The sequence below is a fragment of the Haemaphysalis longicornis genome, unplaced genomic scaffold (genome assembly GCF_048455015.1).
Source record: "Haemaphysalis longicornis isolate Haplotype H1 unplaced genomic scaffold, Haemaphysalis longicornis Haplotype H1 scaffold_6, whole genome shotgun sequence".
NCBI lineage: Eukaryota > Metazoa > Arthropoda > Arachnida > Ixodida > Ixodidae > Haemaphysalis > Haemaphysalis longicornis.
Genome location: NW_027526407.1, coordinates 144,413,766 through 144,485,854, shown reverse-complemented (window position 1 = coordinate 144,485,854; position 72,089 = coordinate 144,413,766). Strand labels below are relative to the sequence as shown.

At 47.9% G+C, this 72,089-nt stretch overlaps 1 protein-coding gene and 1 long non-coding RNA gene across 3 annotated transcripts; one reads left to right on the top strand and one right to left on the bottom strand.

Annotated features, from left to right (window-relative positions):
- Positions 1–28,162: 28,162 nt before the first annotated feature.
- On the bottom strand, positions 28,163–38,411 carry LOC144143279 (uncharacterized). The gene is made up of 17 exons (XM_077675053.1): positions 38,201–38,411; positions 36,836–37,046; positions 36,070–36,170; positions 35,576–35,825; positions 35,288–35,355; positions 34,649–34,726; positions 33,954–34,019; positions 33,198–33,263; positions 32,634–32,699; positions 32,445–32,510; positions 32,259–32,324; positions 32,072–32,185; positions 31,886–31,951; positions 31,697–31,762; positions 28,731–28,802; positions 28,395–28,623; positions 28,163–28,278 (listed from the first exon to the last, which is right to left on the bottom strand). Exons 2-17 carry the CDS (start codon positions 37,041–37,043, stop codon positions 28,163–28,165), a joined length of 1,698 nt encoding a protein of 565 aa, XP_077531179.1. The 5' UTR covers positions 37,044–37,046; positions 38,201–38,411.
- A 565-nt stretch (positions 38,412–38,976) lies between these two features.
- Positions 38,977–45,113, top strand: LOC144141175 (uncharacterized). 2 transcript variants are annotated; one of them, XR_013316457.1, is made up of 4 exons: positions 38,977–40,277; positions 40,618–40,875; positions 43,048–43,308; positions 43,462–45,113. It is a non-coding gene; the product is annotated as an uncharacterized LOC144141175 (long non-coding RNA). The 2 variants fall into 2 exon arrangements; XR_013316456.1 differs by having other exon boundaries at positions 43,048–45,113.
- Positions 45,114–72,089: the final 26,976 nt, after the last annotated feature.

Sequence of the window (72,089 nt, the reverse complement as noted above, 5' to 3'; positions counted from 1 at the left end):
TATCGCATTTATCAGTTCTCTAGTGCGGATCTCAACCTGGCCGAATCGGGAGGGTGTTCGCTCGATGAGTGGCCCGCCAACCTCCGCAGCCTTCGTGAAGCTCACTGAAAGGACGCAATCGACCTTGCCCTCTGGGAAGCCATTGCATCCACATGGTGGCCGATACTGGCCGTAGCAAAGGGTACGTTACACTACTGGATGACGCCACACGTCGCCCTGCTCGCTAAAAGATCCATTTGCAGCTTTTTTGTGTACCTCCCTGTTCTACACATGGCACAAGCTTCCTATATCGGAGTAAATTAAAAATAGCTGTTGGCACAAGGCAGTAGGTCAACATATCGCGTGTCACAACAAGCGTTATACGGTGTGCCCAAGGAGGCCACGCCGCATAACCCTAATGCTATCCCGGCTGTCCGTTCTCCACCTGTCCGTTCGGGCTGTCCGGGCTGCCCGTTCTCCATCACAACGGGTTGGGGGACGACCAGCGGCGTGCCGTACGCTTCTGCTTGGCCCACAAGGCATTGGTGGTGCCGAGAACGCCGACGCAGACGACCAGCTGGCGGTAACGGGGCATCAGTAGGCGCAGTTGGTCTGTATTGAGGGAGTGGAACGGGTTCAAAATTTGAACACGGGAACGAGGACAAGAAAAATGTCTGGCGACTATGATGCGAAGCGATTGCAATGCGAGATAATACGAAATTTGTGCGGAACGCGGACTGCAGTCTTCTCGTTCAAGGCGCATAGCTGCTGTGCCTAAGGAAGCGATCGCGTGATCAGCGAGCGCAAGGCGGCGTGCGCTACTCTGCCGTTATCTCGTGGCGCGTCGGTGCAACCGAGCATGTCTTGAAAATCGTGTTGGAACTTCCCGCGCAAATGACCCGTGGACGACGACGAAGGACTCTAAGGACCGATGAACGTCCAGCACGCACGACTTGAAAGAGCAAGACTCTTGCTTTCATGGATGCTTGATTTTGCGTTTCCTTTCTGGGGCGCCACTAGACGCCGAAGGGGGTTTACACACACGTGTCTGGTGCGGGCTCGGCATACTGCCCTCCCCCTCACACTTCCGGAGGAGGGTATCGCACCGCCTCGGCAAACGGCCGTCCCCCTCCCTATTTCGCAACCCTCTCCTTCTTGGCTTTCTTTCAGTCTCGGTCTTCCCATCGTTCGCTCGGTCACAACGCCACCGCGAAACCCCAGTAGCGGCCGCCAAAGTGATTCGCACTAATACACTGAATGGTAGAATGGTAGCGCTACCATCCTGCGCTACCGTAATGCGTCGTTGTTTTCCTTGTCCTCATTGCTTTGCTCATACTTTCAGCTCTTTCCACTCTAAGCACCTGTCGAAACGAGATGACGGCCGTTCAGGTTAGGATGCGTGTGCGTTATAAGGGCTTCGAGACGCTGTCGCCTTGCTGTAGCGGTTCCGAAGCCGGCCCACGTCTTGTATGGGTCTGCTGGTGTCCATAGTTTAGGGGCCCGCGCGGCCGCCTCACCGCGATGCATGAAACCGCCGCCAGAGACACAAGGGTGGCGCTTTGCGTCGTCACAACCCCATCGAAGGGATGCACAGAAAGTGGAGAAAATCCCTCATACAATGAGACAAGAAGTTGTTGCCCGACTGCAAAACAACACTGGTGGCTTGCTGTAGGCCTTTACGGCTGGTTCAGTCCTTTTGGCCTCAGGCGATACAACAGACAACAGTCGCGTTCACGGCGCCGCACTTCGACGCTGACTTGTTCTTCCGCCTGCTTTTCTCCGGCTCGTCCTCCTGCGCTGGCCTGGCTGGGCTGCACCCAAATTGCTTCCCACCTCAAGCGGGGTTACCAGGACAAAAGCACCATGGTCTCGACAGACTCAAGACGAAGCCTACTGCGGCTGCACATCGCATATCTGCGGTCCAGCTTCCGCGGTTATATCGACCGCTTCCTTGCTGACAAGCTACACACAGAGCGTTCCCGAAGCTGTGATGTTCGGCAATACTGGCTGCCTCTACACTCTCTTGCTAGACGCTTGGCCAGGGCACCAAGCCAGGGACGTGACCGCATTCGGCGCAGCGAGCACTGTCCAAGAGTGAAAGTTAACGGCGATGCACCATGACCCTTTGGTCGTCAGTGGGTAGGTCCCACGGACGCTGCCCGGACGGATTAGAAAGAGTAGCCCACTACATCGTCGTCCGGCTGCGGTTAAACTCCTGCGACACGGTGACTCACCTAAACGGGCAGCCGTACAGGGAGTCGCCCGTCCGAACCGACTGCCCCGAACCAGAGACGCTGAAACACCAATGATTATCCTGCACTCATGACGGTGCTCTGATACTGTCCTACGTGCTGCGTTCGTGCACCGGCGGATCCTACACACACGCCAGGCGGCGCTGATGTTCCCAAAGGGCCCCACCTCGTCCGCTGAAAGGCCTTCTACTGCTTCCCCATCTTTTTGGAGGAAACAGCAATCATCCGAGGGATTTACTTTTCTGTTCAAACATTTGTGGTTCGGTGTTGGGCTGTGTGCGGCCTGCTTGTTTGTTCTCAGTGATGAGTGGCACTGCGGTTCTGTACTCTGCAGTGCCGGCTGGTATCGCGCCTGCTGATTTTGGAATGCTGTTTCGGTGGCTCCACAAACCTTCGCTTATCCCCCATTCACTTGCATTTTGTCTATCCTATTCTCTCCTGTGGTCTCGGTTGTAGGAATAAAAGACAGGACTTACTAGGAGAGCTCGAGGAACGGAATAATCTACGCATCATGAATACCTTCTTACGCCAACTGGAAAGCCGGAAGTGGACGTATAGGAGCCCGAATAGGAAGCATAAAAAGGAAATAGACTTCATACTATGCGATAACCCTGGTGTCGTGAAGGATGTGAAAGTGCTCGGAAGGGTTAGGAGTAGCGACCACCGTATGGTAAGACCTCGAGTTGGGCTAGATTTGAGGAGGCACCGTAAGAAGCTAGAACGAAAGACGCCCATCAATGAGCTAACAGTAAGACGGAAAGTTCAAGAATTCCCGATTGCGCCGCAGAACCGATATTCAAATGTAACCGACGAAGCAGAGTTTACGACACAGGAAGCCAGCGACAATCTTACTGGCATTATCACGCAGTGTGCAGTAGAATTCGGAGATGCGATCGCTACACAGGATACAGGTAAACTTTCGCAGGGTTGATTGATTGATTGTAGGGTTTAACGCGCCGACGCAACGCATGCGATGAGGCGCGCCGTAGTGGAGTGCTCTGGATTAATTTCAACCACCTGGGAATCTTTAACGTGCGCCGAAATCTCGTACAGACGGGCGTTTTTGCTTTTCGCCTCCATCAGAACAGCGGCCGCCGCGGCCAGGAATCGAACCCGCGACCTCGTGCTCAGCAGCGCAACGCCTTAGCCACTGAGCCACCGCGGCGGGTAGGAGACGAAATATTTAATTCGGAAACGGCAAAGCATGTGAATGTCCACCCCAGCTGACAGAATGGAACTAGCGGAGCTTTTGAAGTTAATCAATAAGCGTAAGACAGCTGACATACGCAAGTATAGTATGGCGAGGATTTAGAATGCTGTAAAGAACGGAGGCCGCCTGAAAGCTGTGAACGGGCGTCTAGGGATGGGGAAAATCTCATGTATGGACTTAAAGACAAGCAAGACAACGTCAACACAAATGTGGATAAAATAGTTGTAGTACCCCAGGACTACTACAGAGATCTGTGCAGTAGCCGCGACATCCACGACAATACCGAGCAAGGAAGTAGTTCAGAGGACGTGGACATCTCACCAGTAATGACAGAGGAAGCAAAGAAGGCTTTGAAACAAATCCTAGGGGGAAAGCATCTGGTAAGGATCAGTTAACAGCAGACATCTTTTGGGATGGCGCGCAAATCGCACTGGAAAAACTGGCAAACCTGTATACGCAATGCCTAATCACCGCGTGTGTACCGGAATCTTCGAAGACCGCGAACATTATTCTTATCCATAAGACAGGCTGCATGAAGGAGTTGAAAAATTACAGGTCGACCAGCGTGCTGTCTGTCGTCTACAAGGTACTTATCAAGGTAATTGCTAACAAAATTTCTGCCACCTTAGATTTCAGTCAACCCAATGAACAAGCAGGGTTTCGTAAAGGCTGTTCAGCAATAGAACATATTCACACGATCAATCAGGTGATAGAGAAGTGCGCTGAGTATACTGAACCCCTATATATAGCCTTCATATATTATGAGCAACCATTTGACTCAGGGGAATTTCAAGCAGTCATTCAGGCATTGCCGAATCAGGGTGTAGACGAGCGTTATGTCGGAATACTTGAGGTTATCTACAATGGGTCCACAGCTATCGTCGTCCTACATAAGGGGAGCAGTAAAATACCTATGGGAAGTGCGTCTGACAAGAGACACAATCTCTCCATTGATATTCAGAGCATGTTTACGAGAGGTATTCAGAACATTGAATGGGGAACAGTTCGGCGTCAGGGTTAATGGAGAACCTTATATTTGCGGATGGCGTTCCCTTGCTAAGTAACTTCGGGGGGGGGGGAGGGGGGGGGCGAATTGTTAAGCATGATTACCGCACTAGACAGAGTAGAACCTTGGGCCTGAAAATTAATGTGCAAAAAAACTAAAGTAATAATCAATAACCTCGGCACAGCACCGCGGTTTGAGATAGGTGGCGGGGCCGTGGAAGTGGTAAGCGAATATATCTATTGTGAACAGTTAGTCGTGCGCCAGCCCTTTGGGACATTGACCGCTACCGCAGTTACCTAGTGGCCACTATCCCATACCTCATCTTCCTCTGATAGTCATCCTCATCATCATCTTCCATCTCGGGGCTCGTGTCCGCCTCTTCGCCGTCAGCTGAGTGTGTGTTCCTCGAGGGCTGCTACGCCTAATAAACGTCCTGTACCGGCTGTCCTTCAAGGCCCTTACACTATTTAGGCCAAGTTGTGAATCCGGATCCCAACCATGAGGAAGAGATAATTCGAAGGATAAGAATGGGGTGGAGTGCATTCGGCAGATATTCTCAGATAACGAATAGCAGCCTACCATTGTCCCTGAAGAAGAAAGTGTATGACAGCTGCATCTTATCGGTACTCACCTATGGGGCAAAAACTTGGACGCTTACTAAGAGGGTTCAACTGAAATTAAAAACGACTAAGCTAGCAATGGAATGGAAGGTGAAAGGTGTAACATTAAGGGACATCTAGAGAGCGGTGTGGGTAAGGTAACAAACGCGTCTTAGGGACTTATTAGTGGACATTATGAAAAAGCAATGGGTGTGGGCAGTGCATGTTATGCGAAGGCAAGATAACCGTCGGTCATTAATGGTAACGGTGTGTATCCCTAGAGAATGCAAGCGCGACAGGGGGCGGCAGAAAGTTGGGCAGATGAGATCAAGAAATTTCCGGGGATAAATTCGTCGCAGTTAGCACATGACCGGGATAATTGGAGATTCATGGAAGTGGCCCGCATTGGGCATATACAGGCTGATGTTGATGATTACGACGACGACGATGACGATTAGTATGATGATGATGATTCTCTCCCACTATACTCCCCTCGGGACAATAAGTTGTATGCGGGGGTACTACATGACTGCGTTGAATATACACGATGTGAAAATTTTCTCTTCGCCTTGCATCCGTATAAAACACGAACAAGTTACAGTAGCAATGGGCGGTCTTGTTCAGAGGGGCTAGATAGGATCTTATATGACGCTCGCAAACCTTGGTTTTGGGCTTTGATTCCCCCCAGACTGCGTTTAGTCAACGTGGAAATTAAGCTTAACATTCATCGGTTTGTGCTCTCCTTAGACCAGCCTGACGTCTTACAGTGTACCGTGACCCAGTCGAGTATCTCATATGAGATGGCTCTGTGTGTGGTCTCTACAGACATGTGCATCATGGCGTTCAAGCTACCACATTCTATGGGAAGATTGCAGGTGTCCCTCTTAATGAGCACAAATTTTCTGGAGCACATCTTTTTGCGGTTAAGCTTCGTCGTATTTACAACGACCTTCTGTCAAACCTCCTACTTCTACTGCTATTCTTTCTTGGGCTACTTAAACCCAGAAATTTTGGTCTGTCCGTATGTCTGCGTGTCTGTCTGTCTGTCGGTCTGTCTGTCTATCTGTCTGTCTGTCTGTGACTCGATTCACCCACCCGGACAAAGTGAAACGAAGGCTGTGCAATAGTCTTATAAACTCGCAGCCAAATCTAAACGTCTAAGTCCTGTTGATGTGTTAATACTTGTCAACATTGTTGAACAAAAGAGGAAATTACGCAAATATGAGGCCGAAAATTGATGCACAAGGAATATTTACAGTGTCCATTTATAAGATAATTCATAGATGCTTGATTTTTGCGAAATTAAATAATACATTCACCGAAGCAAAAAAAAATCACACTGTCGCCTGGCCCGCGCCATTATAGCTTCTGGAGAAATTTTAAGAAATGAAGCCGCAACAGTTACGAAAGGTTCCAGTAGCTAGGTTCCACGTTCTGCTTGGGACGCGCGTGGACTAGGGCAATGTGGTTCTATAAACATATCGCCTCAGTTCACGCGCGTCTCCGCCGTATCGCAGCGCTGGCATCGAGGCACCCGGTCTGGAACAGTGGAACGCGGTAAACTTAAATGGACTTCAGCAAACCTTTACCGCATTTACCTTGGGAGGAGTGCGCCGCAAGAGGAACAACATGAGAGGTGAGCAGAAAAGCGGGGGGAGCCATTTACTTGGCAAATTTTGACAAAGACTATCGTCTTTTCTCGACATTTGCAACGAAAGGAGCAGATACGCGGCCAATTTTTTCGACATCCGCTGGTCCAGGTACATCAGCGGGGCGCGCTTTGTCCCGGCACATTCAAAACTCCTTTTAAACATTTCCTTTCGTTCCCGCACTGAGGGGTTTCCAGAGGGATTGGGTCAGCAGGAACGTGGCTTCTGTCTCCAGAGTGGTGCAGGCTGCTTCCTGTGTGGACAGTGGGGCACGGCGAAGCACGTACTCCTAGATTGCAACGCAGAGCTTGTTTTCCGGTCTCGGAGTCTTCTGGTCAGAGCTTCTCCGCCTGATGATTGTGACAAAATCATCAATGCTCTCTGCAACTGCGCTCTACATTATCGGCTCCCTTCCTAATGGCGAGCGCGGGTGCATGTGGTCTGGGCACTCTCACCCCCAAGTCCTGTTGGAGACATTTCTTCCAAGACACTTGATAAACCCTGAGCATGCTCCGGGAATCCGGCTTGCGTAGAAAGCTGTGTGAGGCCCTCACGTGATGCACCCGTGCCACAATTCCCCCCGCCCCCAAACCAAAAAAAAGTAGAGCGAAAAAAAAACACCTTTGAAGTTCTCATGAAGGTGCCGCGAAGCAAAGCCTCTACTGTTGTTCATGTCCTCAAATTTCTCCCCTTCTAAAGTGTATCTTCCATGCTATTCTATTTGTATATTTTTCGCCGGGCACCTGTAGCCTCTGACAAAGCTAGGAGTTTTGTTTCGTTCTCTGTGATGCTGGAAGAGGACGGTTCTGAATTGAATGGTTCAGCTATGTCTAATTATCTCCCGTCATTTTTTTTATGTTAACCTCTACTTGATCCACCAGCCAGTTTGTAAGGCTTCAATCACACCAGTGCTCCTTTCCTGAGTAAGGCGGTTTCTAAATATCTTGTTAGTTTTGTTCAGTTTAAACTGGTCAATCACGAAGTATGGGGTAGTCTTCGAGCATCTCAGTGTTTTTTGCTTGCGCACGACTCTTTCCCACTTGCTATTTCCACCAGTATTGTATTTTTTCCTCGCTGCTGTACCTGCCTTGCTCTGTGTGCAAGTAAAAACAGCAAGAATACAATGTAGATAAATGTTAAAGCAAGAATACAATGTAGATATTGTATGCTAATGGCCTCGTATAGCCACGTGTTTCTTCCTTGTACCATTAATACTTGTTCAGCTAAATAAACCTGTTTCTCTTCCGTAAGATGGAGTGGTCGTGGAGTCGGGGCAACGTGCTCGTCTCTCCTTCCGAAGGCTTTGGCCTTCATTGCCATCCAGACATAAACTTGCCTAATCATTCTTCCAGTTCAGTTAATTTAGTTTCTCGTTCCTTTCTTCGGCATAGTTCTGTGGGTCACCGGCCATTTTATGTGCTATACGGCACACAAAATGTGGTGCCTCTCTTATATACGACACCAATACGGCGACCTTGGCACGTGGTTATCCGTAGGTCAGGGGCGCCGAATTCTAGATGCGACTGCATCTCATTCACTCGCCTCGTCCCTCCATGCGGCATTGTCCGTCCACACCCCTCCCCCTACACTATAAAAAAAGTAATAGTTAGCGGCGCCCGGTTTCGATCCCACGACCCTGTGGGTGGAACGCGAGGTACATGGTGCTCTTCCCACTGCGCCACAAAACCGAGACAGAATCAAATGCTACGAACACGCCTTATATCCTTGACTCATTCAAACTACGTCAAGAAGCTACTGATACAACGCATGATGGGGCAATGATTAACACTTGCAATAAAAGAAAAGAAGCTCCCACGTACAGCAACAATGATGGAGTAAAGGTCGTTGCGACAGCGAAGCCCCAAGCATACCACTTAGAAAGATTTACCAAGATTGGCAAATAAAACATAATAATAGTCATAAAACATAATAATCATACGCGTTCCCGACACGTTTCACGTGATTTCAGAATCAATCCAACGGAAACACCAAGTGAACCACACGATGCGCCCACGTCCCCTCGCGGGGACGTGGGCGCAATTTTTTCACCTACCAAACAAGCCAGTGCTTTCGCATTTAAAAAATTATAAAAAGCAGGGGGCTAACTCGTCAAGAGTATTGCAACACAGTGCGGAGTCGCACGAAGGAAGTTTGAGATTTTGCGTCACGTACGCAGTAAGTGGTTCTGATTAAACGGGTGTTTTAAATGCCTAATATGCATAACTACACAGCTGAGGTGCCATCATTACGCACGACTTCGGCAAAGTAAGGAGTTTACGCACTCTTTCGCTTGCAACTTCTGGACGTTCACCACAAGCCACAGCAAAAGCAAACGTTTTCGTAATCAACATCGCTCACTGAAGTGCATTTGCACAAGTTGCTGACACGTGGATGCACTCTCGGAAGCTAACAGCACTTCACCAACACTGATTCACGCAAAGAAGTTCTCGGACACATTTCTGTAAACTGGTAAACGTAATTGACTAACAGCACGGCTATATTGACTCCAACGTACTGAAAGTGGGTTCCCAAGGGTTGTCTATACGCCTCGGGCTTAGCGATGGCAGCGCCACCTGCCGCCGCTTCCCCGCGGCGTCTAAGGGATGAGCCCTGGCTGGCTGATAGGGGTTCATAGAATGTTTTGTTCTCTTTCGCTTCTCTTTGCCTTGTCTTCTCTTTGCCTTTGGCTTCTCTTTGTGATGCCTGTAAGCGAATAAATAGTACGTGTGGGACACTTTAAAAAAACAGTTGCGGCTTGGCAGAGGGCTGGAGCGCCAAAAAATGCTATCCATTGACGCTGTTCTGAGTATTTCCTGACCGCTCTTACGGGCGTCCGGCACAACAGCAGCATACCACCACGGTTACCCCTGAATACATCAGGCCCAAGTGAATTCTATTGTAGCCTCGTTTAGACTTGATACTGGCAAGGTGACAGGTTGGTGTTGTCTTGCAGCGCGGACAACGGTAGCGGCGGGGTTTCGAATATATACGTCGCAGGAAAATCTGTCTTCGGTATGTGATTATCGCAATGCCTGACAGCCACTTGTGCCTTTCACGGGTATATAAGCCGCGCAAAAACGCTGGGCATAGTGCGAGAGCCTGCGTCGTTGAATACGTGCACACTCACGCCTTATAGCAAGAACAAAGGAAAGGTAATGAAACCCCACGGAATAATAAATGGTCTGCAATAAAACGAAACAGAATATCTCCTACGGGAATGAAAAAGAACATAGCAGCTTCGGAGATGCTAAAGACGTTCATCCAAACTTAAGCCAGGTAGGACTCACCGCGCCAAACGAGATGCGAAATACACTGCCATTTCACACGACATGTGGTGGTGGAGGAGGATGCTTAACTATAGTTGTGTCTGAATGTTGAACGCAATCAATGAATGAACGTTTTAGTAATCACGCACACAAGCTGCACGTTCACTTTTGTTTTACTTCTAGGAAGAGCTGATCAGTCTGCTGACGTATTTTTTGAAGTACAGGGTAGGCAGTTCACTAACCATAAATGGTTTCGTTGGAAGAGTGTGGTATCTGATAAGGTCATGTGATTTTAGTTTGTGATAGTTTATGCAGGCTCCCTGTGTCATATGGTGATGTTTCGAAGAAGCGTTTTGTCACGGGCGTGGCGTAGTCTCTAATTCCGTCACCAGGCTGCTGGCGAAGTATATATGCAACACATGATGAAAGTTAGCTAGCGCTCACCTCAGGACAAGACGACCCAGCATTAAATTCTTTGTCAGGTGCTGATCTCCGGGTATGATTTTGTATTATCCACCGTACCTCTTTCGTAGAATAATCGGAAAATTTATGTAACATTGCTTGTCCAGGGTAGTAATCAATATCCGAGGTACGGTATTGGCAACCGTAACTGGCGTACGTGCTGACAGGTATGAGTGCTCCGTCCGAATATGTAAGCTCTCAAAACCGATTGAAATCATTGTGTATAATTGCAGCATGACCATCGCCGTAAGTGGTGCTTACGGAGACACTGCTAGTAAATTTCAGGGCAGTGGAATGAAAATCGGCTCTATGTATACGCCGGCTTCGCGACGCTGGTCTGTAACACATGTGCACACCTGGCGCTCATACAGACCGGACGCACCACATTAAGATCTCTTCATTAACGCTTACACTTTAGTTAATACACCACAGTTGCGAACAGAGTGACTGCTATAGACATTAAAATGTGTTTCTAACGCATGCAAACTGTAAATCTCTGTCTGGAATGTGCCCCAAAAGCAGAGGCGGCACTAGTGTGCGCGCAGGAGCGTCACGCAGCTGCTTTCAAAACAGGCCGCTAGGGGAATTTAAGGGGCGGCCCTTCAGGCAGCGCTCGAGGCTGTTCGAGGAAGACGTTCCTCTACCATTTCCTAAAGTTCAATGTTATATCTAAAGAAGTTTTAAAACACTGCTGAGCTTTACTAGTGGTGCAAGACTGGAGAACAGCAGACCTGGCGGTCCCTCTCCCTTCGTTGGAGACCCCGCTGTTGAAAGCCAACGCCACGAATAACCCAACTGAAATAATGCTGCGCGGCCGGAATGCGATGATACCTCAATCGGATAGACACCGGTTCGATTCCCATCAAGCCAAGCGTTTTTTTTAGCAGCGGAGCTGTTTAACCCTTCCGTAAGTTGTCTAACGCGAACAGAAAACTTCATATTAAAAAAAAATTACACCATCTTCCCGCAAGGGAAACCATGGGGTAGATGCGACGCATCGGGGTTGCCGTTGTGTTATTAAAATCATCGGACGATGTCATCGGAGCGCCGGCGGTGGAACGACTGAGCGGAGCGGTGTACTTACCGCCTTTATATGCAGCGGAATGAGAGAGAGCAGCGCATAGCAGCGCATGCGCACGTGTTAACCTAGCGCAAGCGCGAGCGCGAGCTGCGCGCTAACGCACAGCTGGCCCGGTAGCACAGATAGCGCTGCGGAGGAGAGGCGGAGCGCACAGCTGCCCCGCCGAGGATGCGGACTACGCCGCGACAACGACGCGGGACAGGGCGAGTTAAAGAGAAGCGTCGCATCTAAAAAACACTCTCCTTGTTTGGAATCAAACCAGGGTCCCTCGCGTTGTGAATACGGCTATACGGCCTTGGGTTGTGAATACGGATTGAGCTATCATCGCTTTTTCTTCCTGGCGCATTCCGGGCGCACAGCATCGCCGCATTCCGGACGCATAGCATTATTTCCTTTGGAGTATTCGTAGCGTTCGATTTGTACGTGACCGCTGATTCTAGCTCGCGCTAACGCGGTCTGTTTTGGGAGAGACTTGAAAGCGTGCGGACAAAACATTACGGGCCTGCCAGACATCAAAACGTTTCAGCGGCAAGTTCTGAAATCCATGTGAAATGCAACAGCCGGGTCACCGACGAAGATCTGGGGCACCGAGATCTGCTGTTTTAGATGCGAAGCATCTTATGGCGGGGGTATGTCCCTCCCTTGTCGTTGTCCTTGTTTCGCCGTCCACACCCTCACTGCGCATGCTCGGCTAGCTGAACGCCCGGTGGTGTCTTACCCTTCTATAACTCCTCGAGCGACAGTGTTGCCGGTGTCTTCCTGGGCCGGCACGAGATGAGCACGCTTCACGCGCCTTCGACGTTTCATCGTCGTCGGCAGCGACGTCCGTCGGCGAGTCTGGGCGGGCCGTGATTACAAGCAGCCTAAAACCACCCGGCGAACGTGCATCGACCTAATCTTCAGCAACTCTAGGGTTCATCCACTACAACAGCCCTTGACTTTACATTTCACAGACCAAAAGGCGGTCATAATCAAAGCGGAACGCCAACCACAGCTCAACGTCACCTACGGTGAATATGATGAAGATAATGCTTAAATAAAGACAAACTCATATCACGTACAACGTCTCTCTCTCTCTCTCTAATGCATCTCCACTCTAACACCCCCCACCCCCTCAATAAAATTACACCATCTTCCCGTAGGGTCACCCTGAGTACTATGCGAAACAGCCATGGGGTCAATGCAATTTCCCATTTCGTAGTTCCGGTAAGTGAAAAGTGTGGTAGTTACTATGTAAAGCAAACGGTAAATATAACGGTAACTACGTACCTCAACCTCACGGAAACGACGAACTGAAAACTAATGTGCACTTGAATCGACCGCATGCCTGCTTCGCATACTACTCAAGGTTCTCCTGCGGAAGATGGTGTAATTTTTTCCAGCCACCCGCCGCGGTGGCTCAGTGGCTAAGGTGTTGCGCTGCTGAGCACAAGGTTGCGGGTTCGATTCCCGGCCGCGGCGGCCGCTTTTCTGATGGAGGCGAAAAGCAAAAACGCCCGTGTGTACGAGATTTCGGCGCACGTTAAAGATCCCCAGGTGGTCAAAATTAATCCGGAGCCCTCCACTACGGCGCGCCTCATCGCCTGCGTTGCGTCGGTGCGTTAAACCCTACAATCAATCAATCAATACAACCACTAGTGCCAGTTGCACCATTTTTAGATGCAACGCATCTCATGCTCGCCCCTCATTCCTTCTTGCGTCTCTACGGCGTTGTCCGCACAGCTGCGCCTCTCCTCCTCTCCTCTCTCCGATAGCGAACGCTCTCTCCCAAACAGCGGCGGGTTGGCGCAGCGCGCTCTCACTCCGTTGCTAGGCGCCGGTGGGCGGTGCTGCGCTCGGCGCTGCGCATGTGCAGTACTCTCTCTCTCCGCGCTCTCCTCTCCTTCGGGCGCTGTGAATATAAAGCGGCAGGCCGCGCTCCGGCGGTCTCAATCGACGGTCGTCCGCGTTACGCTTGTACTCTCTCGCACTACTCGACGATTACTTGATGCGGCGGTTCCTGAGCATACGTGTACTGCATGTGCCTTGCATGGTGAAAATGGAAAATTACGTCCACCTCCCTTTCGCGTGAGAATCCCTACTATAAGCGTAATCAATACGATGGAGAACGCCAATGGAACCCCCCATGAGATGCGTTGCATCACATCAGGGTTCCCGCGAGGGGAGGTGGGCGTAATTTTTTTCTTTCCTATTAGCCGCACTTGTTGTTGTGCCCCGAAGCTCCTACCCTAGTACATCTGGTGTCCTTGAGGCGACAGCGTGGTTAAGTGGCCGGTTTCACGGCGTAAAGGTCCCGGGTGTGATTTCCAGGACGTTCCTAACCCCATTTTTTCCTTAAGGCTTCCAGGGATTTTTGGTGCGACGGACAGACATAGCTCGCCATAAAGCGCTCTGCTGATAATACAAGAAGGAATAAATAATAAGCGTTTCGTATGCATAAATTTTACTTTGATTGCAGTTACAAGAATGCCTACAAAATTACAACAATTTGTTGCTGTAATTCGATCACGCCGACAGCATTCGCAACCATTTTTGACACCTAATCGGAACCTTCTCGTTTCACGATTCGATTCGCGGCGGTTTGTTGTAAGGGTGTCCTACTGTTTACCGCTGTGCTTACTTGTAGACCTGTGAGTTCCCTTACAATGTCTGTTCCTTTGCCCGGAATTCTTTTTTGATACCGTTGAGCGAGGGATTGAGATAAAACTATTTGAAGCGTCCGTTGAGTCGCCCTTATTGTTCCGGCTCCAATTTTTGCAGACCTCCGCTGACCGCTCCTATGTCTTGGATTGTGGGGTTTCACGCGCCGGCACTACACAGGCGATGAGGCACGCCGTAGTGGGGGCTCCGGATTAATTTGAGCACCTGGGAACCTTTAAAGTGCGCCGGCATCTCGAACAGACGGGCGTTCTCACTTTTCGCTTCCATCAAAAAAGCGGCCGCCGTGGCTAGGAATCGAACCACCACCTTTGGGATCAGCAGCACAACGCCTTAGCCACTGAGCTACCGCTACGGGTACGTTGCTATGTCTCATAAATAGTTAGAACCTCTCTAAAACGTTGTGACCCCGGCATGCTGGCAATAGGGGTACGCCGTATATAAGACCCGCGCTGAAGTGTGCACGCTTTGGCGCCACGCTCCGTGGGCGCACTGGTAAAAGGGGAAAAAAAAGTTACCATCTCTCCTGAAGAAAGTTGAGGCTATCACGAAAGCTAAAACTTTGTCCAAGCTTTGCTGAAAATGTGTCCAATCGATCAAGCCTTGAAAGACGCAAATAGCTAACGAAGAGCGAACCCATGCGACGATGTTTCGCGCACTGGGTAGACGCATATATTTAAATGTATACCGATACGGGTTTTGTGAGTTCAAGGTATACTATTGTACTCCTTCTGTATGATGGATGCGGGCATTGTCTTTACTAGAACCTTTGTCTTTTCGCGATGTTCGAGTAACCAATGAGACGCAATGGAAGCCTGGTTTCACGCACGCGCTTTGTGTTAAGAGACCTAATTATAGCTTTTCGATCGACCAACTATGGAGAAATACATTAGCTTTTAAACGACAGCTTTTCTAATCTCGTCGAGCGATTTCGCTGTCGCAGTAGATTTGACCCTTATTTAACCGCAGCGGTGTCATACCCTTGACAACGCATAACGTGACTTACCGGGCTAAGCTCCGCCGCTGGCCGCGCTCGCTCGCTGCTGTCGTTGCTGCCCGCTTGGCGCATGTTCTGTCCGCAGCTGGTTTGCGCGTGATCACGTAACTCGCCGCGTGCATGCGAGCTTGCCCATGGATGGGAACGAGCCGGGTTGTCTTCTCCGAGTGTTGCCCGATAGGTGCGGCTTTCAGTCGTCGTCATTAAGCGGCGTCTGACCACCCCGGGAACACCGCCCGGTGAGCTGTTCGGCTCGAAAAACGCCGAAATCGGGACCACTAACCGTAGACAACGGAATGATTTATTTATTTATTTATTTATTTATTTATTTATTTATTTATTTATTTACGAGTGCCTTACAGGCCCATTGTGTAGGGTATTGAGTAAGGGGGGCAGAAAAAGAAAAAAGTACACGTTTGTCTCGAAGATACAGGAGTAATGCGTAAAAGTACTAACAACAAGGAAACAGTGCAGCAAAAGAAAATACATAAAGCAGCATATCGCTTCAAAAACAAAGTAGAATGCACAAAGAAACAGTGTAGCAAAACAGAATACATCAGTCAGCATATCGCATCAAAAACACAGTAAATCGCTTTAGACGAATAGTATAATACAGCTAAATCAAAGGTTAACCAAGTTAATCGAATACTTAAAAAGGGTAATTTAAGCTTTCGCTTTCAATATCCATGGTTAGCTGAGCTAAGTCGCAGCCATTTTTTTGACAGGACGCCGTTGGTCACGCTACGAAAGCTGTCGCTTTAAAAAAACGTATTTTACGTTTCGCACCGTGGAACACAGCATGGGGTGTGCGAATTTCGCGCTGACATCATAAGACATTCCACCTGTGCGACGCACGAAGTGGAATAGCGCATCTCGGTTTCGACGCCATGGCTCGTTGAGGAAAAGTAAGAAGTAACGTTATTTGGTCTAAATAGAAAGCCCATTTAGGCCTGTCGCGCCCTAGATGCCTTGTCTCCTGGCGGCGTCTTCACCCCGCTGGACGGCCCACTGTTGGATGTCAGAGTTCTAGCTGTGTTGCGCGGCCTCCGAAGGAGAATAAAAACAGCAGACATTTTACTGTGCGACCGTGGATGGTCACCGAAGCTTTCGACCACACGGCATAAAGGGGACACAGAATTTGGGCAAAAGGCGTGAGAAAATTTTGTTTATCTCGAGTCTTGACCGGGATTATTCCTAAGAGTTTCCTGCCTCGGACACATCGTATACATACATAGAATCGTGTATCCATAAATTATGCCTCGGTTAGACGTGGTTAAAGGAAGCATAGGGAGTTATAGCCCGGTTCTAGCGAAGCGGCAGCCAGACAGCAGCTTTTGCAGCACAAACCACCCACCCTGCATGGACCTTCAATGGTCCGCAGTATTGAATAAATAAAAATAAAAAAAATCTACTATCGCACCACAGGCAACAAGCATGCAGCATACGGTGCTTGGTGCCGGCCACGCGAACGCGCAGTGGACGGCGCAGAGGATGCGCGAAGTGCGGTGTGAAGCGCACGTTTGTCGAGAACGCACCCTTATACTCATTCTCCATATGGCCCTCGCCGCACTCCTCGTACCTTGGAGCAATTGAGCGATTAGACGCTTTCATTACAACCAGCTCCGTGAGGCGACGGTTTGACCTTGGCATAGCTTGAAGGTCAGAGGGACGTTGCGAGGTGCTTCCTGTGTCTGCAAATTGAGCAGTAAGGTTCCCCTGAAACACCAGTCGGTAAGGAATTTAGGCGCACGTTGAATATTTTATAAGAAAATTCGTCTACATTGCTACATTCGAGATGCATTAGGCAACATTTCCATGCATTCTTGGATGTCCTGCCATCAAAATTCCCATGGCTCCACGTGTCTGTGAAACACGACGCGTTTCATAGCTCAAGGTGTTCGATAGCATGTGCTCTAATTCGGCAGCAGTGAAAGGGACGAGGAGTAGCGCCACGCGTACGAGACAGACCGAAGCCATTCTAAAGCGTAAGGCGCAAGTGGAGCACGAAGCAAATCGTGTCAAGCGGCAAAAGGACGAGGGCTTTCGACATAGGTAAGGTGATGTACATCGTCTTAACTATGATCGACCAACTATTCCAACACCGTACCTTATTAGACTTTGGACAACGCGGAGCGAAGCAAAGCGCCTCAGGTGTTCGATTGAACATAAGCGCTATCACATTCAGAACCCCCAGAAGTGCTTAAAGGTACACTGAAGTGATATGTAAACATTGCGGGATTACTAGCGCAAATTGTAGTCCGGAGTCCCTAGGCCCTGTTTCAACCACTCTGGGCGCGTTTACACAATTTTAGTTAGTAGAAAAATTAATTTGAAAATGCTGTCCTCCTCTCTTTACGCTCGCCCATTTTCTGTGGCGTTTTTGTGTGACGTTGGGAGGAGCCGAGCTCGCCATTGGCTGCGCTACTGCACGGCTCCCCGGCCTTCAGACAGAGTCAGTCGGCCCAGCGTTTCGTCCGCCGGCCGCCGACGGGTCGTCGCAATTCGTTCGGTCAGTTGAAACGAAGCCAGGACACGTTTGTGAATGGGAGAATGTGCCTTTCTTTACTTGGTTAGTTTGTACACTGTATCTAGCTCCAAGTCAAGTTCGCTTCACACAAGCGCTGCACAAGCGCACACGCGACGCTTCGCTGACTGGCACGCCAGTAGGAAAATATAAGGCCTCTTGAAGGCGGGAGAAGAGTCAGCGAAGTCAATATAGGTACTAAGGAAATAAAACCAACTGATATTTTTTCCGTACAGCGTAAAACTAGTGTGCGGGAAGCACTTTTTTGCGCTGGGCGAACAAGCACAGCGGCCAGCAGCACGACTACGCATCTGCGAACGCTTTTCCGTCTAAGAAATGCAATTGCTAGACGTGAGATATTGTGCAAACTTGGGGGATGCTTACTGCACGAGCGCAAAACAACAAATAGTCACCTAAGCTGCTTGGAATTCTAAAACTAAATAAAAGTGTAAACTCACCATACATTATATACCTTATATTTCCAGCTCTGGCCTCGCTTGCCCGTGGCCGAGTGGTTTGGAGCGCTAGATATGTCAGAGCAAGTGTCAGAGCAAGTCACAAGTTCGAACCCCCGCGGGTATAGACTTTCTTTTTTATAAGTTAACTTTTTGTTTTCCGCCGATGTTTTCTATACTGAGTTCTCCTTTTTTTGGGCCACAACGTTCATTGCTCCACGAACTAAATCACAGAACGCGCGCAGGCTGGCACTGGCGCGCTAGCGAGTTCTCGTTGGCGTGCTGTTGCCATATGCACCGACTGCTTGCGGGCAGTGGGCACAGGCCAGAATCAACATACCCTTGGCCCAGTGCGAACACACTTTTTACGATACAGGCATCAGTGGGGCAAGCTCCAAATATCTGCGGGGACGCGGAGGGCGTTCATGCACTGCGTAGGCCTCGGCTAGTGAATGCTACGATTCCAAGCCGTCCTGGGAGGCTTATCTTATGCATTTTACAGCCGACAACATAGCAGAAGCGCGGTACGATGATTACTGAGATATTGAGAATGCCCATCCAACAACGCCATTGGTTGTGTTTTACAGAACCGAAACCGAAACTTGTTTGACTGCTAACCTTGGGCATCGTCCAATCACGGTGCCCCCTCCTGCCAACGTCACAGCCTTAGTTGGTGCGGCCGCCGCAAACCGGGCATGGTAGTTTTTCTTCTTTCGCGCTTTGTAAAATAATTACCGATTTGTCAACCGGATAAACGATGAAAAGTGTACTAATTTCAGCCAGTCTACGCAGTGCAAGCAAAAACGGGAGCTTGACAAATTCACTTCAATGTCCCTTTAAGTGTCCTCCGATTGTGGGTTAGTTGCAATGACACAAGCCCAGTGGTTGAAGAAGGTGATTTTAGTGCGGATTGATCGGAACTGAAAAGGATTACGCGTTTCGTGTTAAAGGCATTTGGCTTGCAACGCCCCACCGACCCGGCCCAACCAACCGCACAGCGAAGTACGTGCACGGGTTTGACAGTATTCAAAAACGCGTCCCCAGTCGCGAGTAGGCCGATCATAGCGACAAAGTCATTGACGCTGCCGTTACTTGGTGAGAATGAGTTTACAGTCGCGCCGGTCCCCCACGCTTACTGTATGGAATGGCCTCGAATTTTTTCTTTAGCCCAACACCACACGGCACCTCGTAGGCAATGTAGTATTGAAACGACGAAGATTGTCACTTCGTTGCTGCTACGGTAGCATTGTGATCGGAAGGGAGAAGTTTCGAGAGTCGAGAAGTTTCAGGAACGTTTAAATTTAATTTACCGATAACATTGGCTGACCTTTAACGCACACGAATTTCAAACGACACACTTATTGCACGCGATGAGAAGATAGTCAAGGGCATTTAACGGAATATAGCTGACTAGATGGCGAAGGTCTCCGACGATGGGTGGCAGCGTCTCTACAGTGAATCACCATAGCCGGCAACTGCTGCCCCGTGATCCAGGCCAGGTTATATTCGCTTCAATCACATCCACGGGCAAAAAAAGCGTATTCTGGATACCCTTTTCGCAGCCCATCGGAAAGGCTCTTCTTAGTTCCAGTCAGCCATGTTCCCGCCTAAGCAAACAGGACGGACACAAAGTTAGAATTCGAAGACGCGCGCTTCCTTAGAAGGAAACTGACGTGGACAGAGTAGTCGGATACAAAACTCTAAAGTAGACAGTGAAGAGAGAGAAACGGCCGTTGCAAACACAAGGAGCAACCGTAGGCCGTTGGGCCGTGCGCCCGGGCACGGGGGCGAACGCCATGAGGTTGCGCTTTAGCGCCTCCCGGCCGTACGAATCGCGGACAAACAAGCTACATGCGTTTCTTAGAAGAAACAGTGGCCTTGACGGCCGACTAGATACTCGAGGGAAGGGAACACTGGCAACAAAAGTACAACTTCGAGACAGTATGTCAGCACGCAATACCTGACTTTGTACCACGCAAAACTAATGGGCAACGGGCCTTTGTGTCTGTGGAACCATGCGTGCGAAATGAGGACGCGAACTCTCTTTGCCCACTTACTGTGCCATACGCCGTGGAGTTTGGTCTACCGACATTATTCTGAGCAAGGGAACCCCGTCCTGCGCAGTGCACGATATTTTATGCTCGCTTTCTTGATTTTTTGCTTCTTTCTTTCGAAGCCACACTCAATAGGTTGCAGACAGCCGAGCTGGCAACGTCGTGTTGAGCAGCGCGCCATTGCCTCCGCTGCTTTGGCAAAGCCAGTATGGAAGAGAACTTCCGTATTGTCCTCTAATTATTCGATGAGAGGAATTTTTTATCTCGCCCAGTTCGCACCTCTAATTCTAACCCCAGGCACGTATGAAGGTCAGCGAACTCTGTCCTTGTCAGGCATTTAGTTTATCGCTTTATTTTACCTTTCCAGCACTCGCACGGGTCCGTTGAAACATCGTTAGCAAGCAGCATCTCATACGGCCGATGGCTGCAAACAATTCAATACGGTGGGAAAATAGAAAGAAAATTCCTTCGGTGTTTCTCTGAACACGCGTTGCCTAGCCGCCCCCGCATTGTGCGAGATGAGAAATTAGTGTCGGCGAAAGGGGGACAACAAAGCTGCTGCCCTCGGGGTTCGGATGCTGCGCCATTGATGCGCGCTGCGTGTAGGCGGCGGCCGACGCAGGGACGCAGCGAAAGTGCGCTCGCAGCCGCCCGTCGCTCTCTGTCAACGCGGTAAAGCAGCATGCCGTGCCCACGCAGCGTGGGTGTCGCATAGCCGCCGGCGAAGTTAAGCCGCTCCTTCGTGTCGCCTTCGGGCAATGTTTGGTGACCGCGCAGCCACTGCTTTCCTACCCCTTCCACCACCGCCTTCCCCCCTTACCCAGGGCGCAGCAATTTCGTCAAACGAGACGCCATCGCTGGCGGGGTTTGGAGGTTGGCACTACGGTTAGGACCTCTCCAGCACGCCTGCGCTCTCGGCAAACCATCGGAGGAGTTTTACTCACTTAGGTTTCTTTTCACGTGTGTCGGGTACGGCACTAATTTCAAGATCCGAAGGTATGTGCTCGAGCTCACTGCCTTGCTGCGCGTTATTAGTTTGAAGTGTGCTCAGAACTTTAGCCCCGCGTTATTGCAGAGTTGGAGCGACGTGATTTCGTAAGTGTGGTGCCGTCGTTTCCCCCTCTTCCAGGATTGACGCTGAGAACGAGGCTGAGAATCATAATCGCTCTCTCCTTACAGGCAGTTTCATTCCTCAAGAGGATACGGTACGTGCTCTTCTACTCCAAGCGGCGGATCTTCGCTCGTGAGGGAACTAACTTTCAACGCCATTTCTGACAGCGGCAACGCTTGTGCTGTGTCTGTATAACGGACCGGTGCAAAACATGCGGGCGCTAATAACATGCAAAATAAATCCCGGGAAAAACTTAACGGGTTACCTAACACACGAAAACACTTAAGCCTTTTTAAGTGCTTTGAACGCGGAAGCCTGCTGTCCTATTTGCACGGGTACTTTTTATATACACGCGAACCCACCGACACAACAGCCACGCTTATTTGCCGTCCTTATATTCCCCCCAACACGAGTGAATCCCACTTAACCCGTAATACACTCTGTGGATGCAGCTTAATCACACTTTAATCTTTCCTAATCATCCTAATCTGTCATGATTCATTTTCATCAATAGCAGTATTTTCTGTACCTCCGAAGTGTACCAACCAATTAGCAAGCACTGCAGACCGTGTCTTAACATCTTTAGTACAATAATCAGACAGCAATTCTTTGAGAGTCAACCAACTGAAAACTAATGCTGTGATTTTTCACGCAAAAGAAAAGCAAGTAATTAACCCACCAGCGCTTTACCTAGATGATACTACGATTGAATATGTAAACAACGATCGGCTGCCTTGGAGACATGTTCACCCTCCCCGCCGCCCTCCCCCCTTATCGTGGGAGGACCATGTTAACTACACAAGTGTTAGGCTTGATGGGTGATTGGTATCGCATTCCGGAAGAAATATTTACTGCCTCATCAAACAAAACTTTTGTTTTATCACACGTATTTTTTATTCTTCTCTTAATTACTGCTTTCCACGATGGGGCAGCCCTACAGTGTCAAATATATCAAAACTACGAACTTCACAAAAGCGAATGCTGCGCATGAATTTAAACGTAAGATACAACGCCCCAACTAGGTCAATTTATCTAAAATGCAATATAGCGCCCATTCACTGGTTTCTTGATTATAAGTTTGCATGTTTCTATAAAGAGTTGCGAAAAAACTGCAAATTCCTCCCCAGCCTTGTTACACACCAGCGCCATGATAAACCCTTTGTCATAAGGAGTCCCCACACTTTGGTGCTGCCTTATTGCAGAACGAATTGTGAATTCCGTGTGTTCGTTTACGTTCACCCTAAATTTTTGAACACTGAATTTTGGCATGATTTGCACACGTATCTTTTTTGTGTTCTCCATAGTAATTTTACAAATAACTCTTGAATCATTGTCATGCCCGTGAAGCTGATGCGTCAAACAGATGTCTAACTTTTTCCATTCATAATGCTGAGTACTTCTCGTAATATATTCGCAGTTTATGCCGTTTCTATTGTAACCACTTCCAACAAGAAGGGTTGGGGAAGCCTGTCAAGTGATGGCTTAACACTGCCTTTTTTCTCACAGCCCTCAGTTTTTTTCGACGTGTCTGTAGAGAAACCTGAAATAAGTTCTATTCAATTCAGTTCCAAACTCCACCTAAATCCAACTTTACTAATCAAACTATCAGCAATCAATCACTCTGCTTTCCTGATGGAGGCGAAATGCAAAAACGCCCGTCTGATCAAGATTTCGGCGGAGGTTAAAGATCCCCAGGTGGTCAAGATTAATCCGCAACACTCCACTACGGCGCGCCTCATTGCCTATGTAGCGTCGGCGCGTTAGACCCTACAATCAATCAATCAATCAATCAATCAATCAATCAATAGTCCATAAAAGTCATGTTATTCGACCCTAATACAGACTAACTCCCATATTCCCCCACATTAAAGGGACACTGAAGTGAATTTTTCAAGCTCCCGTTTTTGCTTGCACTGCGTAGACTGGCTCAAATTAGCACACTTTTCATCGTTTATCCGGTTGACTAATCGATAATTATTTTACAAAGCGCGAAAGAAGAAAAACTACCATGCGCGGTTTGCGGCGGCCGCACCAACTAAGCTGTGACGTTGGGAGGAGGGGGCACCGTGATTGGACGATGCCCAAGGTTAGCAATCAAACAAGTTTTGGTTTCGGTTTCGGTTCTGTAAAACAACATGTTTGACATTCGGTGGCATCGTTGGATGGGCATTCCCAATATCACAGTAATCGTAGTACCGCGCTTCTGCCATGTTGTCGACTGTAAAATGCATAAGATAAGCCTCCCAGGACGGCTTGGAATCGTAGCATTCATTGGCTGAGCCCTACGCAGTGCATGAACGCCCTCCGCGTCCCCGCAGACGCTCAAATGCATGCGCTTTTCCCCCATATTTGGAGCTTGCCTCACTCATGCCTGTATCGTAAAAAGCGTGTTCGCACCAGTCCAAGGTTCTGTTGATTCTGGCCTGGGCCCACTGCCTGCATGCAGTCGGTGCATATGGCAACAGCACGCCAACGAGAACTCGCTAGCGCGCCAGTGCCAGCCTGCGCGAGTTCTGTGGACTAGTTCGTGGAGCAATGAACGTTGCGGCCCCAAAAAAGGTGAACCCAGTATAGAAAACATCGGCGAAAAACGAAAAAGTGAACTTATAAAAAAAAAGCATGTAGCCGCGGGGATTCGAACTTGTGACTGGCAAAACAACTGGGGTGACATACCTAGCGCTCCAGACCACTAGACTACGGGAGGGGCGATGCAGACGATGCTATATAATGTATAACCAGTTTACACTTTTATTTATTTTTATTATTTCAAGCAGCTTAGGTGACTATTTGTTGTACTGCGCTCGTGCAGTAAGCGTCCCCCAAATTTCCACAATAGCTCACGTCTAGCAATTGCATTTCGTAGACGGAAAAGCGTTCGCAGATGCGTAGTCGTGCTGCTGACCGCTGTGCTTGTTCGCCCAGCGCAAAAAAGTGCTTCCCGCACCCTAGTTTTACGCTGTACGGTAAAAATATCAGTTGATTTTATTTCCTTAGTACCTATATTGACTTCACTGACTCTTCTCCCCCTTCAAGAGGCCCTATATTTTCCTACTGGCGTACCAGTCAGCGAAGCGTCGCATGTGCGCTTGTGCAGCGCTTGTGTGAAGCGACCTTGACTTGGAGCTAGATACAGTGTACAAACTAACGAAGTAAAGAAAAGCACATTCGTCCATTCCCAAACGTGTTGTGGCTTCGTTTCAACTGATCGAGCGAATTGCGACGACCCGTCGGCGTTCGGCGGACTAAACGCTGGGCCGACTGACTCGGTAGCGGAAGGTCGGCGAGCCGTGCAGTAGCGCAGCCAATTGCCAGCTCCTCTCCTGCTGACGTCACAGGAAAACTCCACAGAAAATGGGCGAGCGTAAAGAGAGGAGGACAGCATTTTCGAATTGATTTTTCTACTAAATAAATTCGCGTAAACGCGCTCAGAGTGGTCGAAACAGGGCCTAGGGACTCCGGACTACAATTTGCGCTCGTAATCCCGCATTGTTTACAAATCACTTCAGTGTCCCTTTAATTTGTCTATAACGCTCCTAATAGTTTTTAAAATTATTACCAGTCACTAATCCAGAATTCATTCGATCGCGAATCCCTAATTAGTTCTTTAATTTAGTAGGCAATGTAATATTACTAATGCATTCTATAACTAATCCAGCGTCCATTAACAGCCCCACTGACATGCTTTGGTTGGCTTCTGGGCGTCTTTTGGAATTTCCTAGCATTTGTGTTGACACTGTTGTCCTCAAAATGCCCTTCCCATTAGCCATGCACGGCTTTCGCATTAAAAATCAGGCATGATTTTACTATGCAGAAATGGGGAAAAGCATGCATGGGATTTGATATACTCCTCCTACTCGAGAATGTGTTGTAAATCGGGTAAGGCTAAGCAGGAAAAACCCTTGCAGCAGCTAGACATTTTGGCCTTAGCGCCTAGGCCTCGAGGGACGATGTATCTGGTTGGGACAGATAGTCCTGAAGGTACTGCGTTTTGCACGCATATAATTAGGGGAAAAAGTTTAGTTCCAGCTCACCAGATATCAAATTTTGCCATAAAAACATGCAGGTCATATCCGTGATGTCTCGGTCCCTGCGGGCTGCTCTAGGAAAGGGAGCCGTGTGTGATAACGGCTTTAATTATCGATTGAAATGGTGAATGGTAGCCGATCCACGTATTGGCCCTGACATTGACAAAAAAAGCTTTGAATAGTTTGTGCGAAATTTGTGTTTTGCTTATTGTCGAAGGGTTGAGTCCCTTTAAACGAAGCTCTGCCTCAGAAATAGAAAACGCGAAACGAAGTATGGCAACACGGGAATCCCTTCACTGGAGCCCCTCATTAGGGAACCCGGCCATTCATGCACGCGCTGGTAGCGATGTATTTCAGACTTCGAAAACGAGAGGCTTCAGTCAAGGGGATCCCTTGTGGCCATCCTCCATTTCGTGCCCGGCAATACGGCAGCGAAGTTCGGCTGAGAGGAAGTGACTTTTGCGCAAAGAACAAAGCTCAACCATCACACAAAGCAAAGTTACCGGAACGCTTCCTGTGAAACGCTTCCTGCGATGAATGTGATATACGGTAGCTGGAACGAAAATTTTGCGCGTAATAATGTTCGTACATAACTAAATGCCGTCAGAACTATCTTTCCCAACCCCATGCGTCATCCCTCGAGGCGTCGTCGCTAAGTCCACATTGCCTGACTGAATGTCTGGCTGCTGCACGGGTTTTTTCTTCTTAGCTTTACCCGCTTTGCCGCACATTCTCAAGTAGGAAGACCACATCGAGTCGCACCCGGGTTTTGACCCATTTCTTCCAAAGTGGAATTGTGCCTGATTCTTAGAGCAAAACCCTTCCATGGCTAACGGGATGGGGATTTTCAAGAACCCGGCGTCAACACAAATGCTACAAAATCCCAAAAAAGGCCAGAAGCGAACGGAAGCATGTCAGTGGGGTATGTAATGACCGCTGGATTAGTTATGGCATGTATTAATAATATTGTATTATTAACTAAGCAATAAATTGAATATTTAGGGGTTCGCAATCGACTAAATGGTTGGTTAGTAAGTGATATAATTTTTTTTCAATATTACTGAGGTGTATTAGGTGGAATTAATGTAGCTGAAGATTGTGAGTCAAGATGGATTGATCGATTACAATAAATACTGCGATGACACTTCCCTTGGGATGTTGCGTGAGAGTCTAGTAAGAACTGGGCACATTCCTTCCCCTTGTCGGTCGAGAGTGTCTTCGAAAACTCACTAGTGGAAAGATGAGGACCACGATTGTTGCCAGCGCTTCAGAAAAGAGACTTGCCTTCGTCAGGGCCCTGACGAAGGCGAGCCTCTTTGCTGAAACGTGGGCAACAATCATGGTTTCTACCTTGCTCGAAATTTTCTTTTCTTGTGTTCTCTTCCATCTTCAAAGTTTTATTGCTCCCTGTATGTGTGTATGTATGTATGTATGTATGTATGTATGTATGTATGTATGTATGTATGTATGTATGTATGTATGTATGCATGTATGTGTGTATGTATGTATGTAAGAAAACAAAATTTCGATCAAGGTAGAAACCACGATTGTTGCCAACGTTTCAGCAAAGAGGCTTGCCTTCGTCACGGCCCAGGCAAGCCTTTTTGCTGAAACGTTGGCAACAATCGTGGTTTCTACCTTGATCGAAATTTTCTTTTCCTACATACATACATACACACATACATGCATACATACATACATACATACATACATACATACATACATACATACATACATACATACATACATACATACATACATATATACACGCACAAATATACCCATATATATTTATATACATGTGTGTATGTGTGCGCGCGTGCGTGTGTGTATGAACTGAGTAAGAAGAACGCACCCAGGTTGAAACGAAACCGTGTTGTCTCGGTCTGTGCAGGAATTTTGCACATGTTCTGTTTCACCGCTCTGCGAGTTTGCTTTGTTTACAGATTGCGCGTGTAAATGTGCCCTTTATTTCTACAGGGTGTATGCTGAGCGTAAATGAAAACTCTTCCTCTCAGCTCTTTTTCTAATGTTTCCGGGACCCTGCACAGCAATATTGCCCGGAAAGATGCAAAATCCCGGCACTTGTTTTTTTCCCTTTTGTTTATGTGAACTATGTTTGTCATCTTGACCTTGATAGGATCAGTCAATGAAAGAGGGTCGAATAATGATATTTCACTTTAATGAGTTAGCTATGATGTGCGCGAGCTTTAGCACACAGAATGCGAATTGCCTACCCGAAGAAGACGGAAATAGACGACATGAATGCGCAGAAAAAAACACTCAAAGTAGCTCGGCGTTTGCATCCCTACTGAAAAATTTTGGTGAACGGGTCCTGTTATACGGGATTATGGAACAGGATCCCGTCCACCCAGTCAGACGGGCCCTACAGGGGCCGTTCAGACGGGTCCTACGGGGGCCTTTCAGACGGGTCCTACGGGGGCCTTTCAGACGGGTCCTACGGGGGCCATTCAGACGGGTCCTACGGGGGCCATTCAGACGGGTCCTACGGGGGCCATTCAGACGGGCCCTACAGGGGCCTGTTCAGACGGGCCCTACGGGGGCCTGTTCAGACCAGACCCCGTACAGGCCGACCCAATTCAACCAGACCCGCAAAAGCTCTGAACTTGTATGAACCTGTTTAGGACCCTCTATCACAGGTCTACCCCTTCTGCTTGTCTATAGTGCAAGTCACTTTTTCCATTTCCAATCAATATAGGCATTCGTAAATTGTCATGCATCAATTGTTTTCATGCAGCTGGTAACTATTTGGTGTATATATTTGCATTTAAAATTAGTAATTGAAGAGAAGCATCTGAACACAGGGAAAACATTTATTTCTTGCGCACGTCTTGGACGAGCTCCCCAATGTAATAGTTCATCCGCTTGCGCCGGTCTGCCGGCGCAGCCTTTTCCGTTGGGTGAAGAGCGATGAAGTGGTCGAAAGCCCCTTCAAAAACAAAGAATAATGTAGTGATGTGTAAGTTTGCCCTATACATACAAAATGTTTGACTGTGTAAGTTTGCCCTACACATACAAAATGTTTGACTCAAAGCATATACTTACACCCCAGCGCCTCCACCTTCTGCGGAGTCATGGCGAGCTTCGCAGGGGGGGGCCCTTCCTTCGCGTGAATGAAGCGCCGGCAGGGCAGCCCAGTCAAGCTGCGCACTCGCAGCTCTAATGGTGTCCACAGGGACCGGGCCCCCTCTTTGCAAAAGAGGGAGTCGCGAGGGATGCGCAGGAGGTGCTGCCACTTTTCAGACGGCACGAAGTTCTGGTTTCCAATGTGGACCTGCACAGAAAGAGCGCAGGATTGTGGAAAGATTATTAATAAAGGCTGAGCAACACTTGGTAAGTTCAAAAAGAAAACAATTGTATCTTGCATGTTCTGCGACATACCATGCCTTCGATGTCCATGAAAAGTGGCGGCCCCTCCTGTTCCCTTTCGCTGCTTGGCTCCGAGACAGAGGGCTGCACATCATTTCAAAATATGAGAAGTAATTATCAAGGTGTTCTCAAATTTATAAAAAATATAACTACACAGTTACCCAACTACAAGGTCATTTGCCATGGTGCCTCAGTTGCCCGCTACTGTTCCTCGAAACAAGCGTGCCGCTCGTACTTCCACTTTACCCACGCCTTACTTCTGCGATAACAGCTTTTGCTGAAAGGCGAAAGATAACACCGAGTCGTCAGATATCAGTTCAGACGACGACAACACTTCCAATTAATTGGCCTTGAACACTGCCTGCTGCCCACCAGCCAGTTTCGTTTTTGTCCGAAGCTACTTCCTGAGGTCTAGTGTCGCTTTTTAGTAGAACGGTCTATTCTGACCGTCTCCAACAGGCTTGATATTGTTCCTTGTCGAAATTGTTAGGTGGCAGTGCAATGTAGTAGGTTCGTAGTGCTGAACTCACTTCATAGCACGACAGCGCCTGAGTGAAAGCTTGCTGGGCACGATTCTAGCGCATAGTACCTTATTCCTGCAAGCATGGCTATCATAGCAAGCCAGAACATAATAAACCTAAAATGAAAGTGCTGCGTCAACAAGCATCAAACACAGAATCGGCTTTCAACTCCAACCAGATTTTTTCACATCGCTTGCTTGCCTACGATATTGTGCTTGTCATAATCATTGACAAGGTGTTCGGTCATCGTGGGGCGTGGTCATCACGCATCACTGCTACCGACGAAGAATGTGTGCCACTAAATGTTCCGCATCAGTGCTCATCAGGGCACGAATGATGTACCGGCGAACGATTTTAGATGGTCAAGCTTGCACTGACACTGATAATCCCAGAAATCAGCTTAAAATGTCATATTCAAAAACACGCCCTAGAAAAAAAATGTGGCCGTGCGCGGAACAGTTTTTCAGATATAAAAAAAATTGTTAGCACGTGCGGTCCTCGTGTCATGCGGTGAAGCCCAACCTCCAATTCAATATGTGCAATTCCGGGTGGTTCCATGGAAGAAATCTGGCGGTTTCACATTATCAAAGGCACCAATTTGCCCCACGTAATGTAAAAACGTCTTGCCAATGACTGACTTTGCATTTACAGCCAGCACAATAATTTGGACAAGCATGCGATGAGGAAAAACATGCATGAAGTTGAAAACAGAACTGCGTGGTTGATGCTTGTTGGCGTTCACGGTCAGTTATCTCTAAAAACATAACATAAAGTTGAGCCTTATCATCACCTTCTGACTAGCAATTCCAGCCTTGCTTGCAATAATGAGGAGCAATGCGCTAGAATCATGCCCTACTTTGGCTGAGTAGCTGTTGCCCGGTAAAAAAGATCAGCACAATGAGCCTCCTCAATTGCAGCGCCACCTAACATTTATGAAATGAAACAGCACAAAAACTTGTCGGAGACTCCGTCCGAATAGACAGTTCAACTAAGCAGCAACACTAGACCCCCGGAGATACCCTCGTATCGAAACGAAACTGGAAGGCGATGAGCTGGCAGTGTGTAAGGCCGGTTTGAAGCGCTAACCTCGTCGGAACAGATATTTGGCGACTGGGTGTGACCTTTTGACTTGCATCTAAAGTTCTTATTGCACAAATCGGGTTAGGGTTCAATGAAATCAGGAGAAGCATGCTTTGTTCGAGGATGTCACGGACGCTCATGGTGCCATGGCAGGTAGCCTTGAAGTTGGATAACTGCGTAGCAGCACTAAATATGAATCACGCGATGCAGAAACGAAACCGAAACTGTTGTAAACTGTTCGCGAATGGTCCTGGGGTAAGTAGAACTACCACACAACTTAGAACGTGTGAAAAGGCAATAAAACTGCCTAAAATCATCAAGTAGCTTCGCAAGCAGGCACTGCTTGACATTTTCAGCCGTTTTCTGGGATTATCACAGTCAGAGTGCAAACTTGACGATCGAGAAGCATTTGCCAGTACGTCATTCACACCCTGATAACAAACGCCGAACACTGATGCGGAATAATTAAGAGTGGCACACATTCTTCGTTGGTAGCAGACTCGTGATGACCACGCCCCTTTTTCACACCCACATGATTCAAACTCGCGTCAAAAATCATGTAGAAATAAAAAAAAACTGATTTTGAAAGGCCATTTTCTGATCTAACTCCAAACAGCTTTACTTGTTCGAGCAGCGCCTGGAGCGCTATGAAAAGGCACTCCCAAAGTATCATTCAAATTGAATGATTTTGAACAGGTGCGGTGAGGGAATAGTTAAGAAGCCAAAATGCCTCCCGCTGTCTATGCAACATGCCAGGGTAGAGTGGCTTGCAAAGGGTCATGTCATTGCCTTCTGTATTTTACAATGCCAAACACATCGTGCGCTTCCCAGTGGGAGCGAGGGGTACGCCTACAATGCCCACCTGTCGTAAGATGGGGCCCAAAGCTGACCCGCGATCAACCAACTGTAGCTGAATTCGAGAGCTGCTTGTGCCTGGTTGCCAAGGCACCCGATTTTGAGATTGCCAAAGTAATAGCGCTCGCGCCAGCAATACAAAACTCAGATCCGCGGCGAAGCACGTTTTGCTAACGTTGCCGCTTTCCACCACACGTCACCCCGAGATGAACTGGTCACGTGACTGAAGTGCCGGGAAGGCTACAGATTGGGGGAGAATGGCCGGAGTAGGAGAGGGCTTCGTCGGCCAGTCCGGGATGATGCTTTCGGCATTGTAAAAATACAGGAGGCGATGGTCAAGCACAACTACACCAGTGCAATGATGAGATTCGCATGGAACTGAACAGGCAATATCTGGGGAGGCTAATGAGTAATGGAGGACATACAATACACAGCTGCATTTTCCCACCCGTCCGAGCCGCAACGGTGGCACGTTGAGACGTACACCCTACACCAGTATTTAGAATGGCATGCAGAGCTTACCTGAGCAGAGCCGCTTGCCGACGGACCGGCTGCCGCGGGCATTTGTGGAGGCTGCTGGGCTGGTGACTGCACGAGAAGTAACGCAGGACACACAATACACAGCTGTTTTTTGCCACCCGTCCTAGCCGCAACGGTGGCACGTTAAGACGTACACCCTACACCAGTATCTAGAATGGCATGCCACTTTACCTGATCAGAGCCGCTTGCCGACGTACCGGCTGCCGCGTGCATTTCTGGAGGCCGCTGGGCTGGTGACTGCACGAGAAGTAACGCAGGAAACACAATACACAGTTTTTTGCCACCCGTCCTAGCCGCAACGGTGGCACGTTAAGACGTACACCCTACACCAGTATCTAGAATGGCATGCCACTTTACCTGAGCAGAGCCGCTTGCCGACGTACCGGCTGCCGCGTGCATTTCTGGAGGCCGCTGGGCTGGTGACTGCACGAGAAGTAACGCAGGACACAATACACAGCTGTTTTTTGCCACCTGTCCGAGCCGCAACGGTGGCACGTTGAGACGTACACCCTACACCAGTATCTAGAATGGCATGCCACTTTACCTGAGCAGAGCCGCTTGCCGACGTACCGGCTGCCGCGTGCATTTCTGGAGGCCGCTGGGCTGGTGACTGCACGAGAAGTAACGCAGGAAACACAATACACAGTTTTTTGCCACCCGTCCTAGCCGCAACGGTGGCACGTTAAGACGTACACCCTACACCAGTATCTAGAATGGCATGCCACTTTACCTGAGCAGAGCCGCTTGCCGACGTACCGGCTGGCGCGTGCATTTCTGGAGGCCGCTGGGCTGGTGACTGCACGAGAAGTAACGCAGGACACACAATACACAGCTGTTTTTTGCCACCCGTCCAAGCCGCAACGGTGGCACGTTGAGACGTACACCCTACACCAGTATCTAGAATGGCATGCCACTTTACCTGAGCAAAGCCGCTTGCCGACGTACCGGCTGCCGCGTGCATTTCTGGAGGCCGCTGGGCTGGTGACTGCACGACAAGTAACGCAGGACACACAATACACAGTTTTTTGCCACCCGTCCTAGCCGCAACGGTGGCACGTTAAGACGTACACCCTACACCAGTATCTAGAATAGCATGCCACTTTACCTGAGCAGAGCCGCTTGCCGACGTACCGGCTGCCGCGTGCATTTCTGGAGGCCGCTGGGCTGGTGACTGCACGAGAAGTAACGCAGGACACACAATACACAGCTGTTTTTTGCCACCCGTCCGAGCCGCAACGGTGGCACGTTGAGACGTACACCCTACACCAGTATCTAGAATGGCATGCCACTTTACCTGAGCAGAGCCGCTTGCCGACGTACCGGCTGCCGCGTGCATTTCTGGAGGCCGCTGGGCTGGTGACTGCACGAGAAGTAACGCAGGAGACACAATACACAGCTGTTTTTTGCCACCCGTCCGAGCCGCAACGGTGGCACGTTGAGACGTACACCCTACACCAGTATCTAGAATGGCATGCCACTTTACCTGAGCAGAGCCGCTTGCCGACGTACCGGCTGCCGCGTGCATTTCTGGAGGCCGCTGGGCTGGTGACTGCACGAGAAGTAACGCAGGACACACAATACACAGCTGTTTTTTGCCACCCGTCCAAGCCGCAACGGTGGCACGTTGAGACGTACACCCTACACCAGTATCTAGAATGGCATGCCACTTTACCTGAGCAGAGCCGCTTGCCGACGTACCGGCTGCCGCGTGCATTTCTGGAGGCCGCTGGGCTGGTGACTGCACGAGAAGTAACGCAGGACACACAATACACAGCTGTTTTTTGCCACCCGTCCGAGCCGCAACGGTGGCACGTTGAGACGTACACCCTACACCAGTATCTAGAATGGCATGCCACTTTACCTGAGCAGAGCCGCTTGCCGACGTACCGGCTGCCGCGTGCATTTCTGGAGACCGCTGGGCTGGTGACTGCACGAGAAGTAACGCAGGAGACACAATACACAGCTGTTTTTTGCCACCCGTCCGAGCCGCAACGGTGGCACGTTGAGACGTACACCCTACACCAGTATCTAGAATGGCATGCCACTTTACCTGAGCAGAGCCGCTTGCCGACGTACCGGCTGCCGCGTGCATTTCTGGAGGCCGCTGGGCTGGTGACTGCACGAGAAGTAACGCAGGACACACAATACACAGCTGTTTTTTGCCACCCGTCCAAGCCGCAACGGTGGCACGTTGAGACGTACACCCTACACCAGTATCTAGAATGGCATGCCACTTTACCTGAGCAGAGCCGCTTGCCGACGTACCGGCTGCCGCGTGCATTTCTGGAGGCCGCTGGGCTGGTGACTGCACGAGAAGTAACGCAGGACACACAATACACAGCTGTTTTTTGCCACCCGTCCGAGCCGCAACGGTGGCACGTTGAGACGTACACCCTATACCAGTACCTAGAATGGCATCCCACTTTACCTTAGCAAAACTGCTTGCCAATGGGCCAGCTCCCATGTTCACATTGAAAGACTGCTGGACAGTGGGCTGCATCATTAGGAGTAACGCAGCTGTTTTTGTCCCCTGTACTAGCACCAACTTCAGCACGTGGAAACTTACAGCTTCAGATTACAGACTCTTTCAACCCAGATACATCCATCCATTTAGATCACCACTTCCTTGGACAGCCTAGTTGTATACATCATGCTTTTGACACCACCAGTTATTTTTAATTTTTAACCCTTGCACTGAACTTTGAGTACAAATACTGAAGCCTCTGTAGGTCTTCTCCAGACTCGCAAAGACAAAAGGACAATGTAGAAATTGCTTCATTTCTACAGATAATGTAAGAACTAATGGGAGTAGCCAGAAGTAGAAAGTTGGACTTTATACAAAGGAAGTTTGCACAATGACCCAATGAGCTTCATAATGAGCAGAAAATGCACTGCACAGAATATCTAACAGGACATACATACAGCAGTACTTACTTGTGCACAGCCTCCAGAACCAGAAGGGCCCGCAGCTGTCTCTTCTATATCACTTGAAGCTTGAACCCAGTGGTCCAACTGAATGTACAAAGAGGTGCAAGAAAATTTCTAGAACTGCCAATGATTAGCACAGGGGATGAAAGCAGTAACCTGCTGTGACATAGGTGTCTACCTTACCACTTGATAAGCTGATCGAAGTTTGTACGGGCTAAACTACTTTTACTACAGTTCTGCACTCATACTGAATGAGTCCCCCGATTCTGTCTCTAGGCTTTTTAAAGCAAAGCTTTCCACCACTACCAGCCAACAATTCCTCCGTGACGTGCGCTACAAGAACGCAGATCAGAAGGAGGGCGGTTTTCACTCGTGAAGGTCAGTGTAGATGGCGAGGCGATAGGGTGATTTTACCCAGCTTTGCCTGCATGCAGCTGCCTGCTTGCAACGGCGGGCACATTGGAGGGACGACTTTGTCTTCTGCTTTAGCAACAGTTGTTTTTGGCCTGCTCTGGCATGCTTCGTGTTCATTGCACTCTCCCTTTGCAAACTTGATTAACTTGTTCAACAGCCCCTCCTAAGTAGGCCAGACCCGACAGAATTAAGTTGTCGTACAGCAAAGATGCGTTAAGGATTGGTAAATACCCTGCCATCGTTTGGGTACCGCTGCCATAGGTCAGGCCTGGGGGTATCTGCCAGGTCCAGCAGCCTCTCTGTAAAAGACAGTAACAGTTAATAAGACAACAGGCCCTCATTATTTTCCACGCCGAAACTACTAATTTGTACTTTTTAGGTAATACTACTACGGTACAACAAAACTAAAGGACACAAAAAGAATTCTAAGTGATATCCACACACTAAGTTCCAGACGCCACTCTTGTTTCTTTCCATACACCAATCAGAAACCTCTTACAAAAAGAGGCTTGGACTTACCAATTTTTGTGTAAACCAGCTCTTGAAGGCGGCGGTTGCATCCCCGTTCTTCAAGCAGCTGGTCCTCGAGGAGCCTGATTCTTTTCTGAGCGGTGTTTAGAGCTCTCCTCTCAACAAGCTCGTCATCATCAGTGTTGTCCGAGGACTCCGGCCGCTTCCTCTTTTTCAAGATGCAGCGCTGTTTGTGTGCCCTTGCCGCCAGGACTCTTTTCTTCTTTTCCTGGTTGGCTTTCCTTGGCTTCTCTTTTTGCTGTGCGAAAAAAAAAACTACTTAGGTGAAGTATTTGTATGTGGCATACATCTGCCACCAATGACGTGACAAAAAAGGGCAAAACAGGACTACTGCTGGCACAGCCCATCCTGCAACGTGCAGGCAATCTGCCATAGTCAATCCCTAAAAGCATTTACAAATTTGAAAAATAAATTAATCCCAAGAAGCTATTGATGCCTTTTCGTAATAAGGTGCTACTGGAGCAGTGCACCACAAATTATACCTTTGGAGGAGCCGAGACTTCTTGCGCTGGTGGATCAAAAATGACGTCCGGAACTGCTATTTTCTTCTTTGTCATTCGAAGAATCAGGTCCGGTCTGGTTGCTGCAAAAATTCACAAAACTTTACAGTTTGTGTGCATTAGCAGTACAAAGCACAACATCAAAACCAAAAATCAAGCCCACGGAGAATGCAACTTGGGATGATAGCTCCATTATCAGAGGCGCAACCCCTACACAAGATACAGTATTGGAGTGTTGCCAAATCAGCCGGTTTTCCTTTCGTCGGTATGATATGATACAAATTTCACCGTCGGCTCTGTCGGAACGGAACGCTAAGATCTCAGCTGGGTTACGTCTGGAAAGAACGCTAGCCACAGCGAACAGTTTATGGGAACCTTCAAAGGATGTATTTTGTTTAAAATATTGGGTTTACAAGAGCGTTTAACTCTCAGATGTTCTTAAAATGACGTCACTGCTAGTTGTGCTGCCAACCGATTGCTTCTGATGTGCCTCAAAATGAGCATTTCAAAGGTGTCTCCTAAATTATAAACAATGAATTATGAAAATATCTTGAATTTACGTTTTAGAAGGTTGGTGAATCTAATAAAATCAAGGAACGGCAAATGCATTTTCTCTTCCCTTTAAAAGAATGGGTCACACCGCAATGGGTGGGTGTTCGCCAGCCCAGGTCATGTTTATAGACAATTGGGTGAAACCAAACACACACTACAAAGACCCTAAAGACCAAAAATAAGTCCTTGTACTCACCGCCAAGCATGAGCACGTCGCCGTCATAGTACCCTTCCTCCCGGTCCTCCCGGCTGCCGTCTGCTGGTGCCAAAGATCGCCAATACACCTTCCTGTCCTTCGCGAGGTCCTCCAACCCTTCTGGGCTGAATTTTTTTATCAGCCCAACTGGGACGAGGGCTTTTGCCCCGTCATGGTAACGCACGTATGCGTACGTGGGAGCGGGCATTGCCTGGAATTGCAAGTGTACCACTCAAAATGGAAGTGTGCAAGCCAAGCCACATGATTGCAGGCAATGCGGAAATAAAGGGGCGGAACAAATGGCCCCATAATAGGAAAAGCTGCAGCTTTCTGTGTTGATATGAAGAGTCACTGTTATTGATTAATCATGATAAATAGTTTTAAATTTGAATATAAATTTAAATCACTTTTAATTGTCGTGCAAGGGCAACTGGCCTTCGAATAGTTCGACCTGCCTATCTTCTTAATTTTTGTTAATGTTAGAATTGTGCCAGTAATTTTTCCAGCCCACACAATGCTTGCAGTTAATGTATATTATTGGAGACAAATTCTCGTGGTATAGAGATTGTTTGCTACAAGCTCTGCACCCGCGAAATGACTCGGCCATTGCTCCGATACACAAAGGCGCATTCTTGGCGGCCAGCTCATTGTTCAATTTCCAAGCCACTGCATAACGAACGCAATACATTGCAGTGCCATCATAACTTAGACGGCATGCATTTATTTTTGTCTTCATTTGTGGCGAGTTTTCTTCAAAAAAGCGTGATGACCTCAACAGCATGCCTTACGAGGGCGTGCTCGCGGTTCCCGCGCAAGCACTTGCCTGCCGCAGCTACAGGCAGCTACGCGCCGCATTGCTGTCAACGCGACCAACACCTTCAGCTGCAGCGGCGGTAGTACTTTCAGTCCTTGCAACGCTCTTGCGGCATGGCGGCAAGGCAAGCATGCGAGCGAGAAGAGAGCAACATATCGCAGTGGAACACGCAGCCTCGCTCCCGCCATCTCAACTGCGCATGTCCGCGCGTTTTCGAAGGCCGCTGTCAGTTTACGGCACCGGTATCTTCGGCCGTGCGCTCCGCGGTTTGCATTTGAATTGTCCATGACTGTACGGCATCTGGAGCGGGAACAGGGATCAAACGTTGACGTAGCCCTTGTTTTCAGCTTTAAATGAACAAGAATGTCCTTAAAACTCGAGTTTCCGCGCCTGCAGGATAATCTGCGTACACAATGCTCGCCGCACACGCGTGAATGTGCCGCTATCAAAACAGGCGCGTAGCGAGCAATCACATCGACAAGAAAAATGAGATGGACGGGGACACAATGCAATGTTTGCTGTGGGATAAATCGATAGTATGTACTACGTACCAGGGGTCTCCGAACAAGATGATGCAAAAAAAGCTGCGCACCACTGCAAGCCAGCCAAAACTCTCAGGCGGAATGCCGGGCCAGATCCCCGGATGCTGTACAGTTGTTACTGCAGGGCCGCAGCGTCGTAGCAACGTCGTGGTAGCGCTCGTTTGAAGTTGTAAATTAATAGTGGTATGTTTAATATAAATATTATTTACGTAATACCGTATTAGAGGTGGTAAAACATTTGCATATAGTTCAAGTTTAGGTGAGCCAGCTGCAATCCGCTGGCTCACGACCGCAGCCTGGCTAGAGTGTGCTAGAAGAGGTAAGTGGGACGAGCCGCAGGCTCCGCGCCTGCTTCGTCGCGAAGCACAGTGGGTGGAAAGTTGGTGCGGCGGCGCTGCAGTCGCAGTAGATTGTGTTGTGCCGGTGCGAACTGCAAGCGGCGGCATAGATCAGAGGTCCCACAGTCGTTTTCAGTCATTTGTTTTAGAAATTTACGGCACCGCTGCTTCTGTTTACCACTCTGTGTTAACTGTTGTGATGTGATCAGCCTTTAGTTTTTAATTTTACCGTCCTCGGCATGCCCTTAGTCACGTCGCCCGCTGCGCCCTCTGTTCAATCTACAGTCGCCGCTTCAGCTGGAGCGTCCCACTCAACTCCTTCTAGTACACTCGAGCCTGGCTATGCAGCCGGCCCCAAACTGCCAAAACTCATTTTCTATTGTGCGCAATAACGAGAGCTCGCCTGCGTTCATCTCGCGCAGGGTCTTTTCCTTGTTGCTCCTTTCATTGATTAGTATCCGTGTGTGCGCCTGTCATGCATCCGATATCGGAAAAGAATAGACGCAAGTCTTACATGCACAAAGGTCGGCCGTTTGTCTTGCCGCGCTCAACGGCGTGGAGGTTGCGGCGTGTAGCGTGGTTGCCCCAACAGCCAGCATCAGGAAATGCCGAAGCTCCTTTGCCCAGGGAGCCAAGAATAGACCCTGTACCAACTGGCTGTACCGACTGCCTGCAGACCGAAGATCTGTTGGGTTCTACGTCGGCGGCTGCTGCCCCACCGTGCCATCCAGCGTGCCAAGATGAAGCCCAAACAAATGCTGGAGTGCCCAATGTGCCGCTCGCTGATGATGAACCGAGCCGTGACGAACCTCCTTTGCCCTCATTCTTTGACTCAGCCAGTGCGTTCGCTACCTGTCTTGATGAGTACGGAAACGATACGCTACCAAGTTCAACGACAACCAAGGCCATGGCCATCGTCCTCATTATGGCATTCGTTGTTGCCCACAACTTACCCTGGACCGCACTGGATGACCTGTTGCGGCTTATTGACGCCCTTTTCGGGTCAAAGCAAGCATTGCTGCCTACAAGCAAGTATCTTTTCAGAAAGTTATGGGCGGAGCACTCTGACAAGAGCGCACAGCGTCACTATTACTGTGATGCGTGTGGCGGCGTCCAGACGCCGACTGCAAGTAACGGGCTGTACTGCCATCACTGTAAAACAACAACGAGTCAGGCGCAAGCGCACTACAAGGGACGATTCTTCACAATATTCGACATCAAGGAGCAAATTCGGCACATCATATCGAAAACAAAAGACTCCCTCGGAAAAAATTTGATGGAAATAAAAAACAAACTCTTATCAAGTTCCAACGTCATCACGGACATAGTTGATGGAAAAGTTTACAGAAATCTCTGGAAGAGTGGTGCATTAAGCTTTGGGGACCTCACCATCATGTTTAACACAGATGGCAGCCCTATCTACAAGTCTTCAAATGTGTCAGTGTGGCCTATACAATTCATTGTAAATGAGCTGCCAACAGGAGAGCGATTTCAACATGCTGGTGTCGGAGGACTGTGGTTTGGGGCTCAACACCCAGACATGCTTGCTTTTCTGGACAAGTTCGTCGACTGCATCAATTCAATAGGCACGCTAACATGGCAACATGCATCTGGAACAGTACAATCCAAGGTGCATGTCATCTGCTGCTCTGTTGACTCCCCAGCCCGAGCCCTCGTCTGCAACCAAAACCAGTTTAATGGCCAATTCGGCTGTCAGTGGTGCTTGGCATTTGCTTCACGTCAGGAAGGTATGTTTTCAGTCTTGTGTACCTGCTTTATGCCTGCTGGTGCCTTATTGCACGGGAACTTGTGAAAGGCCAGAAAATAAGCACGAGCTATCAGAATCATTGTACGCTTCCATAGGGAACTCCTGCTTTTAACTGTACTGTACACAAGCTTGCAGTGTGTGTGCGCCACATTATCATACGTGTACAAGCAAAGTAACAGCACCAACAGCACGTAAAAGATTACGTATTCATTTCTTTCCCTTGCATGTTTTTTTTCTGCTTTACAAGGGCCAGGTGGAAGTCAAATAAGACAGGCTGCAGTTTTTAATGTGTCTCTGTGGAACGGTATTTTCAATTTCAGGTGCATACCGCTACCTGGGGAAAACGCCATCGACTGCACGGTCGTCCCAAGGGGTCTTGGCAAACATGAAGCTTGCTCTAAGTGAGCAGGTCCCTGTCAATGGGCTCAAGGGGCTGTCGCCACTCGTCAACTTGCCAGGCTATGACCTTGTCCGAGGTCAAGCAGTGGAATACATGCACAGTGTTCTTCTTGGCGTGTCGAGGCAGGTGGCAAGCTTTTGGTTTGATACGTCCAATTCCAACAAGACCTATTACATAGGTAACACCGTTTTCATTGCATTTGCACACAATTGCTACGGAGTGGAAAGTGTAAAAATGGGATGCTACTTCAGAAATTTTTGGCTTTGCCTTGGTTGGATATCACTGCCTTTATAATCGCAACTCTCTTGCCCAACAGTGCAAACTGAGAAATACTATATCTTGTTCTTGAATTCATATTTAGTACCGCCAGTTAACTCTTTTATGACCCCGGGAAATTTAATTGATTTTTAGGGGTCGAAGAAAACATTTTTGTATGCTAAAAAAGTTGGTTAGGCAGTAATTACAGAAACACAAAATGCAGATTATTTAACAACCTTTCCAATAACGCGAGTTTTTAGATGTTTTCATGCATCATAGTTGTGAAAAAAATATCAAAATCACACTTTTTGGCAAGTTGTCAAAGAAAACGATAAGAAAGAAGACTATAACAAACCACCAGTAGTAGAAAAAAATTAGAATATACATTTTGTTGGGAAAATTTAAAAACATGCCCTAGAAAATATGTCCTCGTGCGCAGAACAGTTTGTCAGATATTTTAAAAAAGTGAGCATGTGTGGTGCTTGTGCGATGCGGTGAAGCCCAGCCTCCATTTTAAAATGTGCAATTTCGGGTGGTTCCCTGGAAGAAATGTTCACGGTTCGACATTATCAGAGGCACCAATTTGCCCCCACATAATCTAAAAACATCTTGTCAATGACTAACTTTGCATTTATGGCCACCACAGTATTGGGACAAGCACGCTATGCAGAAAAACATTTATGAAATTGAAAACGCTACCCCTTCGTTGATGCTTCTTGACGTTCACTTTCAGTTATCGCTCAAAACATAGACGTGCGCTTTATTATGGTCTTCTGACTCACTATTGTAGCCTTGCTTGCCGGAATGAGGTGCGATGCGCTAGAATTCGTGCCCAGCAAACTTTGGCTGAGTAGCTGTTGCGCGATAAAAAAGATATGCATACGAGCCTCCTGCATATCAGTGCCACCTAACATTTCTGAAATGAAACAGTACAAAACTTATTGGAGATTCCGTCTGAATAAACAGTTCAACTAAGAAGCAACACTAGGTTTTTGATTTGATTCTAGAATTTAACTCACCGGCACAATGCAGCTGGTGATGAGGCGTGCCATATGAAAGGCTCTGGGTTAATTTTGACCACCTGGGGATCTGTAACGCGCACCGAAATCTCATACACAAGCATTTTTGCTTATCGCCTCCATCAAAAAAGTGGCTGCCGCGGCCGGGTATCGAGCCCACTTCCTCGTACTCAGCAGTACAACGCCTTGGCCACGGAGCACCGCGGCGGGTCCAAGCAACACTAGACCTAAAGAGATACCCTCAATGGATACGAAACTGGCAGGTGAACAGCTGGCTGTGTGCAAGGCCAGTTTGAAACGTTCTTCTCATCGGAACAGATATCGGGCAACTGGGTGTTATCATTCCACTTGCATCGGAAGTTCTTATCGCAGAAATGAGGTTAGGGTTTGGTGAAATCAGGAGCAGCATGCTTTTTTTTGAGAATCAGTCGTGGACGGTCAAGGCTCCATGGCAGGTAGCCTTGAAGTTGGGTAACTGCGTAGTAGCGCCAAATGTGAATTTGGTGGTGCAGAAGCGAACCCGAAACTGTTGTAAACTGTTTATGAATGGTCCTGTGGTAAGTAGAACTACAACACAACTTAGAACGTGTGCAAAAGCAATAAAACTGCCTAAAACTGTAAAGTAGCTTTGCAAACAGGCACTGCTTGACATTTTCAGCCAATTTCTTGGATTATTACCGTCAGAATGCGAACCTGACGATTGAAAATCATCTGATTCAGCGTTCATGCCCAGATAACAAAAACCAAACGCTGATTTAGAGTAATTACAAGTGGCACGCATTCTTCGTTGGTAGCAGTGACGTGCGATGATCACGCCCCTTTTCCATACCCAGGTGATGCAAATGCGTGAAAAAACTCACATTTTTGTCGCAAAAATGGAAACGAAAGTCATTTTGAAAGGGCATTTTCTGAGCTAACTCTAAATAGCTTTACTTGTTCCAGCAACGCCTGGAATGCTATGAAAACGGGCTACTAAAGTATCGTTCAACTTGAATGATGTTGAATAGGCGCGTTAACGAAAGAAATAAATGTGTTTGTGTACAGGGAGATCTATTTGAACTAACTATTTGCAGGCTGTCCCCCAAAGCTCTCGAAGGTGGTCCAACGTCTGACAGCAATTAAACCACCTGACCTGATCACACGTTTGCCAAGGTCAATTCGGGAACGGTCCTACTGGAAAGCAACTGAGTGGAAGCACTGGCTCTTGTACTACAGCCTGCCTTGCTGCATTCAAATCCTCCCACATCAGTACTGGAGCCATTTTGCCCTCCTCGTGGCAGCAGTGTTTACACTGCTGTCTGACAAGCTGACAGCTACTGACATTGCTTATGCTGGTATGCTTTATTCGAATTTTCTTGGATTGAAGTTTTACTTCTAAGAATTGCCAAGCATGAAAACGCATATGTGAGATTTAATTTCAGATTCTGTAATTTACAATATTTCATTCCTACTGCCTTACAGTATATCTTGACTTTTATTTCACACAGAAAGCATGCTGCAGAGCTTTGTCGCAAGGGCTGAACGGCTTTATGGACCCACCTTCATGACCTTCAATGTACATTTGTTGCTGCACCTTGGAAACAGTGTGAGGAACTTAGGACCGTTGTGGGCTCACTCAGCCTTCGTATTTGAAGGTGGTAATGGTGCCATCACGAGATGTGTAACAGCTGCGAAGGGTATCCCACGCCAAATCGTTGAACGTGTTGCGATGTCACAGCTGCTGACTGAGTATTTGATCACTAACCCACCGGAAGCACAAGTTTTGGGGCTGTGCCAGGACATGTTGGGCTACAAAAAAGTACAAAGGTCTGAGGTAGTTGACGGTGCACGAGTATTTGGTATACCTAAAGCTTCTGTAGTGCTATCTGCTGCTGAAATCAATGCCCTTGACAGGGGTTGTGATGGCTGGGTGGACGTTGTCGAGTACTTCCGCTTTGGTTACCTTGGCACAATATTTTGGAGTACACAATACACAAGGGCAGTACGGAAGGACAGCAGTGTGTTTCAATGCCAACGAGGTAACTACTTTGTTATTGACCGCATTTTCAAAGTGTCAAGACGTTGCGGAGGGGCAACACTCGTGCTACTTTGCAGAGCTTTAGTTGATATGGACAGTTCACGGAAATTTCCGGCTCATATCATGGAATGTTTTGTTTCTCTTGCACGACCTGTCACTGCAGTTTCAGTGTCATCACTTGCAAGGCCGTGTGTATTGATGAACTTTCCAGATGAAGAAATGCAGTGTGTTTCTGCAGTTCCAAACCTTGTTGAAAGGGATTAAGCCTTTTTTGTGTCTATAAATTTTAGGGGACAGGGCTAAGCACGTATTCATGACGGTATTCATGAGTTGTTGCAATTGATGTTGTAATACTTTCTAAGTTATGCTGTGTGTTATGTTGCCTTTCAGTTTCAGAACGTGAGTTGAGTCGTGTTCCCTTTGAGGAGAGCATTTTACTCAGATTTACATAATTGTGTACAAGAAGGTGCAATGTTGTTATTGATCTCGTTGCTTCTGCATCTCAAAATTGGCATTGCATGATAGCTGGAAGCCATTTTCTCTATTTTAGAAGTGACGTTCTTGTGTTCAGAATAAAACTATTGACGTGCTTTTCTTGTGTATTTTTGGTTCAACCTAATGCAAATCCCACATAATAAATGGGAATTGAATGTGCTCATTTGCGGGTTATTTTATTTAAGCAGAATAAAAAATTTGAGCAAATTTATCAATTTAGTTTTCGGCATTTCCAGCTTGAGCCATCAACACCAATTACTACTGGTCATAAAAAAAACATGTTCATATAAAATGCCAAAGAAATTTCTCAAATATTGCTTCAAGCAAACAATCGCCTTCCTCTATCAAGGCTAATTATTTCAAAGTTCTTGCGAAGTTTACAGTGCTGTGGTGTGGCTTTGGGAGATACCCTCCAGGCCCCACAATCCAGAAGCACACATGGTGAAAGAATGCAGTCATGATTCCAGGATACCAAGAAACAATCAAGAAATGCTTGTGAAGGCAGACAAGCAATTAGCCTAGTGTAAATAAAGTGAGTTACTAGGGGCTTAATATGATCCTGGGATGAGATGGCAACGGAAGTAGATAGTGGAAACTCAAAAAATGCTTATGTACAGTCGTGGAGAATTGAAAACACAAAAATGTTAACCAGAACACGTAAAATCAAAGAATTTGGTTCATGGTGCTGACAATGACAGGGTTGTATATTTAGAGCATCACGTGGCTTTCCAAATATACCACGTTTAAAAATTCTGGTGCTGTTATGGGGTAATGCAACAATGACTCAGACGGAAGTTGCGCTGCTTGTGTGCTCCCATTCACATTTGTGCGTTTGTAATTCATTTGTCCAGGACTACATTATAAGACCACTAAAATAAATGTGAACCTAAACGTGCACTTTGCGTGGTGCGCAATTATTCTTGCAGTGCCATCTTGCATTCCAGTTTTGAGATAGGTGCCAGATGCTTTGCAAGAAAAAAAATATGCTCCTAAAGTGGTGCGCTCAAAACAGTGGGAGCAGAATTGTGGCCTTCGCAGCTTATGTGCTTGGAAATTTACCTGTATCCCAGCAGGGAAGTGATTGACAACTCACGTTGGTTGACCTTCTTTAGAAGAGTTATTTCTGTTTTAAGAATAAATGTCTCTTTTATGAGCCATTTTTTGCAGCTAGGTACCAATAAGTGGCACCACATTGCAGGAACTGCGGGTAGCCGCACATCTTAAGTGAAACTACTGACACTTCCGTGTACCATAGCATAAGCGTAGCCATTTGGTGCATCATCATGTCTTCCCCACCCCCTTTTATTTTTGAGTTTTTGACAGCACTGCTTTCGAAACCCTGTACAAAAATGCATTGTCGCTCAGCATTCCACTGACTCCGAGGTCTAGTACACAAATAACCCAGGCAGTTGAGGAGGATACAATACTAACGATGGAGTCCTAATGAAGCTTAAGCGTGCAAAAAAGAGCTCAGTACAAGTCATGTAGCATGAAATACCTAATAACTTCTAGAAGTATGAGATTGAAACGAGAATATGTAGTGTGCCACAATATTTACCTCTAAAATTTAAAACTGCAAGTGCCAACTTCTCACATCAAAAGTTATTTGTGTACGTTTATTTCTTTGCTTGTGTACTCATTTGGGGGAAATGTTGGCTTAAATTGTCTACAGTGGGATAAATAAGATTTCATTCTTCAAATTTTACTCTTCACATGAGAAGCAAACTTTCATAGCCCGCACTTGCATTGGGAATTTTATTGCGTCATATCACACATTAAAATTAAAGCACTTAATTAATCAGTCTTCTATTTCTTAATTGCAACGCTTAGGCCGGCATTGGCCTGAGCGACGGATTATCACATTGCAACTGATTTGATGAAAGCCAGTCGCTCATAATCTTCTGTTTAGCTGCCCGGCCGAGTTTCACAATTAGGTGCCCCCTGCAGTTGTCTTTCTCCCCAGTGCAGTCCGACATAGCGCGGAAGCGCCCAATATATAGCGGCCCCGTATGAGCTCAAACAAGTATGCTCTGACCCCAGTAAAGCCGCCGATCTAAACCCGTTTGCCGAACCAGTCCTGTCCGCGGTCGAGCAGGCCTGATTTGCACCTGTATACGGAGCCAAACAGGGCCCCGTTAGGCCTGTATGATCGACATACTGGGCCCCGCTAGGCCTGTATGATCGTCATACAGGGCCCCGTTAGGCCTGTATGATCGTCATACAGGGCCCCGTTAGGCCTGTATGGTCGACCATACAGGGCCCCGTTAGGCCTGTATGGTCGACATACAGGGCCCTGTTAGGCCTGTATGATCGTCATACCGGGCCCTGTTAGGCCTGTCTGATGCACAAACAGGGCCCGGTTAGACCTGTATAATTCTCAAACGGGCCTGGTTTAAACCCGTGTAACCTGTACGGCCGTCAGACTGGTCCGGTACGAACCCGTTTGATTTTGAACAGGATTTTTCAATAGGGATATACTATCGAAGAATCGCAGAGTGCTTGCATAGTACATGGATTTTTTCAGTGCCCGTTTCTGCTAAGACGCCGCAAGGAATATGCTAATGTCCTATACGGAGATTGATAAAGATGTAAGGCACTGCTAGATAATGTATCCTTTCACACATCCTTTCACAGTGACACGCGGCGTCTGCGTTGCGGAAGTACAAGCTTTAGGAACAAAGTGTACTTGCCTACTTCTGAATTCGTGTCACCAAATAAAACTGGTCATCCAGAGCTTCATATTGTTTGATAACAATATATTCCCTGCTTGTTTTGGCTCGGAGAAGTGAAGGCAAACTATGAATTTAACTTAGACCATAGCTCTTTTGGAGAAGAAAGGTGCCATGACTGCACGGGGTGTGCTTTATTTTTATTTCAATAAGAGACTAAACAACATTGAATTTATTTCCGGGATGCCAGACGCCTTGATTGCACGTAACTATAAAAGAACAAAATAGTTTTTGTCCCTATTGTACCCGAGAACTACCTGCGTAACAGCGTGTGTCGTGTTCGCAAGCAGTCTGTATTTCTTAATAAGGTAACTGCGGCCGACTGCACGCGATTCCGTATGTCCCTCGCACATCCACCGGAACAAAAAGGCGGGGAGCCTTGCTGCTCAATGATGGTTAGAACATATTGAAGGTTGGAAACCTTACGTCACGCATACAATCTGTTCTTATCGTGCTCAGTTCGCATTCTCTTCATTAACAGAATTCTTCTTCCTGTATCTCTTTGTCCACACACAAATAATATAATTTTAAGAAGTGTGCCGAGACCAAATTGATGGATAACGTTTCTTCTGACCCCGGATCTGACCATCCCAGGTTTTTAAGTGCAGAGCACTTTAGGCGCTCGCCTTGCCGTCGTAGCTCGCTCGCTATACCCAAGTAGAGCAACATAGCGTCCCGTGGTAACGGTGTCGTTCGCGGTGTACCCTAGAGGATTCGAAAACCAAGCGGTTTATATAGTCATAAGCGTTCGAAACTCGTGAACCGCTGGCGCTTGTCCTACTTCTCCCCGTCGTTCAGCGCAAAGAAAACACATGTACATTTGAGGAAAAATATATGTAATTAACCTGCAGCGCTCGCGTTTATTTAGTTAGGAACGCTTGTTGGGTTGGTTTTTACGATAGTAAGCGGAAAAGGCGGGAGCGCAAGAAAACAATGGCGCGTTCGAAATGACGGCAGAAAGGCCCCAGCGCTGCAAGAAAAATTTACGCGTTTGAAATGACGCAAAACCGCTTTATCATCCGAAATTAAAACAAGCACAAAAAGAACAGACCTCCCGCTGGCGCAGTTTCAGGCAGGGGGCGCGCGAGCACGGCGTACGCCGGAAATTTGAAATGCATGGTGTAGCAGTGAGCGGATAACGGCGCTACAGCCCATCATGACGATTCACTGCTCTGCACTTCCGACAGCTTTCACATTGAGTTGAACGGCTTTAATTTTTAAGTGCGAATGCACTTCTTAAGCGAGCCTGAATCGTCCGCCGCCGTTGTCCGCATAGCAACAGCTGCGGGTGCGCGCGCTCCTCGTCTTCCTCCTCGTCTTCCCTAGCAACGGGGGGAGATGGGCGCGCGCTACTCTCCTCCTCCTCTCTCAGCTCAGTGACTGCGGGTGTTGGGTGCCTCCTCTCCACTCCAAGATCACGATATCCACCGTAATCGCGCAATCAACAACCGTGCATTCGCACTTACACACTCTCCCCCTCGGGGAAGTGCGAGGGAATTTTTTCTCTTTGAGGTCCCTCTTTGAGCTGTCAGAGAAAAACTCTGACAGCTCAAAGAGGAACGCGAGGCTAAAGGCAGGCCTCTCCTGATGGGGTCCCGCCCGCTTACAGGTTGAACAGTATCACATAAAGTATACCGATCCAAATAGCTGGCTCGGTGAAAAACGAGCTAGGAAGTTCAACACAATAAATTCAGCTAAACAAGAGTAAACCACGTAACACAGCCTGATATATTTAAAACCACGAATTGATTGATTCATTCTAGGGTTTAACGCGCCGACGCAACGCAGGCGACGAGGCGCGCTGTAGAAGAGGGATACGGATTAATTTTGACCACCTGAGGATCTTCAACGTGCGCCGAAATCTCGTACACACGGGCGTTTTTGGTTTTCGCCTCCATCAGAAAAGCGGCCGCGCCACCGGGAATCGAACCCGCGAACTCGTGCTCAGCAGCGCAACGCCTTAGCCGCTGAGCAACCGCGGCGGGTTTGAAACCATAAAGCACAACACTACAACAACGTATCGATGTACATAGACGAAGCGTTTAAGGCGTGTGTCTAGTGTGTAACGTAGTATAATGTCAAACATAATCAGGTAAGCATAACTCGCTGAAAAAGTACTTCGGGTGTGCAGTGTAGAGAAGGGAATAGACACGTATTTCTAACAATTTGAATGGGCTCAGCGTATTGGGTTACACTGACTAACACATTATAAATATAAGTGACATGTTCAAACATGCAATATTCTTGTGGTTCAAAAAAAAAGAAACAGAATTTCACATAAATTCTCCATGGAGGGAAATAGAGGCTCTATTGAGTAACATGACAGTTACGTTGGTCGCAAAAATGGGAACATGTTTAACAACGTCGCCCTGGTAGGAACACTGAGGACATCGACCAAGGTGCCAGAGCATTAGAACAATAACCGCGGCCTGCATTGACGTTGCTTCGGTTAATCTATTGACAGAACACGACCCAGGTTTTGCACGTCTGTTGTATCGGAGAACCATTTATAACCGAGTACAGCCAGGGTCAGCTTTGATGGAAGCTTTATACGTCCACAGTCGAAACAACAACTATTAAGCGTTGTTCGTATCGATTTTCTCGCAGTTGCTAGGAAATCAATGTTTATCCCACGCCTTAAAATAAAGCCACCACGACTGTTCGCGATAACTTGGTTTGTCTAGTAGTTGTCGTAGACCAAACAAGTAACCCACATAATGAACCTGTTGCAGCCTATTATCGAGAGCAAGTACCGACGAGTGCATGCACCCCTTTTGAGAAGCTGCAACAGAACTTCTCTGTTTACCTATCAAGAATAGGAAGAAAAAGTGCAACATAACTAAAGCGACGAGCCTCGCTTGAGGCTATTCTACCGGCCATCGCTTTATCAGAATAGGCTGTGATACCGTGTAAGACACTTAGAAGGTTACTCATTGTTGATATAATCAGCTCATAGTTTATGAAGTTGGCTGGTCAGTCGTAAAATGACGTTCTCGCAACCGGTGCAGGACGAAGCTCGTATTATGGCTTTGATGGAGAGTGCTTTAAGTCTGGGTGGTACCAAAATGCACGAGCAGTATTTTTGAGGCGATTTAAATATACGGAAGCCAAGAATCCGTTTACTTCGATACCAGAAAGTGCCTTTTCAAACTTTGTAGCATATAAAAGACGGAATATTTTTCCTCGAGAAAACAAACCACCTGACTTATACCGCAGAATGTACTAGAACATGGAATATTCAGGACTGACGCCGATCCCTTGGAGGGGCCATGAAGACAAAACACAAGTTTGTTTCATTCAAAATATTTCCTCGTTAGAATCATACTGACACCACTTTTAGCGTAAATTTCGCTCAAATAAGCTATATTATTATGGAAAAAGGGATGGACATGGGACCCACTAGTTGATTTCCCGCAACAGAACCTGTTATGCTATACGCACCAGTTCTGCGATTGGCGCAGGCCGGCAAAAGCAAACGCAAATTAGGCAGAGCTTATAAACGGGCCGAACTGGCTATTTGCGCTTTAATTTAGGGCGCATTCTTTCTAAAGCAGTAAGAACGGTAGGACAAACAGTGGAAATTACGAAAGCACACGTAAGCATACAAGTACCGATGCGTAACGCTGTTGGAATTGCACACACTATGCTTGCTTTAGCTTCACAGTGGCCGATTGACGCAAGCAACGGTGTCCTAAAGTGGCCATATCTGTCGATTGAGCACCATGTTTCAGGAAACGGATATTTTTTCCCTGAACAAAAATGAGCCAGGTTTAAAAAAGGTCAAAAACAAACCAAAGGCAGAAAATGGCTTGCCGCGGTATGGTGGCGCCATGTAGGTTCATTAACGATAAACAAGGCTTCGCAATCGGCTTCACAGCGGTCGATTCCTGTGATGTCATTGCAGACCATGAAAACACATGATTTAGGGGGAAAATGAAAATTTTAACTTGAATTGATTAATTTCGCAGTAAATGAAACCTCGTTTGCATCCGGAGCAGCGCTGGAGGCACTATAAAACACAAAATCTTTCGAATAAAACAAACTTGTATTTTGTCTGCAGGGCCCCTTTAAGCTACAAGTAAGGCGAAACAATATTCATTCCCACTGTAGTCACGGCCGGTCGTTTTTGCGACGATTACAGGCACACCTGATCTGAGAGGGATTATAAATCGGCACCCGTTTTCGACACTGTCTTGGAAAATCTATTTTACCAAGGATCGGGAGTGTCAAAATTATAAATTCAGAGCTCTGGATTAAAAAATCGCGATGCTGTGTCCAGTAAAAGGGCAGATTACCTGTTTCCGTAGAAATGTATTTTCTTTCAGCGAACGTATTTTGTGCGCCAATGCGGTTGCACCCCGGATCTGAATAGCGTGACCATAGTGCGGCGTCATGTGACGAAGCAGGAGCGAAATATTATTGAAGCTTTCATGGTGCTTAAACAGGGCGAGAAGGCGTTATTGGACCTTCCGTGTTAATCTCAGATAAAGAAATAGCTTTTCTTAGCGGACTGCGACACGTGTGAGTTCGGTAATAGTGCTTTGTATTGCCTCTTGTATGCAAAACAGTGTGAAAAATCTTCACATGCACAATAAAAAAATGTATAAAGGATTTAGTTAAGGGAGCTTTGTTTTAATAAAGCAGTTGTAAGTCCATTGTCGTCCGTGTTAGTCTTCTTCCCCTTTGTGCAGCTTCTTTTTCACTTCAAAAACCATAAACCAACTGGCCGAGCTTTCCGCCCTAGTATTTTGTGATTTGTAGAAAAACAGTATCAACAAACTCTGTATCATCTATACGATAAACGTAACAGAAGGTTTCGTTGAACAGAGACTTCAATGTGTCAATTTTGACTCTTGCAAACCTAGTTATCGCGAGCGTAAGGTGAAGTGCACAGCGCAGCCGGCGCGCCATCCATCGCGAAACTGAGTGACCAAGCGCGGTCAAAGAAGGCATTACACAGTCGCCTAGTCACGTCGTTCGTCAAGTGTGAGGCTCTGAAATAGCGCGGCTGCCACGCGTATTCACAGCGGAACATGTGGCGTAACAGCACACCTGCCCCACTCGCGCCCCTACAGGTCAAGGTCGTTGCCACGCAATGAATGACCTCACGAGGCATAGAGTAGTAGAGGTTTACCTCTGGAAAAAAGGCCCCAGTCTTCTCTGGGTTCTGTCCAGGTGCCTTCAAAGACGAGGTGATGCATTGAAAAATCTAAACTGTACACTGCGTCGACACGAGTAAAGGCACCCGCCGCGGTGGCTCAGTGGCTAAGGCGTGCTGCTGAGCACGAGGACGCGGGTTCGTTTCCCGGTCGCGGCGGCCGCTTTTGTGATGGAGGGGAAAAGCAAAAACGCCTGTGAGTACGAGATTTCAGCGCACGTCAAAGATCCCAAGGTGGTCAAAATTACTCCGGAGCCCTCCAATACGCTGCGCCTCATCGCGTGCGTTGCGTCGGTGCGTTGAACACTACAATCAATCGAAATGGGTAAAGGTGAGAAGTATTTGAAGAATGTAGAAAAATAATTACTTATGAAAAAGGCAACAAAACTATAAATCGAAGAGGGTAAAATTGAAGCGGCATTCATGTAGTGAGACACGAATTTCCGCAACAGAAGCATGTATTGTATTAGTGGGGTTTTCTTGATTGCACCTTGCCAAGTATGTCGACGAATTCAGTACTCACGTTTTTGTATATACTTTGATTGCGCCGCCATATCTACATTTCTACCCGCCGCGATGGCTCAGTGGCTAAGGCGTTACGCTACTGAGCACGAGGTCGTGGGTTCGATTCCCGGCCGCGGCGGCCGCTTTTCTGATGGAGGCGAAAAGCAAAAACGCCCGTGTGTACGAGATTTCGGCGCAGGGTAAAGATCCCCATGTGGTCAAAATTAATCCGGAGCCCTCCACTACGGCGCGCCTCATCGTCTGCGTTGCGTCGGCGCGTTAAAGCCTACAATCAATCAATCAATCAATATCTACATTTCTAATGTTTCTAGGTAACTTCAGGGCCATTGTGTGGACGTCTGCGGGGCATTGGCAGCTTCTCACTTATTTTCGTTCTGGATTTCATTATGCATTATTATAACTTGCGTGATGTGAATTCTCAAAGAAGTGGGTGTCCCTCAATGCTCGATAGTCGCACGTTTGGTTACTTTGGCCTACAGCAATCAAAAGTAACGAATCATAACACCTTATTTTCATAAACGGCTTTAAGGAAGACACCGCTTCAATCGGACACCGGGACGTATCTGTGAGGAAGAAATGTCTCAGGCACAACAGTTCTACACCTAGTTATCATGAGCAAAATAAATATAAGCACAGTGTTTCCTGGAAGCTCTCCTTTGCTTTCGGTTTCGCAGCATGCCGTCCAGCTGTATTTACTGGAAGCGCGAGGTGTGCCATAGCGCGAGGTATCGTAAAACGAACATCCTGGTAGTGTACTGCTATCACGCGATCACCATCAATGTTGGATGCCGTTCAAAACAAGATATGGACTTCAAGCTTACCATTTCATCACCTGGATATGCAGTTTGAGTGGATTGGCTGTTATTAGCAACACTTTCTAGATCAAAACATGCTTTACACCTCAGGCTTATACTTCTCATCCCCTAAACAGGCATTTTGTGAAGATTAGTTATGCAAAGGCGCTAGTTTCAAAATATCTATAGTCAAAACCAAGGTTTGTGCGTGTATCTTCGTGTCTTTCAGAGAATTCACCGCAGGCAATGCTAAAGCGAAAAAAAAATTTCCTCATCCCCTTAACCTAACTTCTGTTCCAGCTCTTAAATGAGCTCTGAAAAGCTACGCTGGTCATCCCCCTTGTCAAAGGTAGGAGCAGTCGAAGGTCAATGGAAGAGGCCTTCATCCTGCAGTGCAATTAAAGGGACACTGAAGTGAATTTGTCAAGCTCCCGTTTTTGCTTGCACTGCGTAGACTGGCTCAAATTAGCACACTCTTCATCCTTTATCCGGTTGACAAATCGGTAATTATTTTACAAAGCGCGAAAGAAGAAAAACTACCATGCGCGGTTTGCGGCAGCCGCACCAACTAAGGCTGTGACGTTGGGAGGAGGGGGCACCGTGATTGGACGATGCCCAAGGTTAGCAATCAAACAAGTTTCGGTTTCGGTTTCGGTTCTGTAAAACATGTTTGACATCCGATGGCGTCGTTGGATGGGCATTCTCAATATCCCAGTAATCGTAGTACCGCGCTTCTGCCATGTTGTCGGCTGTAAAAATGCATAAAGATAATTCTCCCAGGACGGCTTGGAATCGTAGCATTCACTAGCCGAGGCCTATGCAGTGCATGGACGCCCTCCGCGTAGCCGCAGACGCCCAAATGTCATGCGCTTTTCTCCCATATTTGGAGCTTGCCTCACTCATGCCTGTACCGTAAAAAGCGTGTTCGCACCAGGCCAAGGGTCTGTTCATTCTGGCCTGTGCCCACTGCCCGCAAGCAGTCGGTGCTTATGGCAACAGCACGCCAACGAGAACTCGCTAGCGCGCCAGTGCCAGCCTGCGCGCGTTCTGTGAACTAGTTCGTGGAGCCATGAACGTTGTGGCCCAAAAAAAGGTGAACTCAATGTAGAAAACATCGGCAGGAAACGAAAACGTTAACTTACAAAAAAAAAAATAACAAAAGCACGTGCCCGCGGGGACTCGAATTCGTGACTTGCAAAACACTCGCGGCGATATATCTAGCGCCCCGGACAACTCGGCCACCGGACGGGCTCCGCCGACCTTGGTAATATAAGGTATATATTGTACAACAAGTTTACACTTTTATTTAGTTTTGGCATTTCAAGCAGCTTAGGTGACTATTTGTTGTATTGCGTTCGTGCACTAAGCGTCCCCCGAGTTTCCACAATAGCTCACGTCTAGCAATTGCATTTCGTAGACGGAAAAGCGTTCGCAGATGCGTAGTCGTGCTGCTGACCGCTGTGCTTGTTCGCCCAGCGCAAAAAAGTGCTTCCCGCACCCTATTTTTACGCTGTACGGTAAAAATATTGTTAGATCCTTCATAGATCCTTCAAAATAGATCCTTCATCACCATTCGCCATGGCTCGCCTCATCACTTCTGCCGCCACGTAACATTTGGTGGAGCGTGCGGGTTCGTCATTTCCATCCTGGTCCCAGCATCGCATCGCATCGGTATGGACGTCGCCGCCAGGGATATCGAAGCCGCGCCGGGCAGCCCCAGCCCAGCAGAGACCACCACACGACGATGTCCCCCGCCTCGTGTCCCCAGCCCGAAAGACCCAAGTGACGACAAGCCGAAATGAGCCGTGACCATAAAAGCCGAAGATGGATTCCCCCGCCCTTCCGTCCGACGTGGCCTTAGGACCTTTGGCGCTTCGTCACGGCTGAAGCCATTGCTGTTGCTGGGCCAGGCATCAATCAACACCATCATCGTCATTCGTGGCGGCAAGCAATTCGTCTGCATTTCTCATCGCACACTCATCCGCATTGATTCGCCAACTGGCGTCGGCGTCGACCGGGACGGTCGTCTTCGACCGGCGGGGTGATGTCACGGTACGTGGCGGACAATCCCCGTGGCGCCATAGCCCACCACCAAGGATGGTGACGACGAAGAAGAGCTGGTGCGCCGCGCTGCCAGGCCGGGCTCCGTTTTGGCCGCCATGTAAATAAGCTGTAAATAGATCCTTCATCACCATTCGCCATGGCTCGCCTCATCACTTCTGCCGCCACGTAACAATATCATTTGATTTTATTTCCTTAGTGCCTATATTGACTTCGCTGACTCTTCTCCCGCCTTCAAGAGACCTTATATTTTCTTACTAGCATACCAGTCAGCGAAGCGTCGCATGCGCATTTGTGCATCGCTTGTGTGGAGCCACCCGGACTCGGAGATTGATACAGTGTACAAACTACCAAAGTAAAGGCAGGCACATTCTTCAGTTCACAAACGTCTCGTAGCTCAGTTTCAACTGAGCGAACGAATTGCGACGACCCGTCGGCGGCCGGCGGACTAAACGCTGGGCCGACTGACTCTGTCGGAAGGTCGGCAAGCCGTGCAGTAGCACAGTCAAGCCAAATCATTCCCTCCTGACGTCACACGTAAACGCTTTAGAAAATGGGTGAAGGTGCAGAGAGGAGGACAGCATTTTCGACTTGATTTTTCTACTGAATAAATTCGCGGAAACGCACTCAGAGTGGTCGAAACATGGCATATGGACTCCGGACTAAAATTTGCGCTGGTAATCCGGCCATGTTTACAAATCACTTCGGTGTCCCTCTTAGGCAGTGTCTGAGAAAAAAAAATGAAAAAAAAAATGCTGTTGCTGATGATGATGATGATGATGACGATGGTAATGATGAGTCTGCATAAATACTATTGCAATGCTTGAAGTTAAGTCTGCCTACTACTCAATTTTGGCACATAACGAGCGTTACGGGGTTCGTGCTTACGGCACTCGGCAACGAATGCTTCCGCATGACTACACACACATGACCAGAAGTCGTGGTGCTAGAATTTTATTTATACCATTTCTGAGGTATAATATTTCTCATTAAAAGGTTCGTAAGGACGTACTGCATGCTCACTCGACTCGTATATAGGGAATCCTAGAAACGATTCACGGAGAAGCATGGACGCTTTCCTCAGCACCATGTTAGCTTCACCAGCAGCTTTGTCCTTTTAAAGCAAAGCTTTCTACCTCTACCAACCAACGGTTCTTTCGTAACGTGCGGGACAACAAACTCCCAACGTGGCGGAGGCGGTGGTGGTGGGGAGGGGGCCGAAAGGTTTCACTCATGGAGCACACTGTAGATGGCGGGAGAAATTTACCCAGCGTTCCCCGCGCGGAAGTGCCTGCTCTCCGGCGGTGGCGTCGACGGTACGGCTTTGTCGTTTGCTTTAGCGACGGTTGTTTTGTGCCTGTTTTGGGGCAGCTTCGCGTTCATTGCGCGCTGCCTTCGCATGGTGTGATTAACTTGTTCGACAGCACCTCCGGGATAACCCTCCCCGAACGGAATTAAGTGGTCTTACGGCAAAGATACGTTAAGCATTCGTTTGCAGTGCGGGAAAACAACATGCACAAGCCACATACAGACATCTGGCGGCTACAGAAACGCTACTGTTTGCGCACTGCTTGCCAGGATTGGAAATTTGTTTTCGAAATTGGTGAATACCGATTCGGTTGTATTTTAAGAGGTATTAGAAAAGACAAAAGTAGCAACTAGTTGTGATAAATAGCGTTATAACAGTTCCCTCAGCTTTTTCGAAATTCTCAAACTTACTAAACTAACTAGTTTAAATCGGTATAAATTGGAATCACTAAGCTCCCAAGCGAATTGTTTCAATGTCTTCGCGCGGTGGGGTAGCCACAAGCTAGCTCATCAGGATGGCTACGTTCCGCTTTCTCATCCTTTGAAAGACGCTCCTCTCCGTTTTCTTTGTCCTCACTCACGGCCGGGCTACAGCGGCGGCGCCAGCCGCTCTAGCAGGGCCGTAGCCGACGCTGCTGCGTTCGGCAAGCCGTCACCGGGAATTCCAGGTAATGGCTGCCAGCATTTCTGGTTTCACTCTTTGTAGAGCCACGTGTGTGAATTCAAGTGACGTCGCATGGGCAATTGTTGTGGGTGTTGTTTAATGATTTGCTTTCCAACCACCCTCACAGCGTGGATTGTAGCCAGTTTTTTTATGTCTCGTCATAAGTCAGTGTCTTCTTTCGCTCATTCCTCCTCGAGACGTTGTTTAAAAAGTTGAATTTTCAGACCTGTTGAGTACAAAGCCCCGTAGGCCCGAGTGGCGTAACCGTCCTTTTAATGCCCAGTCTTCCATCATTCTTTGGCAATAAGGTGAAGAACTTGGCTTTAGAGGCTTGCTTTGCGCTTCTGCAGCTTGTGAAGGAACGTCACGCGTGTTGAACGGTGAGTGAGCCTAATGAAGCGAATGCAGTCGGGATAAGTAAACGTTCTCGCGGAGTCACCAACGGCGGCACGTAACTCAACAAAATGTAGTCACTTTACTAAGGTGGATTCGAGTGTTAATGCTAGAGCGTATGTAGTGTCGCTGGTTACCTCTTGGTTACCTCTTTTTCCACCTTCATTTTAAACAGATTCTTTAGCCAACACTTTGCAATAGACAAGCACGTTTAGCTTGACGCAATTTATGCTGTTGACCTCCCGAAAAGCAGAACGCTGGGCATCGATAATAATCAGAGATCTTCGCACGCCCATTCTCTGAGACAATTGCATGATGATGAAGACGACAGGCGATACCTTCGCGAGCTCGAGGAAGTGAGGCCGCGTAATCCGGAACTCCACTATGTATGTACACTCAGATCCTCTTCATACTATTGCGCTCTGCTTCTGCTACTGAGCTGCCGCACTATCAATGGCACATACAGCAGACGCTCGGGCTAGCGGCTCCCGCGGGTTCTTCAGCCATCCTCTTCCGTGCTAGCGCTGCCTTGATTGCCTGGCTTCCTACTCGGCAAAATAAAAGAAGCGTTTACGCAAGGTCGGAAAGGTGTGGTGGCTTAATTTTGTCCCAGACTATCCGATTTTTAAAGGGTTATCCAAATTACCATTGTCTTAGTGAGTACCGGCCCTCTGGTCCCGGAAAGAAGGTCCTAGAGGCCAATACTTAGCGGAATACAAACTAAGGCTAGTTGGTACATTACGAGAGCGAAAAAGTACGCGACGTACCCGGAAGTACGAAGGTGAGTAGACGGGCCCGGCCCAGACTAACGACTAAATTTTATTTAAATAATGGAAAACATGTGAACATCGTTTGTTTCCTTCGCTTTGTCGCGCGTGCATGTAATACGCCTTTCCTATACGTGTTTCTTACCTTAAACAAAACAGTTATTATTCTGCGCCGCCTGTATCTACTCCCCTTTTCCATTAATTTGGCGCAATGAATGAATGAATGAATGAATGAATGAATGAATGAATGAATGAATGAATGAATGAATGAATGAGTTGTTCATGGTCGTAAAATAGCCCGGTACAGTAACCGAAATGAATGGTAAAAAATAATTTGACGAAGCAGAGAGACCAGCTTAGCCGTGAGCTTTACGGGGTACTCCAGATGGCAATGAGAAAGTTTGAACCACCCCACCTCTCAAAACGAGAACAATCTCTAGTAGCCGCAGGCACGCACAAACACAACTCACTCACAGAATTATGCGTATGATAAACGCTCACCAGAGTTTGGCCTCATCTGAGTGAGTGTGATTTGTAGCGCGTTCCGTGCTAATTACGGCGCGTTATATGGTAATAAAAATGAAGGAAGCTCACACTAATGCTTAAGACCTGAAGGTACCGAAGCTGTACGCAACCTTCACGACCACCAGGAAGGTTTAAGTGCTCGATTGCAGCCGATTCTCTTCTTCTTCGCTGCCGCAACGACATTCACTCTATCATTGTTGATATAAGTGTGAGCTTCCTTCATTTTTTAGGTGATAATCAATAGACATCGCCTTGGAGGGGCGTACGCTATCACATGTCTTTCTCGTTCCGTGAAAGTGTGGCCATGGTTGCGGCGAACGCTGGAGTCTTTCTGGTCCCAACAAGTGTTCCCGCGATTACCGCGATCGCTGGAGTTTTTTTTTCTTTTTTTTTTTGGCCAACCTCGGCCAACGTTTCTAAGTGAGTATGCTTAGCTTGACAAACATGCGGCGGTGACGGTGGGCGTTGCCGCGAGGCACGCACAGACGAGTGGTCGGCATTTTCTTCGTTTTGCTAACGGCCGGACGGTTGACGCGAGGCCTCCGCTCACGTGCGTGCGCTCTGCAATTTCTTGGTATTTTTAACTGCGGACACGAGAAATTACGATTTACTAAACAGCTGCCCTGTTAAAAAGTTACCTTGTCTGCACCTATACAGTCCTGGTTGTTTCACAGGAACACTGTTTGTATTTTTGGAGGCGATGACTTCACTTAGATTTCCGGGCTAACTGCGCTAGCCCGGAAAGCCGCGTCTAAGTCAGGTGGCTTCAGCGGCGAGTTTGAATAGTCGTTGCTGGGTAACATCCGAGCGGCAGTACTCCGGGACTAAACGGGTGTAGCATATGATCCGGGTGCTTCGCCGTAAAACCTCTCAGTCAGGGCCCACTGCGTTAATCCTTTCAAACTTCGAACGAGCACAGGATAGGACCCGCAGAAGGCTATCTGACTTTCTCGCTCCGACACGATGATTACGGAGTATCTATAAATTGCCTCACCGTGTGCAAGTTTTACATCACTAATCAAGCTTCGTATTATCGAGCGTTCTGTTTTCGATGCTGGGAATAATGGAACTGATCTATGCATTGTTCGCTCCCAATTGCAGTGCACTTCACGTAGGTGCAACACGTAGCACTTGCTCAGTTTCCGCATGCGGCATGTTTTGATTCACTGTGATTTTCGAAATTGTAGCCCCGCGCAGGCCGAATTAAGGGATTGGTTGTGTGCAGGCAGCCAGTGTTGCGGCTGCGTCCCACGAGGCAACTGATTTTCAAGCACGCGTGGTCGTTCCGATGGTGCCGGCTGTTACATAAGCCCCCCCCCCCCCCCCCCCCTCCATTCAACCTCGTTGTTGTCCAGAAGAATGTTCGTATTTCAACACTAACGAGTCAACAAGAGCATAGGGGTTCTGCCTCACCTGAGGAAGTCAGGTGGCTGCTTACGCGAACGGCATTACCTGCTTGTTTGCTGCGAAAACTTTGTTTTTAGGACCTTACAGAAACAGACAGCTTTTTGACATGTCTGATACGGCAGTTCACAGACAAACGAAAAATTGGCTGCGTATCTGCTCACTTCGTTGCAAATTCCGTGGAAAGACGATAGCCACTGGCCGGCCCCGCAAAGTAAATACCTCCCTTCGCTTTCCCACCCACCTCTAATGCTCTTCCTCTCCCCGTTCGCCGTTCGAAATATGAATACGATAGACATTTGGTCAAGTAAATTCGAATTTACCGCGTTTCACTGCTCCAGGCGCGTTCCACGCGCCATCTAGTGAAACCTTTCCTTACTTTTGCCATTTGACTTCTTGGAATGCCGCCAGGAAGGCTGGTGTCGCGGGTGACCGCTTTTAGTGTTTTTCTGGGCGTACGTTTGTATTTGTACTTGTATTTTTTGTTTGATTGAGTAGCCATATATTTTTAATTTAATCAACACTGCAAATACCATCTATGCATTGATGTTTTCCCTCAAATACGGCTAAGGTTTTCTTTTTGCTCAACTATGTTCACCAGTATGCACATTGCCACCAGATTTAGTTCAGAAATGCTTAGCCTACATAAGCGCCTCGTTCAAGAACTCTTAGCTTTTCCTGTGCGGCTGGATCGAGGGGCAGACAGACAGAGAACAAAAAAACAGACAAAGATTTCGGGTTTAAATAGCCCGAGAAGAAACATCGTGTTTAAACGTATGTAAGGTTGTTCGCTTTCGGGAAAAACCAATTTTACGTGATTTTTACGCGCTGAACATATTTCAGAAGAATTCGGTTAAACCAGATTTCTGCCCGAATGGACCTTTTCAAAGTAACGATATGTATAAGCGTGGGCTGGCGGTCTACCGTACTCAAGCAGTACTTGGCGGAAGCAAGCCCCCCCCCAAAAAAGAGTTCTCGAATTTATTGAGTATGGGAAGGACTCCACTGTTGCTGCCCAGATTGGAAAAAGATGCACTGACATTGCTGTACCTAGCCATTGGAAGCTTTGAGTCAAGAGAATATTCTCTCAGCTGATGCGCTAACGGATCGGACAGGCCTTGAATTTCGGAGACCGACATGTTGTGCATGCAGAGGATAATGTATGTAAACAAGGACGTTTTACAAATAGATCAATAGCGTTTCGTGAATAAATTGTTTCAGTTCTCTGAAATTATCAATGCTTTTTACAGTCCTCATTACCGATTCCTTTCCAAAAGAACCCCCAAATTTTAGAGAGTATTTGATATAAAACCCTAATGTCCCCCCGATTTCTAGCTTGAAACCAACAACAATTTTAACGCGTTTAGAGTTAAGCAGCTCGTGACTCCTTGTGATCATGGGTATCGCGATAAATAATGAAAAAACTAAACTAAACTTAGTGTATTACTTAACACATCTGTAGATTTTACCCGTAAAAACCTGAATTTGGGAATAATTTTACAAAAATGCCGATTTCTCCCCAACTATTAGTTTGAAAAACAGCACCCCATTTTTCGCACCCCGATTTAAAAAATACATAAGCCCGAAAAGGAACAACCGTAAACATACGTGATGTTATATGAAACGATGGGTAGGGACGGAGAATTTCAGGCTCGCCATTATTCATTTATTTATTTATTTTATTCATGACATACTGCAGACCCCAAAAGGGGTGCAAGCAGGAGGGGCAGAATCACTGCAGTGTAACACACTGACAACATAGGGTAAAAATATAGCAACAGAGGAAATATTTACGCCCACCTCCCCTCGCGGGAACCCTGGTGTGATGCGACGCTGAGGGGGGTTCAAGCGCAAGCGGAGAGCAACCGTCGACCGAAAGGCCGCCGGAGAGCGGCACACCGGTTATATGCGCAGCGCGCCCGAAGGAGAGGAGACCGCGGAGAGAGACAGTGCCGTGGCTATGACGCAACACAATCCAACACAATCCACTTTAATCCAATCGAATTCAAATCCAATCCAATCCAATCCAAGCCAAGGCAAGCCAAGCCAATCCAATCCAATCGAATTCAATCCAATGCCCCTCGCGAGAGAGTGTTCGCTATTGGAGAGGAGAGGGAGAGAGTGGCTGCGAACAACAACGGACGCACGCGGACAACAACGGACGCACGCAGGAAGGACAGGGCCGCCGACGAGAGATTCTCTGAGCGTCGCATCTAAAAAAGAACACACACACACAAAGAGACATCACTTCAACTTTCCAAATGATCGATTTCATGTATGCAGCTGATAACAGATATGGGCAGATCATTCCACTCAGATATGGTGCGCGGAAAGAAAGAAAATTGAACACGTTTGTCCTGGCACTGTAGGGGTTTAGTGATGCGCTGTGTCGATGCCGTGTACATCGAGCTGTCAATGGTTGAATATGCTGGTCAGGTTTAATTCCAAGTTTGTTGGTCTTGAGATGGTGAAGAAATTTTAGTCTCTTTCATTTACGACGTGCTTGCAATGTTTGGATGCCATGTTCTTTCATCAGATTAGTGGGAGAGTCAGTCATGCGATACTTTGAGTAGATAAATCGAACAGCCTTGCGCTGTATAAGAGCGGTGAGTGAGCGGCTTCATTATCACAGTACTGGTTCAGTATTATTCGTCCCTATCTTTGCATCAAGGGAGTAACACCAAACAGTTTGGTTCAGGCTTAGTTTGAGGAGGAAAAATAAACGTCTTTCTGGAGCAGTTAGCTTTGGGGAAAAGTCCTTGTTCCAGGACCCATCGAGACCCTCGGGCTTCTTGATGCACTGTACATTTCAGTGCCCTGAATATATTATTGTCTTCTTTCCCCTTCTTTGACGTTCCCTATAGTGTTAAAGCACTACTGGGCCCCGTGGAATCGACTGCAGCCGCGGTTCTGGAAAGCCCTTCGCAAATCAATGTATTCTCCGAGTTTTCATTTCTTGCCCTCAAACTTGTGCCATTCGCCATCGTACAAGAAGGTCATCTGAGCTGTGCAGCCGTATCGTTGCGTGCTATGTAAATTTTATGTGGTACACATCACCAACTTTGCGTGATGGTCCCGACGGGATCGCCGCAAGGGGATTGTGTTTTTTTGTGTCCTGCGTTCGTGTTCGTGTTTGTTATTGCTATCTTGCGTTAGGGGGATCTCTTTTTTGTATATTTATGAAGACTTATTTTTTATTGTCCCTTTCGCAGTTGCGCTGTTCGTTTATACTTCTCCTTAATCTGTTTGTTCGCGCCGGCGAAGTGAACACGAAGCCGGTTGGTTTCTCGAGAAGGTTGTGGGCGCTTTTAAAGGACTAATCAGGAGCTTTTCGTTGAAGTGTTTGTGCCCATGCTACGCATGACGTGGCACGTAATTTATTTGAACATTTGTTTCCAGTGTCAATCAGCCTCCAGTTCTGCTTAGATAATCGAGATAGCAGTCTTCAGCCCTATGATGCCGATGGGCTTGCCTCCAAGTGGTAATGTGTTTTTGTTCACTACGTACGTCAATGCTACACATTTAAACATTGGTGAGCGATACAGAATAGCTTATGCCTTGTCTGATAATTCAACTGACATAAGACTTATCGCCATTTTTGTTGCATTGTTTACACATTCCAGCGTATTTTTTGGGGGTTTTCTCAAGGGTTTGGGTAAATAGCGCCTGAAGTTTGCGCCATACACCAGTTAATTTTTGATTTTAGGGAAACTCGTCACGTGTGTTTGATAGTGATTCTGTTTTGAAGAAATTATCAGAGCTAATGTAGGTACCGAGAATTACTGGCATGTTGATTTGCCTAGAGCAGCAAATCCTCAACCCCCAACTCTGCGATAAACTGCCATTCTTGTTTTTGTTGTATTTGTCCGGTCAAAATAAAAATGACGGACGCTGTAAACAGTAAATAAAAATAACGTGTGTGTTGTGATTTTAAGCTGGGTCCAACCAGTGGTCTACCAACTGCGGTATCTCCGCAGGTTGCCACCGCATAACACCAGCTGTTTTCGTTGTTGGGATTGGCCAGGAATCGGGACTCACAACATCAACTCGACGCCATGCACCATGTACATCACTCGCTTTACGCCGATTTCATCACAATATGGACCGACACTGCCTCCATGGAAAACACGCAAGACTTCCTTCAACAGGCCACAGATGTCGTTAACAGATATGCCTTATCAGTCGGGGTTCAATGTTAACCACAAAAATGGGAACTTATCATCGTTCGTAAACATGCCCCTGCTTCTCACACGGAACCTATCTGTATCCACCTCGAAGGCCCCCGCACGGGGCACCTTGAGTATTCATGGTGACGGTGTTGGCGACACCGCGGACCCCGAGCCCCCAACATAAACTGTAACCTACCGTGGTGATGTGTTTAAAGGTGAAGGGTAGAAGCCTCAAACGGTGGCCGTCGGAGCCCAGGTCAAGCTCCGGCGGATGGGATCCCTGTCTGTTTACCAGGCAGGGAGCTCCGGGACCTCTCAGGCTATCAGGGTAAGGTTTGAGAAAAAAGTACCCCCGTCCCCTGCTTTTTTTCTATGCTGTATGGAAAATTCAAAACCCTCCTCCAAACGTGATCGGTCCCTGAAAAGGGGCCGCACCGAAGTATCTTTCCCTCCACTTCCAAGCATGAGCTTCCCAAAGCCAGACAAATACTCTCGTTTCCTTGTTATCGAATCTCTTGACACAGCCCGCCCTCTTGCTTCACAATCAGTATTTTTGATTACAAAATACCTTGATGGAATAATTGGGAAAACCTACAATGCCAAACAACAACGCACAGGCGAAGTCCTTGTTGAAGTAAAAAACCAGCAGCAGGCAACCACACTTCTTGGTCAGACGAAAATGGACATCAGGGTCACACCCCACCGCAGCCTGAATAGCTCGCAGGGTGTGATCTCTGAGGCAGATCTTCTTAACGAGACAGATGCCGACATTCTTGAAGGTCTAAAGGATCAGGGTGTCACAGCCGTGCGCCGCATCACGATGCGTAGAGATGATAAGATAATCCCCACGAAACATATTATCCTGACCTTCAACTGCTTCTCACTTCCTGACCATATCAACGCAGGGTTCATCCGATGCTCCATTCGTCCTTACATTCCGAACCCGCGCCGCTGCTTTAAGTGCCAGCGGTTCGGGCACGGAACCAACTCCTGCCGTGGTCGTCTGACCTGCGCAAAGTGCGCTCAGCATGATCATCCATCTGATAATTGTTCATCGTCAACCCTCCCCTGCGCCAACTGCCAGGGACCCCATGCCGCCTACTCTCGAACGTGCGAGAAGTTTAAGCAGGAGAAGGCGATCATTAATGTGAAGGTAACTGAGAACATCACCTTCCCAGAGGCGCGAAAGAGGTTCATCTCTTTCCCCCTGGGGAGGTACGCCGACGCGGCTCGCCGGGGGGCGGAGCGGCGTCTGGTGTCCACAGGGACGCAGTTCAGCGAGTCTGACCTGGTCCCTCCTCCGCCCCCCCCCCCCCCTGGGGTGCCTCAGGCAGCCCAATCCGTCGCCGCGCCGCTTCCTGAGGCAGCAGCGGTTGTGGTGACAACCTCTTCTGTAGGGACCGGTGCCGCTCCCGCCACTGCCTCCCCGTCCTCCAGTGCGTTGGAGGGTGCCGACCGGATGGACACCGGGGGCCCCGCATCGGCTCCCACCGCCATCGCACCTCCTGTGCCACCTTTGGTGTCCCGGACGCCCTCGGCGGTGGCGGCTCAAACGAAGGGCTCCCGAAAGGTGGCCAAGTCCGGGGGACCCGGTTCGACGGGCACCCTTCTGGCATCCGACGAAGAGATGGATGTCACGCCGTTCCTGCCTGCAACGCAGCGCAAGGAACGGCCTCCGATGTCCAAGCCGACATAAAGGCCTAGAAATCCTAGAATAACAGCCCCGAAAGACGACACATGAACAAAACACACACAGACTCCAGTTATTCTTAAATTTAAATAATGGGAAATGAAAACATCATCCAATGGAACTGCAGAGGCCTCCTTAAAAATCTTGACGATGTGTATGAGATGCTGCATGCCAATCAGCCAAGTATCATGTGTCTCCAGGAAACCCACCTCAATTCTAAACAAACAAATTTCTTGAATAGGTACATGGTATTCAGAAAGGACAGGGTTGGCTGCACACACTCTTCAGGAGGTGTGGCAATTGTCGCCCAGAAATCCTTAGCCTGCCACCCTGTCACTCTGAACACTGTCCTTGAGGCTGTAGCAATCCGTACGATAATATTTAATAGGTTGATAACGGTATGCTCCATTTACATCTCTTCTGATCAGCTCTGACTTCGAGGCACTGCTCGACCAGCTGCCCGAACCATACATACTAACAGGCGACCTTAATGCGCACAACTCTCTTTGGGGCTCCACTAGAATGGATGCCCGAGGTCGCCTGATAGAGAAATTCCTCATATTTTCAGGAGCATGCCTTTTCAACAAAAAAAGCCGACATACCATAACTTAGGACACAATACATACTCGCATCTTGACTTGGCTATTGGCTCTGCAATTCTCTTTCCATGTCTTTAGTGGGGCGTAGGCACGGACCCATATGGTAGGGACCACTTCCCCACTTCCCTAACGTACATAGGTAAAGGTCCATGCAGTCCATCTTCCCAGAACACGTTTAATGAATCACAAGCAAACTGGAGTACATTCACAGAAACATCTAAACTACACCACACAATCATAAAACACCTACACGTGGAGGAAGCAGCCCAACTCGTCACGGCACACATACTCGACGCCGCCGAAAAGTCCATGCCCCAGGCCTCCTGTGCGTTCCGCAACCCAAGGAGGCCCTGGTGGAACGAGGACTGCAGGCGGGCGCGAGAGGCCCAGAACAAGGCGTGGGGTGTCTTTCGCTGGTACCCCGCGCCAGATAATCTCGTTTCCTTTAAACGGGCAAAGGCTCTTAGGAAGCGTGTGCGTCGTGAGGCGAAACGAGAGAGTTGGCGCGCCTTCCTCACTTCCATCAACTCATACACCGACACTCACAAAGTCTGGACACGAATACGCAAGCTAAAAGGACAACAAACACACAGCCTGCCCCTGGTTAGCACAACAGGGGACACACTCGAAGACCAGGCCAACACGCTTGCACAACACTTTGAACACGTGTCCAGCTCAGCACACTACACAAACACTTTCATGAAACACAAAACATCTGCAGAAAAAAGCCCTTACACGACAAAGACAAATCAAAAACTTCTAACAACTCTGAATTCACTCTCTATGAGTTCAGGGCTGCCCTGAGCACGTGCAAACCTTCAGCTCCAGGCGCAGATAAGATTACATACACCATGATACAACACCTACACCCAGACACTATTGAAACACTCCTACATCTATACAACAACATATGGCTTTCGGGGCACATTCCTCGCTCTTGTAGAGAGGCCATAGTAGTGGCTATCCTAAAGGAAGGGAAGGACCCTTCCTCTCCCGCTAGTTATCGTCCCATTGCCCTGACAAGCTGCCTGTGTAAGCTCTTTGAGAAGATAATAAACAGGAGACTCGTGTACTTCTTAGAGTACAATGGTCTTCTCGAGAGCTGCCAGGCAGGCTTCAGGGCGGGGCGATCTACCAACGATCAACTCGTTGCATTAGAGGCGTATATAAAAAATGCTTTCCTCTATAAGCAGTACTGTATGACAGTATTCTTTGATCTAGAAAAAGCGTACGATACCGCGTGGCGATATGGCATCCTAAGCGACCTCAAGTCCTTCGGCATGGCAGGTAACATGATGAACACACTTGCCATCTACTTGTCTCAAAGAACCTTTCGTGTGCGAGTTGGAACTGCACTCTCTAGGGTTCATGTGCAGGAAAATGGAGTGCCGCAAGGTGGAGTTTTAAGTTGCACCCTTTTTATTGTGAAAATGAATTCCCTTAGGAAGGCGCTGCCACCGTCGATTTCCTGTTCAATCTATGTAGACGATGTTCAGCTCTCCTTTAAATCCTGTAACTTGTCTGTCTGTGAGCGCCAGGTCCAGCTTGGTGTTAACAAGCTAGCTGGTTGGGCAGATAGCAACGGTTTTAAATTTAATCCAGGGAAGTGCACTTGTGTCTTGTTTTCTAAGAGGCGTGGCATCCGACCGGATCCAGACATTCAACTCCATGGTGTCTCGATTCCTGTAAAAAAGGAACACAAGTTTTTAGGTATAATCTTTGACGAAAAGCTGACATTCATCCCACACATAAAACAACTAAAACATAAATGCTTAAAAACAATTAATATCCTGAAGGTTCTCTCGCACATCTCTTTTGGTGCTGACAAACAACTTCTGTTGCGTGTTTTTACCAGCTTGATAGGTTCACGATTGGACTATTGCAGCGTTGTCTATGGGTCAGCCACTATAACATCCCTCAGAAATCTGGACCCTGTGCTTCATCTAGGGCTCCGATTGTCGTGTGGCGCCTTTCGGACTAGTCCAGTCGAAAGCCTGTATGTAGAGTGCAACAAATGGAACCTACAACGTCAGCGAGCATACACAGACCTCCTTTATGCTGTTAAAATTTCATCCATGCCTCACCATCCTTTTAAATCAGTTTTTCATGATACCTCCATGACTGAACTCCTTTTAAATCGACCATCGTTCTCTGCGCCCTTCTCTTACAGAGTTAGAGAGGAAGCGTCAGAGCTTGCTGTCTCCTTTTTAGATACCATCCAAAGTTCTGTAACAGATTTCATAGCACCATGGCATCTCCGCCCTGTCTCATGCGACATATCAATCACACATGTAGATAAAAACCGAGCTCCCACATGTGCAATTCTGCAGCACTTCTTGTATTTGCAGCAGAGTACATTTTATACGGACGCCTCTAAAACTTCCACCTCGGTGTCCTGCGCGGCGCATGGGCCCGGCCTTAGTGTCACTAGAACTCTTAACAGTAATACAAGTATCTTTACGGCAGAGGCTTATAGTGTACTTGTGGTTGTTAATCATATACGTCAAAGCCACATCCCACAATCCATTATATATACAGATTCTCTCAGTGTTGTGCGGGCGTTGTCGTCAACAAAGTACTCAAAAAATCACGTTATAAATTTAATAGTCAAGGGTATTATGTCTGTGTATGTCCACAAATTTGAACTAGTCCTTTGCTGGGTCCCTGGCCACTGGGGTATAGCCGGGAACGAAGCAGCGGATCGAATGGCTGCTGCTGCTACACTCTCGAATGCAGTAGACATAACCACATTACCCTACGCCGACGTGAAACCACACATCAGACAACAACTTCGCAAAACATGGCAAACACACTGGAGTGAACAGACAGACAACAAGTTACACGTAATAAAACCACACTTGGGACCATACACCACCGACACACGCAATAGATACACTGAAGTCGCCTTGGCCAGATTACGGATAGGGCACACTCATGCAACGCACTCGCACCTTCTCACTGCATCTCCAAGACCTCTGTGCAGCAGGTGCGGAGAGGCCCTATCCGTAGTGCACATACTAATCATATGCAAGGCACTTCACACAACATGACACAAACACTTCAGAGAACTCTACAGACAACATATCCCACTACATCCATCGCTGTTTCTAGGTGACGAAGCCATTGTTTCTGTGAAACGTGTGTTTGAGTATTGGTCAGACGTTAAGTTTTTAAACCTCATTTCCTATCACGCATAATCAAATCTGGCCCTATACACCAGCCATCACCATTATCTGTAACTGATTTTACTATGTTCGGTTGACACGGCTTTTTTTTGGTAACCACTTCACTTCATTAAATAAACTTTCCTCTGGCGCTCTTTGCCCTTAGTCGGCCTTGCGCCATAAAAACCCAACCATCATTATCATCCACCTCGAAGGCCATACCATGCAGCCCAGCTCCTTGCTTCGGATTGTAAGCCTTATCATCCAGGCCAACGCACGTAATGGTGAAGCTTTACTGAAACTCCTAAAAGCGTTTCACCAAGCCTCCAACATGTTTCGACGCGTTTCTAACCGTTGCCGGGGCATGAAGGAGAAAGATCTCATCCGACGGGTTCAAGCTGTGCTGATTTCACGAATAACGTTTGTCACACCTTACCTTATCCTCACCGAAAGTGACACGAAATCAATTGATCGATTAATCTGCAAAGCTTTTAGACGCGCATTAAATATACCCATGAACATGCCAACATCCCGTCTCCTACAACGAGGCCTCCACAATACGGTATACGACCTTATGGAAGGCCACCTATTGAGTCAAGGTCTGCGTTTAACACAGGCACCTGCAAGACTAGCCCTTTCAAACAGTATCCATATCCCATGTCCGGAATCATCTGCCCGTCAGCTCCTCCTTGACTATTGGAGAAGTCACATCCGGGTTCACCAATTACACAAAAATATGCACCCTGACCAACATCCCTGCCGCCAACAAGCCCGAAGCCAAACGCATGAGAACATTTATGGAAAAACAGCAGATGTCGCCTACACGGATGCCAGTACATAGTCCTAATGGTCAACACAATGTAGCCACAGTCCCTTGTGCATCAATCAAGAATCGTCAACCTGGGTAGCTGAGCAGTTAGATAGCGCCTTAGCCCTCATCTCTGTTGCTAGGTATGGAGGTTTGTAACCAAACTGGCGACTCCTCGCCGATGAGGGAAGTTTCAGTGTGGCCACCTGGCTACTTTCTGGCTGCTTTGAGCATTGGTGATTTCATATATTTCCGGGCCCTTCCGACGCCCCACTATCCCCAGAAAATGGCTTATATCACTTTTCAGCGCACTTCAGCCGTTGAGACAAACTGAGGAGCAGCACAAAATTTATCGGCAACAACATGGTGCGATTTTTGCGAGCGACACGGCGAGCGATGCGACGGGGATCCTCTAGCCCTCCTACCCAATCTTTCGCGGAGGCAGCCACATGAGAGTGATCGCGCGAGGGACGACGAAACGCGACCCCATTATAGCCACACAGCGCCCAATACGATTATCAAAGTACATACAGCCGCAAGGCCTTTTTATGCGTGCATTTGTCGCAGAGAAGGGACATAAACGTATTTCAGTAAGCAGATTGTCGTACCTTTCTAGGATGCACTGTGCCGCCGCTCGCCCCTTCTCCTCCTTCTCTCTCTAAGCCGGAAGTTGCGTCCCTTACGTCTCCTACTAGTTACGTCTTAGTTGCGTCTCCTACTGGCTAGTCGCTGAGGTCACTTCCGCAATCTGAGCGATTTTTTCGGCGACCCGAACCGAGCGAAGCGATGATCGATTTGGTACACGGCAAAAAGTTTTTCGTCACTAGTCGCGTCACCCTCAAATC

Bases quoted from the DNA above. Each gene is read 5' to 3' on its own strand.
- LOC144143279 (XM_077675053.1), bottom strand. From the start codon at position 37,043: ATGCCCGCTCCCACGTACGCATACGTGCGTTACCATGACGGGGCAAAA. The intron at 32,325-32,444 runs GTAAAGTGGCAT...CTTCTCGTGCAG, and splicing joins CGGCAAGCGGCTCTGCTCAG to TCACCAGCCCAGCGGCCTCC. The intron at 32,186-32,258 runs GTAAAGTGGCAT...CGGCTCGGACAG, and splicing joins CGGCAAGCGGCTCTGCTCAG to GTGGCAAAAAACAGCTGTGT.